This window comes from Camellia sinensis, chromosome 14, assembly GCF_055761805.1.
Source record: "Camellia sinensis isolate YWXY chromosome 14, ASM5576180v1, whole genome shotgun sequence".
Taxonomy (NCBI): Eukaryota; Viridiplantae; Streptophyta; class Magnoliopsida; order Ericales; family Theaceae; genus Camellia; species Camellia sinensis.
Window position 1 is genome coordinate 54,545,804 of NC_138974.1, and position 72,089 is coordinate 54,617,892.

At 37.1% G+C, this 72,089-nt stretch overlaps 2 protein-coding genes and 2 pseudogenes across 2 annotated transcripts; 2 read left to right on the forward strand and 2 right to left on the reverse strand.

Annotated features, from left to right (window-relative positions):
• Nucleotides 1-17,002: 17,002 nt before the first annotated feature.
• On the reverse strand, nucleotides 17,003-24,525 carry LOC114298447 (elongation factor 1-gamma 2). The gene is made up of 4 exons (XM_082905728.1): nucleotides 24,201-24,525; nucleotides 22,367-22,705; nucleotides 21,107-21,156; nucleotides 17,003-17,423 (listed from the first exon to the last, which is right to left on the reverse strand). Exons 1-2 carry the CDS (start codon nucleotides 24,381-24,383, stop codon nucleotides 22,433-22,435), a joined length of 456 nt encoding a protein of 151 aa, XP_082761854.1. The 5' UTR covers nucleotides 24,384-24,525; the 3' UTR covers nucleotides 17,003-17,423; nucleotides 21,107-21,156; nucleotides 22,367-22,432.
• A 16,992-nt stretch (nucleotides 24,526-41,517) lies between these two features.
• LOC145806989 (protein CHROMATIN REMODELING 35 pseudogene) lies at nucleotides 41,518-42,459 on the forward strand (annotated as a pseudogene).
• LOC145806990 (protein CHROMATIN REMODELING 35 pseudogene) lies at nucleotides 42,460-43,012 on the forward strand (annotated as a pseudogene).
• A 24,320-nt stretch (nucleotides 43,013-67,332) lies between these two features.
• On the reverse strand, nucleotides 67,333-71,864 carry LOC114298438 (formin-like protein 1). The gene is made up of 4 exons (XM_028243006.2): nucleotides 69,944-71,864; nucleotides 69,657-69,856; nucleotides 68,493-68,737; nucleotides 67,333-68,299 (listed from the first exon to the last, which is right to left on the reverse strand). Exons 1-4 carry the CDS (start codon nucleotides 71,818-71,820, stop codon nucleotides 67,493-67,495), a joined length of 3,129 nt encoding a protein of 1,042 aa, XP_028098807.2. The 5' UTR covers nucleotides 71,821-71,864; the 3' UTR covers nucleotides 67,333-67,492.
• Nucleotides 71,865-72,089: the final 225 nt, after the last annotated feature.

Here is a 72,089-nt window from a genome sequence, read left to right on the forward strand (position 1 = left end):
CCAAGTTCTACTTGTCAGGCATTTCAATCAGCTTGAATCAGTTGGCTGGTAACTTTGGTTTAATTGTTTACTTGAAATTGTTGTCCATTTCCTATCCATTCGTAATAAGCATGCTTTATACTCAGACTTGAGCATGAAATGTTATATTTCTTCTAAGTTGTAATACCAAACTCCTTTACGTGCTTACAGTTGGGATTGATTAGGAATTGGTGTTATGTTATTGTTTGCAGTTTAAAATTTGTACTTGTTTGTGCCAGTCGACAGGTGGATCAACCACAACATGACATGTGCCAAAGTCAATGTCAGATTCCATCAGTTACATATATGAAAGAGGTTTAGTTTAACTGCACGTGAGGGCCCACATGGTGCAGCAGTTACGAGGATATTGCATAGACTAACTGGGTGGATTACAGAAATAGTCATTGGCAGGATACAATACATTTGACCTGTCGATGTAAAGCCCACAATGTACAGGGGCAATTGGAAACATAATACTATGGTGGTTCGACAGGAGAATTACAGCAGTTTGTTAACCACATGAATTCCTGTCAACAGCCTGTCAGTGCATTATAGTCACTGTTATTTGTTTGTTCTGTGGGATATTTTTTTGCTTTGTGTTGGACAAAATTATGGCATTCAAAAAAAGCGAACAAACATTACTACTTTCAACTTGCATTGTTTGTTGGACAAATATCACATTGCATTGGACAAACATTACCATATTCATTTGGACAAATATCACATTGCATTGTTTGTTCTGTACCCATAATTCCATTGATCGATGGAGTTGCGACATCCAACTTATGCACAATTTCGTAAGTACGTACAGGCCATGATAAAAGCGAACAAACATTACTACTATCCGTCGTTTGTTCCAGTCCTAAACATCGGAATTATGTGTACAATCAATATGCATGGGAAATTAGTATTATCACAGCTGTGACCTAAAAAGTTATCACGACAAGTTGATGCAGTCATCCAGTTGTGGTTGGGCATCCAAATTACTCTCGTACTGGCAGGCCATGATAAAATCGCTACCCTATTTGTTGTAATTGCAATCAATCACATACATGAAAGATACTCGCCGATCTTTGAATTGTTCACATCCATAACGAAGTCAAGCACTAACTTCCGACGCAAAGAAGGATGAAACTATGTAAAGAAAGCGAATCACAGAAATCAGGTACAGTTACAGCTGTAGGAAATAAACGGATTTATTTTGCAATTAGAAATGAAACGGTGGAATGTACCTTGTGTGGACCGCTGGGTATATCAGGCCGCTGCATATACTTGATCACAAACATCCCACAGTTGAAAGTGCTACAAATGAAATGTAAGATTAAGTTTCTCGTAAATATAAGCAGGTTCGTTAAATGAGCCATGCAGGAGTCAAGTAAATGTGACGCAGGGTTTGTGGATTACTCATCCAGCTGTTGTAATGGCCTTTTTTCTAATATGCGGACGTCGAAGGTATGCACGTCTACAGCATATTCATTTCCAAACTGTAGTTGAAGTAAGGGATGCATTGTTTGAACCTGTTGCAGACGGAGACGGTTAGTTTATGTGAAAGATGTGACAGTGTGGAAGTAGATTTGTGAAATTCAGCACGACATACCAACATTTTTGCCGCGTCCAGCTTGTTGGTGTCCAGTGTGGCAGATGCCAAGGAGTCAAATAGGTACGCCACACAGTCTACCATATCTACTTTTACGCACAACCAATGTACTCCTCTATAATTGAAAGGCGTGTAAATCTACACATAAACACAAGTGAAGACATTGTTTAGAGGGCATGTAAACATGTACGCACTTTCATATTTACATTGACATTGATGTAAATGCTACCAACATTCATATTAATCTACTCGCTTCAATGGGATGGACATTCATATTACCTTCTGACATGCATCAAGCACACCACCATATCTGTCGTGTCCAAAATATGATTTGACGATATTTTCATGGTTCAGAGGTTGAGTTTTTTTATTTAGTATCAAAGTCTGCATGTTTGGTGTGTAAAGTTCAGTCAGCCAAAGATTTCTGAAAATATGTCATATACAATACACAACTGACGTAAAACACTTACTTACCGACAGATATACTGGAAAGAACCACGCAGTGTGCCTCCCGTCTTTGTGTACTTGCCACTATGCGTTAGTCAATTGAACCGCGACCAAGTTTATTGGCTAGAGCATTGTAACAGACGACACAACTTGGTAAATAAGGTTTGCAATTTGTTTAAATGTAATACGAAATAACAATGTCCCTACATGGAAATGTCCCTACATCATGCAAATATAGTGGAAATAACATTGTCAGATGCCACAACTTACAGTGTCGGATAGCCATGTCCCTGGTTTAAGCGTGCGCATGTCACATCGGGTAGCACATTCGCAAGACATTTCATGAAGATTCATAGACACGACAATGTCCCTACATTAAACGTATCCATGAACCAGTAAGAAGAAACCTACAGCTTAGTAAAACTTAAATATATGGCTTAACTCTACAACATAAGATTAGTTTTTTCTATTGTAGAACTAAGGCAGATATTCCTGATTTTACTACTCTCCAATCCAATTTAGATTAGTTTTAAGTTTTTCAAAAAATAAAAATAAAAATAAAAAGTTTTAAATGTTACAACTTATGACATGTCCAATAGTATTTGCTAAATTAGTATGTGAAAATTTAAATGCTCATTTATAGGTGAGCAAGTAAAAAAAAACCACATGTATTTTACAAACTAGACCCAACAATATCCCAAAATGATCACAATGGAAAATGTAAGCAGACTATAAGAAAATAGCTACAGAAAATTGCACTTCAGTGTAAGTTTTAAAAAAAAAAATTTACAAATCATTGGTGAACTTTATTAATTTTAATAATTAAAATTATAAAGTTTTCCATCAATTTGTAAATATTTTGTGAAAATATCAGTGATCTGCAATGTTCCCAATAGCTACATGTGTGCAGGATAAGACCAAGAAAAGAAAACTTCAGACAGGAAATTTAGCCACTGATCTTTCCCTAGGCCACTGCATTAAATTCAAACAAAATCCAACATATGACATGCATAAACCCATCATACGAAAATCAAAATCATACAGAATGAAAAATTAAAGAACTAATAGGTACAAAAATCAAATAAACATAGCACGACAAATGAAAATTATGGAATTCAAACTTATTTCACAAATACTACGGAGCAGGTTAATTGCAAGTAGTAAACTCAACCGTACCTTTCATTTTTTCTGTCGTCAAGTACAGAGTCAACAACTTTGTCTTCGGCCGCTGATAAAACCTCTATGCTCTCCAATACCATTAACTCCTTCTATCAATATAAATAAACAAGTAACATCAACTCCTCCTATTAATATAAACAATTAACTAACTGAACACAGTTCACAAAATAAATTTACAAAATACATAACATATCCTTATGCATCTAAAATTGGTGAAGTGATGTCTAACCTCTGAACGGAACCGCTTCTCCAACCTGTGCAGTTTGGATAGGACTTTGTCCGCAATCTGTAAGACAATTGTACAACATTTGTTAGTGCAAACTTGTACTACAATGACAACTATTAAAATACAACATAAATAATGGTTCAATTATGATCAGTAATGCTGTCAGCATCAATTGGTAATGAAACATATGAAAGGTGAAGTGATATGGCGACTTGGGAATTTTTCTACAGTAAGTCGAGTACTTATTTTGCTATCATTGCATGAATGCATATCCCCTGCGTCTGTGGCTTCAACACCTCTTCCCCTTCCTCTTCCTTTTCCTCTACCTCTTCCTCTTCCCTTTCCTCTGCCTGTTACAATTTGTCCCGCTCCCAATGTTTGGGCAATCTTACTAGCAGAAGTATGCACTTTGTCTGCCTATCCTCGCATTAGAGGCAAGGTTTGCAAATCATCAAAGGAAGAAACACTCTCTTTTGCAACCTTCTTGATGGCCAGAAACTCAACCGAAATAGATTTGCTTTCTTCGCTTGCGTATGTTTCCTCCAAGGCAAGGCCACGGTTGTTGTGCGTGTCCCCAACTTCTTGGACGGTACGCAACTGTCCAACGTGCATATCAATTATCTCATTGGACAACATTCCATTCACATTATTCTCCTTGCAATCCACCCCCTGTAAATCTTGAAGATTACCCTCTATTGGGCTACCATAATAATTTGGGAAGACCACGCCGCCGTCATGCAACTCGACTCCCATGCTAGGGTGAACACCCTTTTCCTCTGCGAGAGGCAATTGTGCTCTTTCCGATAAACCTTCCAGCACTTGCTGCATCATTTGCTTCATTTAAGCAATATGTGTCTGTTCATTACACAGTTGTTTCCCAGACAATATAGCTGCAACCAGTTGGTTAAGCATTCCTTTCAATTCACCAATGCTGGAGGATATGTTAATGTTACAATTTCTTTCAGTCGACTCCACCTAATCACACAAACACATACATTAACTTAGTACGATATTTCATGTTCAGGTAACGTCTGTGAACTGTGTGAAGCATGTATACTGATTGCTTTTGCATACCTTTGCATTGCAACAACTTCCTTCCCTCAGAAATTAAGCAACATGTCCCTTATTTCCGCATTGCTACGAAGCACTTGCTTCATCGTTTCCTTCAGTTCACCAATGTCGGACTCAACTTTGCTCAAACGAACTTCATCAATTCGTGGTTTCTATTTGTTATTGACATGGTGTGCGTCGATTAGGTCATCAATGTCGATGCTTTCCTCTATTGTTGGATGAAATTCCACCTAACATAGTTGTCAAATCGGGATTCAAATCATGAATGAAAATGGTAATGTACTAAATCGTTAATCGATCTGAACTGTGAATTATAAAGTTTCGATCAGCTTTCTTAAATTGCACACAACATATATGCACACAATTACATATTAAATATATCTAATATGTTCAAATCGATTGCCTACGGAATTAATTAGAATCATATATTTGGAATCGTACAATCCGAAAAATAGACCCACCTAGTCATAGGAACACAAATTAAGTATGTCACTGTTTCCAGAACACAGGTTGGGCAATGCTGTCAAATGTGCACAATGAATTGGTTGATTACCTCAGGTTGCTCCAACATTTGCTTCCTTCCCATACATCACCACGTCTCCCGTATTTCGGCATCACCCCAATCATTTAGCCGAGGGATGGAGCGTGTAGTAGCCGACGTACTCTTATAGGGAGAGACAAAACGATCCAAGTAAAATAGCTGCATTATAAAGGGGAAAAGTTATTTACTATACATTTTTTAGCAAAATAATCTGTATTCGTTAACAATGCAAAGTGAGGAAATTGTGATGTGAAAAAATTATTGATGGCATACAAGTTTGCAGTTGACAATAGTACGGTGGCTATGTTTTACACCTTTTTTCTTGCGAACGAACGACTTATTTATGCATACAACTTACAACACAATCATATCTATGCGTTTATGTGTCTCGATGGTAGAATCCACATACACCTTTTCGGTTAAAAAGACAAGCCATTTCTGGTTACAAAAATGTGGCCCGTACAAGTATATTTGTCATGATGTTCAATAACAGGTAACTTTGTATGTCACAACAATTGCCATTTTATTGAACCATATGCATAGCAATGGATGAAATATGTAATCGGCATGGTACAAACAAACAACGGTCAATTACGTTACCATTAGAAGGAAAATACATCCAGTTGCCTCGCACTAACCTCTCATCTTATACTTTCGAACACCTTTGACAAGGAATTGCAGTGTCAACTTTGCCCAATTACATGCCCGCATACCGGTCACGTCCTTTATGGCATGAATGAACGACAGGCTCAAGGCAGTCATTGTGGTAGGACACAACATGGCCCCCAACACGTATAGCTCAAACTTCTGCCGAAACTCGTCGTCCGCACCATCAGTCTCAGTCAGATAAATTCTCAACTGGTTCAAAGGAATGACTCCCTTAATAGCTCCAACCCCTTCATAGATATTGGGATATGCGTTTATTGAACCAGTGAACTACACGTCATCGCCTTCTGACCGTATACCCAATAAGACATGCACTTCCTCACAGGTGAGCCTCAGGTGACGGCCATGAACAGTCAATGAACAGGTGTCGGGATCGAAGTTCTGTACCAACCATTGGCACAAGTTGTGATCTATACGGGTACACTTTAACCCAAGGAGGCCACCGAACCCAATATCAATGACTGCCTGCTTCTGTGCTTCGTTACACCAGTTCACGATATCAACAATTGACTTCAATGATATGCGGACTTCCATTTTACTCTGCAATGTTATTAACGTGAACATTAATACAGAAATTTGACCAACATTGTGTCGATAGTAGGTTCCCCCCAAATGCAATTATGAAAACATTAAGTACGTAAGTACCTTTGCAGATTTCTTTGCAACTTCTTCGCCCAGTTCCTTAGCACTTGCCTTAGCCATGTCCTAAAACCTCTTCTTCTCATCACAGGGGAGTTCCTTCCACCTTTCTCCAATATCCTTCCTGCTCTGTAAGTATTACACCAAAGTAACGCACATACAGGACAAATAAGAACTGTAAGTCCAAAATAATTGTCACCACAAGTTGTATCACTCGCAATGTGTGCACATTTTGTGGTATTTATATATGATTGCACATAGAAATTACTATTTCGCACATATTTGAAATAAAAATGGACATGGACTTTTACAAATAATCAGAGTTTATAAGAACATGCAATATGGCGTCTATGACTGCTGGAAATCGCTGAATGCGACACAATAGAAGCACATGACTAGTGTGCGCATGGAATAGAAGTCCATACTTTGCTATCACAGCAGTCACGTGTTTCCATCAGTGTACTCTACTTAGTACATGTCTGCACACTAACCATTTTCGCTCCAGGGTTGTCTGCTTCTTGTCTTTCCTTGAATTGTTGCTGGCTGCAACCATTGTGAATTTCGGCGTAAGTATATGTTAGATATGAATAGATATTTATACATTGTACACAAATCACAACTATTGACATTTAGGGACCAATTTGTATCGTCATCAGGATTGCCACTAAAAGGTTGACCCGAAAAGTAAAAAATAAGGCTTTTACCGACAAAACATTGAAAAGGACAGCAATAAATTCAATTTTATGGACAGAGTAAGTTGGTCCACAAATAGTTTCCTTTGTGACACAAACAAATTTGGTCCCAACTACATAATAATGTATCAGTAATGTCCAATTTTTGTTATTAAAAATGTAATAACCACATGTTTTCCGCAACAACAATATTAGGTTGGTAAGAAATTATTTTGGCCCTTATTTTTGGTCTCTAAAATCTTAATTTCTGGTGAGTACAAAGTGAAATTTGCACTGCCGCAATCTGTGAGTACAAAATATGTAATGCACAATTGTGCAAATTACTGTCAGCCATTTCTGACGAGAGGGATTCATACTGTGAGCCGTTTTGAATGACACGGATCTAACCTATAAAAAATAAATGGTCCAACTGGCCGCTTTGGATGAGGGGGCTCGGTAATGTCAACCGTTTTGATTCGTGAACCTTCACCAGTTGGCTTCAATGTTTTCCTTTCCCTGTAACAAATATCAGCGTAAATGAAATTATATTGAAGGCCAAATTACATCGGTTGTATGTACGTTTTGTGCATTCTGTCATCTTCCTCGGTTAACTTTAAAGGCAGTCAATTTTCCCTTGTCATTTAAAGAGTTCTGCCATTTTCATGAAATTGGTAATGTCGTTTTTCGTTGTGACAGAAAATTATTAACTGAAGTGGTTGAGTATAACTCAGTCAGTTATGGATTTCAGAATTTCTCTCAGCAGAATACACGACATGTGCCGTATGTGCACATATTCTGCTAAGAAATGGACAGTTTTATTCCATTACACGAAATTCATGGTGAAATTTGAGGCTATCACAAATGTGTGAAACTGAAATTGCACAACCTCCCGATTACAGTACCTACCGCCACAATATGTCCTACATGAACACACCATGGAATTTAGTATGTACAGGAAACATATCCTTGCAAACCTAATCGTATGAAATAGTGAACGACATAAACTCACATTTGCTTCGCATTTTCTGACATATCCCCCATATCCAATTATGATAATTCTTGCAAAGAATTTCATGCAATATTGATAAGGATGCAGAAAGAACGTTACTCACAAATTGTAGAAAATGAAATTCACTTTTAACAACTTACAATGAATGGACCATTCAGTCGTACGTACATTGTACGAGTTGTACTTTTCGTTTATTGTTAAAGTATGATATGTTGTCATTAATTTATGCAACTATTGCATGCCACTATTTTACGAAAATCAATTGGCCATATGCTGTACTCATTTTACGGTAATCTCATGTAAATAGTAATGACCACTTCAATGCTTGAACATATAATGGTCAAGCTTTATTTGAGCAAGTGTGGCATAAATTAAAGACTGAACTCATTACTAGATGTACGTTGGTGTTACAATGTCTTCCCGTAGACCCAATTTGTCAGCCTAATTGGGGGCCCCAGACAGTGGTGTTACAGTCTTTCGGTTGGCTAGTTGCCAGCAGGTAATGTTCTTTTTGTCAGCAAACTAGAGCATCATCCACTGCATCTCCCCTGCCATGAATATTGTCGTTACAGCGAACAACAAAAAATTGAAGTAATAAAGCACTTGTACAAAATCTTAATAGTGGCCACGTACGGCCGCTGTAATGCAAAATGATATGAGGTCAATCCACGAATAACATGCATACTTCTCCAGATTTGACACATTTTCAGACAAGAGGCCAACAAATGTTATGATATACAAGTTTCCAAGCAAGTGCAGAAAGGTTTACGTTCCTGTTAATAGTTGTTCATGACAAAGCAGAGTTATCCAAAAAAGTTAGGGGCACGTGACCCCCTTGGGCCGGACGTGCCTCCGTGCCTGGACGTAGTCTATCTGCGTTAGTGCATCAGGTTAGTTAGTAACACCAAAAACTGCATCAACTAACACCAATAAAGAACTAGAAGTGCAACCAGTATGCAAGCAAAACACCATAACATGACTACAACTTCGTTTGCACCGACGAGAATGGCCAGTCATTTGGTACCACCTTCGTGAAGGCTTTTGGCCAAACGACCGACAGGAAATCTTGCAAGGAAGCTAGAAACAAATAAACAATACGCACACTTCAAACGTGGCCACATCGGGCATTCAACCTAAGAGCACCCATACGCAACTTACATTCATGCAGAGAAATAAAAAACTGGCTACACTGCTAAATTCAACCAAGACCATTCATGCAACAGTTATAATCACTATCGAACTCGTCAATGGCAATATCAGTTTGTCACCCGTATAGTTTGTATACCTAATTGTACGTATGATTTCAACGACCTAACGAGGAACAGTTTAATAGTTTAAAAAAAAATATGTCGTGCGAGTGGAACACAGCAGGTCATAATAATAATGTGCTCCGAAATAAAAAAATAGACAGACTCACACTTGCTCGAGAAAATGGTGAGTGTTACCGTTGGCGAGCTGGCGCATTCAAAATGGAGAGACAGACAGACAGAGAGTGTGTTACTGGAGATGGACAGCAAAGCAAAACCGAAATGGAGAGAGAATGAGGGACAGCACAGTGGCCAAAATTTTATGTGGGAAATGGAAATGAGTAGGTGAGATTAGAAAGGCTATGGCCTGTGGGTTATCATGAAAAGTACTGCCTTTGAAGCATTTCATAGGCTTTGTCTGCCAACTTTGGCTTTTGTTCCAAATTTGGGAGGGAAACGGAAACGTAGGTGACACTACACATTTTACATATTAGGCATTTAGTGGGTGCTTAGGAAGTTGCTAGTTTAATAGGTTATTTTAGTATTGTCATATTTTGAAATTTAAATTTTTGTGTTTTGAAAGATAATTAGATTTTGTTGTAGTTGGGTATGATGTTTGTGACAGGAAATTTAACTGATTATAGGTTTGACGTGCCATTTTATCTTGGGGGTATTTGGCAAGAAAAAAAATAGCCTGGTTTAGGCTAAAATTCACAAAAAAAACAAAATAGACTAAGGCCTGGCTTGGGTACTCCAGAAAAAGTCAAAAGGTCAAAAAATTACTCAAAAAGTTAAAAAGTTATCACTATTTACCCAAAAAAAAATATTAAAAAATTAATTTTACACAATCTTCCTTTTCAAACAATCATAAAGGCAGAGTAGGCGAAGCATTGTTGTGGGAAAAATTGCACTTATTTAGGTGTACACATAACACGGTGTTGTTCGGCCCGTGGGTGCCATTACGGGTCCTGTTTTAATAATCTGAACCGTTCAATGTGTAGAACTCATCGAGTATTATATACCTGTCAAAAATCACGTTGATCGGATATTGGTAATTATATGATCAAATCAGTTAAAATTTATAAAATGGATAGTGTTATAGTTAACGGTTGAAAAAAAACTAATCCAATCAGATAGCTATTGATATCCGATCAACGTGATTTTTCACAAGCATATAGTACTTGACGAGTTGTACACATCGAACGGTTTTGATTAGCATAACGGGACTCGTGGTAGGCCCTCACGGGCCAAACAACACCTTCAATTCACTGCCTGAAAAGCAGGGAATCATCTCACCTCCCCCCACTCTGCACACACAGTCCCTTACCGTACAAGTATTCCATCACAATATTCTCCTATACACTAATTTATACAATTTTTTAATACACAATTTTCTATAAAAAGTCAAAAAGTTAACCGAAATATCCATATTTTTTTCCTCAACTTTTTAGTCCAAAAAGACAAAAAGTGCACTTATTTAGGACACCCTAAACAACCCCTAAATTAGTTAATAAGACAAAATATCACATCAAACCCATAATCATTTCACTTTTTCTCTCACAAACATCACATTCAACTACAAAAAAATCCAATCATCTTCCCAAACACAAAAATTTTAGCTTACTAAAATAGCCAAAAACTAAAATAGCCTACTAAAAAAGCAACTTCCCAAACGAAGCCCTTATTAATTATTTTTGCTGATTTTTTTTTTGTTTTTGTTTGTTTTTAATTTCTTTATTTTCTGCCACATCATTACAGCTGAATTACAACTCGAAAATTGGAGGGATGTGTCATTGCTCTTTAGGCAAAATGGCAAAAACATACCAAAAAAAAAAATTATTTCACAAACGAGGCGTAGTGTAAGGTAGGCTAACGTTAAATTAAATTTTCGACCTATAAATTAAAAATAAAATTTAGTATGGGCCTATGAATTAAATTTTTTGTGTGTTGTTTAATTATGAATTATAGATTACAAAGTATTATAAATTAAATATAAAATATAAATTGATAATTTATCCTTATCCAGTCCGTCCAACCAAACATTGGATTCACTACAACTACTCCAATCTAGGCATCTAATCCAATGAGTAAACAAACATACAATACAAATACACCCGAACTGACTACTCCAGGGACAATATATCACACGACTAATAGTCCAATGGATTACAATCCCTCCTTATGCAGTCCAAACAAAGATGGCAAACTGTGTGAATGATGATACAATGGATGGATTAAGGGATGTATTCAGTTCCATGACTGACAAAAACTGTAAATATGTATATATGTATATATATACATATATATGTAATAAACAAAGTAAATAATTAAAGTCAGTTAAAAAAAGTTGCAGAAGGGAAAATTTTCCGAACAAGTACAAGAAGCCCCAAAAAAAGAAATTGCAGTTCAGCGACCGGTAAACCAATCTAACCCAAATTTTTGTTTTTTTGGTTTTTATTTTATTGAAGGGCCCGACGTCACGGTAGACATCGTAGTGGACATCTAGCGGGGCATCCAGAGGGACTCTCGGCCGGATTTCCGAAAGGGCTTTCACCTAGCATTTTCCTGCCTCTCCCCCGGCGGTTAAAACGGTAGCTGCAGTTAATAGACAACCTAACATTGCACATTAATTATGGTCAGTAATGTTGCCCTTAGTCGTTGCACTGCATCACCAAACAAGAAACTTTGTTGGCCAAAAAATAACAATTGACAGTAACAAATACACTAACACATCCATTGTGGATGTAACTAGACTATTAGTGAGAGAATTATAACAAAATACTTCTTTACTGTAATAAGTAGTGGATTAGAAATAGTTAATTTTGTTTTCACAGGTAAGAGGTAGAGGCACCACGTCATAATGTACAAAAACAATTACTTTCGTATACCTATTATTATACTATTAACTTTGGTTATTACACATATTATTAGGGTTGTTGGTGGTTTGTACACTACAAGAATTTTCACTTTTGGCGACTAAATTTTTAGTTGCCAAAAGTCAATTTTTAGTCGCCGAAGGGCTTTAGCGACTAATTTTTTTGGTCGCAAAATTAGTAGCCGAAGAGTAGTTGGGAAAGCTAATTGGTGACTAAATATTTAGTCGCCAAAAGGTTGGACATTAAATTAATTAGACCCTTTTCGGCGACCAAACTTTTAGTCGCCTAAAGTCCCACCTTTTTAGCTACTAAAATTTTAGTCGGCAAAGAGTTCCTTTTTAGCTACTAAAAATTTAGTCGCCAAAAGTCCCCATCTTTGGCTACTAAATGTTTAGTCGGCAAAGAGTTCTCTTTTGGCTACTAAATATTTAGTCGCCTAAAGTTCTACATTTTTGGCTACTAAAATTTTAGTCGGCAAAAGTGTGTTTATAATTTAGTTTTTTGTTTTTAGCTACAAAATATTTTAGGAGCCTGTAGACACCCCATTTTTGACCATCCTCAAGACTTGGACGTCACCGTTTGAACACTCGGTGATCATCCTTGTTTGTGTTCGTCTTGAGTTCCCGGAGGTCTCGGCTATGCGCCTTGCCTCAGGATCTCTCGACTCGACTGTTTTGTGTTTGGGTTTGCACCAAACACTTGTGTTTTTGCTTTGGAGGGCAGGGAATGGCTTGTTGGCCATCCCCACACTCCACCGGCCATGGCTTGAGGCCACCGGTTGTGTTTTGTTGCCATCGGCCAAATGTTTGGCCGACCGGCACTCTAGATGGTCGACCGGCCATCTATTTTGGTCAAATTACATTTTTGGCTGGCCGACCACTGTTCATCTACTTTTGCAGATATTTTTATGCCAGCTGTGCTAGCTGGCATACACTTTGCTCCCCTCCATACACGTGTATGGAGGGATCTCCCTCTTGACTAGCTTGTTTGGAAAGCTTTACAAGAGGGATTGTCTATAAGAGGAAGCCTCTTCTCCCTCCATTAGGGTTGACAAATTTTTCAGAGCTTTGAGTTTTAGGGTTAGGGTTTGTTCATACTCTATCTCTATATCTCTTCCCCTCTTGAGTGTTTAGTGTGTGTTTGTTCTTACTATTGCACACAAACACCTACCATTACACCTTTCCTTAGTTGCTGAGGCATTAGAAGGTTGATCTTGGACTTTTTGAGCTGGTTTTGATCCAAGAAGAGGTCTGGTCTTGTGATCTTGGAAGTGTTCTTCAAGGGTGAGTGTTCTTGCCCTTTATTCCCCATTTTTGCATAGCTTTTTTGACTATTTTGAAATTGTTTTTAGACTTTACATATAACATGTAAAATTTCTGTTTTTACCTGCTTAAAATAGTTGTTTAAGGTTTCTTTGAGCTTTGGGGTTGTTTGACCCCTCTTAGGCCTTGTTTGGCCCTATTTTTGTGCTATTTTGGTGAGCTCCGGGACCACTTTGTTTGGGCCTCCTCACCACTCAAGATTTCAGTGGTGAGGATGGTGGTTTAAGGTCCTAAGAAGAAGAGGGCCACCCCCTCTCCTTGTTGTCCTTGAAAGGGCCATTTTAGCCTCATTAGTAAGCACCTTGTTTAAGTGTATGTTGGCCATGCCTTAACTGTTTTTTTATGACTATCTCGCCATGATATAGCATTGTTGTGAGTTGGCTTAGGCACACCATGCTTTCTTAGCATACATGTCTTGTAATGCCATGAATTGCCTTAACATGCCTTGTGCTTTGAGCCTTGTTTCTAGCATGTTTTTGGCTTAGTTTTGTGAAGCTTTTATGCTTGTTTTAGCATGCTAAAGGTCTGTTTTTGGTCATTTGAGTCGTCCATGCTTTGCTTTGTATAGCTACCATGCAAACTCTCTTGTATGTCTTGAGCATTGACCCCTCTAGCATGCCATCCTTGCATCATTTCAGTGGTTTGGCACTACTTATAGCACCATTTCAATCCTCATGGTATGCTTGTATGCTTGCATTTGATGTCCCTTTAATGCCTTACAAGGTTGTCATCTTATGCTCCATGTGTGGCCTCTTTTGTATGCTTGAATGTTCGAACCACTTATATGCCATCTAGGTGTGTCCTTAGCTTTGTTTAGGTTTGCCTCGGACCTGTTTTAAGTCCTTTTAGCTTTGTGGGGCTTGTTTGACTTAGCCATGGTTTAAGCCCCTTAGGCTTTCCTTGAATCTTGGACCATTGTTGCATGTTTAGCTTGTCTTGTTTACCCGGTTTGTCACCTTTATAACATGATTTTCAGAGCTTTCTATGCATGCTATGTGTCCATGTTTATCCTCTTTTAAGTGTGCTTAAAAGTTGTCTCCATATGTTTAAGTGTTTAGGCCTTAACATGTGCATGTTTGTGTGTGTTTTGCCTCTCATTCCTTAGTGTGTTGGCCACTGTTTTGGGCCTAGTATAAGGCTGCCCAAATTGGTATAAGTCCATTGTTTGCATGTTGTTGCATGCTCACCTTGTGTGTTGTCGTATACTTAGCCTATTGCATGTGTTGTATGCTTCAATCGCTTTGCATTTGGCACGCATTCTCTTGGCTAAGTTGCCTAGCATGTTGTCCATGTTGCACCTTGCATGCTTGTATGGTTAAGCTTGCATAGTTATTCCATGTCTTGTGTACTTATTTGCTTAGGTTGTGTGCCTATTGCATGCTTACTTATTTGCATCTCATGTTGCACACTTAGCTCACATGTCTAGGTTGCATATCATTGCATGCATCTTTCACCTCTTGATCAAGCCATGATAGAGGTTGAAAGCCCCTTTGTATGTTTCTATACATTGCATTTCATTTGAAATCAAAATGCACGACTTGGTTCCTTGGGCCATCGCGCATTGAAATGCGTAATTGGTGGTCCGAGAATCAAGGAACATACCCCTTTGAGTCACAAACATGATAAGGGATGTGTTGGTGCACACATTTGCTTGAAATGCATTGTCATGCCTTGTTTTGCCCTCTACTACTGTCAAAACAGTTTCTGCAGGAAGCTTTGGCCGACCGGCCATCCATACTGCCGACCAACCAATTATTGATGGCCAAGAGCTCAACAAATGGTCGATGACCATCCGGACATGGTCGGTGGGGTTTCCACTTGGTCGGTGGTGATCCACAGTGTCCATAGAGCATACCTTGGGAGTTGTGCAATTTTTAGAAGAACAGAGCAGGGGAAACAGAGGCAAACTTGTGCACGACAGTGGACTTCCGAGCGGAGCCGAGCACGCATTGCATCAGGCCCTCTCCCCGAGGCTGTTTACTGTTTTATTAGATTAGTTAATTTTTTTAACTAGTTTAATTGGTCTGTAATATTTAATTAGCTTGTAGGTTAGTTAAATCTGTATTATTCTTTTGGTCCCTCCAAGCGAGGGCAAATTTGTAATAAGTGTGGGTGCGTGTGTGCATGTCATCCAAGCCCCACTTCTTTCTCCCTTTTACTTACCTGGTTTGATGGTTAGTACTAGGGCATATTTAATTTAGCATCCTTATGCTATGCATGCGTGTATCATTCATCGGTATTTCATGCATCGGGCTCGGCACATCATGCTAACTGCATAGTATTTCAAATCTAACTTGAATACGTGCATCAAATGGTTACATTTCACATGTCATCCTAGGATTAGCCGAGCCTATCTTGATTGCATTCGGTATGCGTTACATTAGGCACTCAGCATTGACTTGGATCATACATCGATTGCTAACGAGTTCTTTGTTTTGGCTTGGAGTACACTGTAAGGATTTTGTGCTTTAGCATCTCGCACGAGTGTGAATGTTAACATGACAGCATGCTTACCATGCTGCTAGATGCTTATGTGATATGAACTGCCTAAATGCCTGTGGGTGAAGGTTGGATTGCTTGAGTTGGAACAACTCATCAAAATCCGTGTTTTAGCCTACTCACGAGTAGCAAATTTCAAAACATTTTCCAAACAAACGGATATGCAATGCTTTATTCCGAATTAGGCGATCTAGTCTATACTTGTTTTACTGTGCGCATCACATAGTAATTCTAGCTAATTAACCGGAATAAAAACACATAACGTTTTCAAAATTGGATATCATGATTAGTAGAGGCTGATCTTCGTATCGGGCGAGAGGGGGTGCTCATAACTGACCTTCCCCAATCGTACCCAAGGTCCCGAGCCGAGGCAACTCTGGTGATGACGGACACGTGGCCTTAGGCAAACGAGTCAGGGTTTCCTAAATTCCCCCATTAATAAAATATTAAGGTGGCGACTCTGTATCTGGCAAAGCAGTCCATGTTTGGCACTTCTTTCTAAAAATCTGTTTTCCAAAACGATTTGTCAGATTTAGACTCTTTGATTCAGATTAAGAACCGTGACGATTTGAGAGTCCGAACTGTAGTGAGCCCAAAACGAACAGAACGGGACTCATCCTCCCGGGGCGTTCGGGGACGTTTACAGAGCCAAATGTTTGATTTTCTTTTGGCTACTAAAGTTTTAGTCGCCATATGTCTTTTTTTTTTCTTTTTTTTTTTGCTACTAAACTTTTAGTCGCTAAATGTCTTCTTTTTTTTGCTACAAAACTTTTAGTCGCCAAATGTCTTTTTTTTTGCTACAAAACTTTTAGTCGCCAAATGTCTTATCCCAATTTCTTTTTAGCTACTAATTGTTTAGTCGCCAAAAACATGATATTATGTTTTATAATGAAATTATTATTTCTCCACAACCTGTCTATATACAATGCAACCTATAATACGTATAAAAACAAAATGATATATACTATCAATCATTCCACAATCAGCATCCATATACCAAAAATAAATAACATTAAATATCAAAATACATACAAATCAACTATTGTCCAAACTAAAATAATAATTCCATACAAAATATGTCATACAAAAATCAAAGCCCTCCGTATACAAAAAAAATACATTTACTACCAAGCAAAATTACCATTTGGCATGATACAAATTACCATCGTAATCTGTACCACAACAAAAGGTGATATATGTACCACGACAAAAGTTTTCTATGGACCATGACCGACAAATGATATATATGTACCACGACAGTCATTATCTGTTAATTGCCAAAAGTTTTCTGTATCAGTGATAATGAACTACACAAGCTGAGGATGACAAAAGTATTATATTAGTTCTACACAAAAGTGAAAATTATTCTCCATACACCAATATGGATTATCCACAAGTCCACGCAACAAAACCATCTACAAAGAAGAACAAAAAACGAAACATTAGAATTGGTTACAAAATATCAATTCAGTCAACCATATGGAACATGTTCTAACATGCATTTAAGGTAGAATAATCGAGATATGTCTTCTTGGAAATAAAAGAAAGTATATATATATGTATCATGCAATATTTATTCCAACCAACTGCACAAACAATGTAATGTGTAATTTCTTCATCCTAAAAATATATAAAAGCAATTATTAGAATATGTAGATGTTATTTTAATAAATTTGTTGCTTTTTTAACCAAGTGTTGCAAGTTTTTCGACTAAGTGTAAGGCTTATTCGGGGGCTGTTATGAATTTTCATCCCCGGAAAGCCCTTTTTCGAGTAAGTTTAAGGCGTATTCGGCTTTAACTCCCAATCTACGCGTCCGAACTGCGTTCCATCAGATCTCACAAGTCCTATTTGTCATGGCGAAGCTATCCGTGTGAACCACACGGTCGTTTGGGGGCTATTTTGAATTTTCGACCCCGAAACGCCCTTTTTCGACTAAGTTTTTGACATATTCAGCTCTAACTCTCTACCTATGGGTCCGAATTACGTTCCGTCAGTTCTCACAAGTCCTATTTGTCATGGCGAAGCTATCCATGTGAGCCACATGGTCGTTCGGGGGCTGTTTTGATTTTTCACCCCCAAAACGCCCTTTTTCGACTAAGTTTAGGGGGTATTCGGCTCTAACTCCAAACCTACGGGTTTGAATTATGTTCCGTCAATTTTCACAAGCCCTATTTGTCATGGCGAAGCTATCTGTGTGAGACACATGGTGGTTCAGGGGCTGTTTTGATTTTTCGCCCCCAAAACGCCCTTTTTCGACTAAGTGTAGGGGTATTCGGCTCTAACTCCAAACCTACGGGTCCGAATTACGTTCCGTCAATTCTCACAAGTCCTATTTGTCATGGCAAAGCTATCCGTGTGAGACACACGGTCATTCGGGGACTGTTTTGATTTTTCGCCCCCCAAATGTCCTTTTTCGACTAAGTTTAGGACGTGTTCGGCTCTAACTCCCAACCTACAGGTCCGAATTACGTTCCGTTAATTCTCAAAAGTCCTATTTGTCATGGCGAAGCTATCCATGCGAGGCACACGGTCGTTCGGGGGTTGTTTTGATTTTTTGCCCCCGAAACGCCATTTTTCGACTAAGTTTAGGGGGTATTCGGCTCTAACTCCTAACCTACGGGTCCGAATTATGTTCCATCAATTCTCACAAGTCCTATTTGTCATGGCGAAGCTATCCATGTGAGCTACACGGTCATTCGGGGACTGTTTTGAATTTTCACCCCCGAAACGCTCTTTTTCGACTAAGTTTAGGGCATATTCGCCTCTAACTCCCAACCTACGAGTCCGAATTACGTTCCATCAATTCTCACAAGTCCTATTTGTCATGGCGAAGCCATGTGAGACACATGGTTGTTCGGGGCTGTTTTGATTTTTCGCCCCCGAAGCGCCTTTTTTCGACTAAATTTAGGGGATATTCGGCTCTAACTCCCAACCTACGGGTCCGAATTATGTTCCGTCAATTCTCACAAGTCCTATTTGTCATGGCAAAGGTATCCGTGTGAGACACACTATCGTTCGGGGGCTGTTTTGATTTTTCGCCCCCGAAATGCCATTTTTCGACTAAGTGTAGGGCGTATTCGACTCTAACTCCCAACCTACGGCTCTGAATTACGTTTCGTCAATTCTCACAAGTCCTATTGGTCATGGCAAAGGTATCTGTGTGAGACACACGATCGTTCGGGGGCTATTTTGAATTTTCGCCCCCGAAACGCTCTTTTTCGACTAAGTTTAGGGCGTATTCGGCTCTAACTCCCAACCTACGAGTCCGAATTACGTTCCGTCAATTCTCACAAGTCCTATTTGTCATGGCGAAGCTATCCATGTGAGACACACAGTCGTTCGGGGCTGTTTTGATTTTTCGTCCCCGAAGCGCCCTTTTTTGACTAAGTTTAGGGAATATTCGGCTCTAACTCCCAACCTACGGGTCCGAATTACGTTCCGTCAATTCTTACAAGTCCTATTGGTCATGGCAAAGGTATCCGTGTGAGACACACGGTCGTTCGGGGGCTGTTTTGATTTTTCACCCCCAAAACGCCATTTTTTACTAAGTTTTGGCATATTCGGCTCTAACTCTCAACCTACGGCTCTGAATTACGTTCCGTCAATTCTCACAAGTCCTATTTGTCATGGCAAAGCTATCCGTGTGAGCTACACGGTCGTTCGGGGACTATTTTGAATTTTCACCCCCGAAACGCTCTTTTTCGACTAAGTTTAGGGCGTATTCGGCTCTAACTCCCAACCTACGGGTCCGAATTACATTTCGTCAATTCTCATAAGTCCTATTTGTCATGGCGAAGCTATCCATGTGAGGCACACAGTCGTTCGGGGCTGTTTTGATTTTTCGCCCCAAAGCGCCCTTTTTCAACTAAGTTTAAGGGATATTCGACTCTAACTCCCAACCTACGGGTCCGAATTACGTTCCGTCAATTCTCACAAGTCCTATTTGTCATGGCAAAGGTATCCGTGTGTGACACGATCGTTCGGGGGCTGTTTTGATTTTTCAACCCCGAAACGCCCTTTTTCGACTAAGTTTAGGGCGTATTCGGCTCTAACTCCCAACCTACGGGTCCGAATTATGTTCTGTCAATTCTCACAAGTCCTATTTCTCATGGCGAAGCTATCCGTGTGAGACACACGGTCGTTCGGGGGCTGTTTTGATTTTTTGCCCTCGAAACGCCCTTTTTTGACTAAGTTTAGGGGGTATTCGGCTCTAACTCTCAACCTACGGGTCCGAATTATGTTCCGTCAATTCTCACAAGTCCTATTTGTCATGGCGAAGCTATCTGTGTGAGCTACACGGTCGTTCGGGGACTGTTTTCAATTTTCGCTCCCGAAAGGCTCTTTTTCGACTAAGTTTAGGGCGTATTTGGCTCTAACTCCCTACTTACGGGTCCGAATTACATTTCGTCAGTTCTCACCAATCCTATTTGTTATGGGACAACTGTCCGTGTGAGTCACATGGTGGTTCGGGGGCTGTTTTGAATTTTCACCCCCGAAACACCCTTTTTTGACCAAGTTTAGTGCATATTCGGCTCTAACACCCTGTTTACAGGTCCTAATTACATTCTGTCAGTTCTCACAAGTTCTATTTGTCATGGGGAAACTGTACGTGTGAGTCACATGGTGGTTCGGGGGCTGTTATGAATTTTCACCCCCAAAATGCTCTTTTTCGACTAAGTTTAATGCATTTTCGGCTCTAACTCCCAAACTACGTGCGCTAATTACATTCCATCTGTTGTCACAGGTCCTATTTGTGATGGGGAAGGTGGCCGTGACATCCGTATGGTCGTTCGGGGGCTGATTCGCATTTTCGCCCACTTAACGCCCTTTTTCAGTTAAGTTTAATGCATTGTTGTCGTATTGGAATCCAAGCGGAAATCATTTTCTTAACTCAAAATTTTTAACTACCAAAAGGGTTTTCAATGTCAAAATTTTCACTGTGGGGAGTATGTAAACCAATCAAATATAGAAATCATTTGAGTCAAAATCAAAGCCATAAATGCACACCCACAACCATACAAACAACAGCCATATCCTTTCCTCATTAAGAACCTGGATAACATATCTATCCCACAATCCACACCGTCAAGCCTTACCACTAATAGCAGTTCCCACCATCATTTTGTGAGAGCCCAATTCCAATCCACTATCATAGAAAGAAATAAGAAGGCAACATAATTAATATCATATCTTTATACAAAGAAATACAATGACAATGAATACCCACCAGTCACCCCACATTTGATATTTCTCCCACTTGAAATGGAGCTATTGGGAACCATTGTAACTTTTATTTATTGGGAACCATTTAAATACATGTTCATCACTAATTGAGATGAATATTACCCACCAAAAATAAATAAATAAATTGATATGAAATGGAGCTACACATACAGAATTATAGAAGTTCTTGTTAATGATGAGTTGAAAAGGACATGTGCACCAGACTACCTAATGCAATAGAAAAGGATAAGAGTCAAGCTAACTATACAACTCGCGACAACACAAAGGGATCTATGTTCTTCAGGTGGTTACAGAGAATTATTATGACAGCACATTGAGCATCTTGTGCATACACCAGACTAGCAAGAAAAATCAGGGGTTTCTAACAATTACCCAATTAAAGGCTAAGCAATATATTCAAATTGTGAGTTTACATATTATAAACCCAACATAGTATGCTACTTGCTTTCTACGGCAACTCTTAATGTTCTATTATTGTGACAGCAATAAGTGTCAACAAGATACACATAATATTAGCATGTTTTTATCCCTTACTTTCCATTTTCAATGATGTCAATTTGTCAAATTTTGTATTCAGTCAGCTTTTTGGTTATATCAGCAAAATACAAATGTAATTAGTCTGGCATGGGTGCAAACTAAACAACAGGTAAAGTGAAGTTTACTTAACGTGGAATGCTGGTGAATTGTTAAACGAAAGTATACTTTCACTTAACATCAATAGAATGGTAAGACGAATTGTTAAACAAAAGTATACTTTCACTTAAACATCAATAGAATGGTAAGACAACTACATAATAATACATTATGTTTATGATGCGCACCAATAAACAAGATTACAAAGAAAATTTGGTACTTCTACACATGTATCAAAAAAATTAACACTACATCATTTTTTATTTATTTTTTTGGAGGAAGGGAGTGGAGGCATTTGCACACAAGGAAGTGGAACACACCGAAAACGAATAGAGGGGTCAGCAGAACCAACCTCAAGCTCGTAACATTTCATATGCCAACAAACAAAAGAAGAAGAAAAAAAAGAAGGCTCAAATGCAGTATAAAGGTATTAATATAGATTCCAACAAGTAACATTAAGCTCATAATTGAATTTATACCTTTGATTGCAACTTCACGAAAGTTGGTCTTGGTATTGGAGTACAGCCTCTTCCACTCATCCAGTATCATCTTACTTGGAGGCAGTAGATCAAGAGTACAGCCTCTATCACCTTTTTGAAATTTGGTTGGTTAACCATGGTCCAATAGTATCTCTCAACATGAGGGAACTCAGCAGTAAAGCTCTTAGTCATGACATTAGTGAATACCGGAAACAAGTTACATGTCATGATAATGCTAGCCAGGGTCACAGCATGACCAACCAGGTAAGTATTTGAAGCCAGATGAACGCTCAAAGCACCAAGAGCTCTCTTCAATGCAGCAATAGCAGCTTCCTCAGCCTTCAAAAAAATACATATGGAGTAAAGATAAAATAATTAGAAAAAATTAAAATTAACAAAAAGAAAAAGAAACAAAAAAGTTAATAGTAAAAATAAAATGTTATTCTTGTCTATACGTGCTAATTGCATTCCGTCTGTTATTACAGGTCCTATATGTCACAAGGAAGGTGGTCGTAACACCCGTACGGTGGTTCAGGGGCTGAATAACAGAAATTGGGTTTGTTTTGATATGTAGGTGTTGTGTTGCCTTAGACAATTCAAATATCTTAAAAGGCTTATATGCATGCCAGATTTAAAGTAAAGACAACAAGTAGCCAAGAAATATCGGCCAAGAATTTTTCAGTAAACAATTTATATTTTTGCAGTGAAGAGCAATCCTCAGAGAATTCCCAATGGCAATGCTCATTTTCACAAGGCTTCCATTCAGGTTTTTGAAGGATGGAAATTTGATCAAGTTGCACCAAGACGGTCTCTTTACTGAGTGTTTTCTTTGCCATATCAAGAGGGCCTTGGGTAACATAAAAGCTAACATAAAATTGGCAAGTACATTTAGGTTCATGAGGCTTCCTCTCAATAGAATTTATTTTAGCATCCACCCAGATCTACATCAGAAAAACGTAGCAGATAATAATCTTGCAATATGACATATGCCCTTATCAAAGCAAGCCAATTTATACAAGAGCAAACATGTATGTCTAAACTAAACAAACCAAGTTTTTCATGAACAAATAACTTGACTAAGAACAGGTTGAGCATGGAAGGAGAATCAAAGAGATGACCAGCAAAAGTAGGCAAAAAAACAAAATCGCTTGTCTCGTGTATTGCAATAATAGGGGAATCTTTAAAAATTTAGACATATTTGGTCAATTGCAACATTTGTGTCACTACCTCCCTATGCTAGCATGAGTTATTTTATGGGGCAAATAATTACAAAAATGGGTGCAAGTAGTGTATTAGGTAACACCACAGCACCAGAATCTGTATATTGTCCAAAGAAACAAGGCATAGAATGGTCCATATGGTACAATTACAGCAAAACAAAATCTATAACAGAGTATCAAATTAGTAAACTAAAACATAGAAACTTCAAATTCATCAAACATATGATGTACAGGGACAGAAATTGTGAGCACTCATGCATAATCAAGGCAATAGTATAAATTGTAAACTATTGCATGCCCAACCAGAAGGAATGCCACTCACTAGAAGTGCAGATTCATGCAACCAAACAGACGCCTATTATGCAAACTATTAACCTAGGCATTTCCAGACACAAGAAAGATTTTATCAAATCCGAAGACGTTATAAGAGTAAAATAAGTGGGATTATATATTTGCTGCAACATATTACTTAAACTACCACAACATAATGTACAGACATCAAGTATCAACTCACCAACAGTAACAGTGTGATGTGAACTATGGTGTGGTCAAACTTTACAATGTTAAAAAGCACAGAATTTAGCAGCTTCAGACAAAAATAAATGGGAACTTACTGGATCCTGATTTTCATCATCACTTGAATCTTCAGTACCTTGAGGGGTCGATAGCACACAAAAAACAAGTCCAGGCCTTAGAAAGCAGGTGCAATCTGACAAAGTGGCTTTTCTTGACCTTATTTGCAGGTTGGAAATGGGAACATTTTCTTCAATTAAATCTCCATAATCAAACAAAAGCATGGTTATGACCCCATTCCAAATTTGTAAGCGCTCCACAGTTTTCCATGAGCCAAAGTAATATGCCTCAAAAGCTGTCAGATGGCATTTCTTGGCACCAAATGATATCGAGTAATTTCTCAAAAAATTGAGCCGTAACCTACATTCTATGCTCTAATATCACTTTATCATTCAATTTCAAAATACCCCGTCGCTGAATCTTACAAATAAAACACAAAGCACGTTTAAATTAACCTAAGACATGAGTGAAAAGCTATAAAAAAAATTAAAAAATCAAATTGGTCAATCCAGTGGTCTGACCAAGTCCCAACAGGAACTTACCAAGTAATTCGGTTTGGCTCAATTTATAAACCATATTTTATTGAGAATCACTTTGTCTGATAGACCAGCCAGTTTTGATGATCTTTTTAAGAACTAGTTACAGTCACAGATAGCACCTAGGAATGTGAGGAAGGACCCTTTCCACAGTGATTTAACACCCTCCCCCAATCCCCAAAGGATTAATAAGGAAACCAACCTCAATTTCACAAAAACAAACTTCCGATTTTAAACACAAAAGGCATATAAATGAACTGAAATAAAAAGTTAATTGTGCATCCCCAACACATGAAAAAAAATAAAAAAAAAAAAAAAAAAAATTGCATAAACTTTAAATTTGAGATTTTATTAAGCATCACATGACTGAAATATATACAAAAACAGACATTTCAAAAAAAGGGCAATGGACAGTAATAATTGATCTTGCAAAGTTATAACTAAATAACCAAATTTGAAAGAGAGAGAACCAGAACATCAAAACCCTATGAAAATTTCACAAATTTGAACATTCAAAATCAATATTTAGCTTCCAAGACAATTTTTTTTTTTTACAAAAAAAACAAAACAAAACAAACTCGCAACTTTGAGAATAAAAAGCATAGCAGAATCGATAATTGCAAACTTACACAGGGCGTATCGAAGGAAGAGGCGACTGAGATTGCAAAGGCATCAATAGTAGCTATTGATGCTGCGCCAGTGGCTATGGTGGCGGCAGCTGCATCTGCTTAACCGTCCGCCGCAGTAGGGGCTCAGCCGCCGGCTGCGGAGGGTGCTCAGGCAACACCACGGCCGCCGATGCAGCTCCAAACACCGTGAAATCCAGCTGCCTCGCGAGCATCTTCACCAGCGTCTCTGATTGAGCCTTTTTTGGAGGGAAATCCCCTCGCTCACCTTTCTCCAACAACTTCAAATTCAAAATAAATCTCCAAAAAAACAATTCTCAATTAAATGGGATTTTTGGTGAGACCTCCTTTTTTGGATATTTTTTTATGATAAAGGACAACTCAATGAATTCTCCTTCAAAAAGTACCTGAGTAAGAGAAGCCTAACTCAGGCCAAGTTTGGGGACTTTAAAAAAAGTCAAAAAGTCAAAAAGTTACTCAAAAAGTTAAAAAGTTAACACTATTCACCAAAAGTCAACAATTACGGCTGCACAACTCCCAATTCAAATTTTTCCCTACAAATCAATTTTTACAATTTTTTATTACACATTTTTCAATAAAAAGTCAAAAAGTTAACCCAAACATCCATATTTTCAACCTCAATTTTTTAGTCTAAAAAGACAAAAAGTGCACTTTTTTAGTCTTCCCAAACTTGGCCTCAATAAGGACATTCTATAATTTGTTTTTTCTTTTTGACCATATTGCCCTCATATATATATATATATATCATATATTTAAACAATCTCAACTCATACATAAAACGATCTTGAAGATGATCTACAAAGTGAAGATGATCTGCGAAATCCATGAAGACGATCTCAAAGTTTAAAGATCTCACTGCCGACGATCTCACCCTTGGTCAACAATACACGATCTCGCCATCCAAGATCAACACTCTCAATTAAATGAGAGATTACGTTGCAAAGTTGTATATATCTGTTGTTATTTTTTATTTATTTTTGTTGATTTGCTAAGTTCAATCAGGTGTGTGCTCTATTTTTGTTTGACATGATGAAAGTAAAATTTTACTCTGATTTGTGCTCTGTTTTTGTTTGACAGAATGAGAGTAAACTTTTACTTTGGTTTGTGCTCTGTTTTTGTTTCATAAAATGAGAGTAAAATTTTATTTTGGTATTATCTGTTATATTTTCTTAACATGCAAGTAAAAAATTTTACTTTATTTCAGAGTAAAATTTTACTGCATTTCAGAGTAAAATTTACTTTGAATTGAAAGTAAAATTTTACTGTGTTGTTGAATGTTCATCTATGCAGTTTCTGATTTGTTTTCTCGTAAAATTTACTCTGAATCTTTAGAGTAAAATTTGAATCTTCAAGTAAAATTTTACTTTATTTTAGAGTAAAATTTTACTGTATTTCAGAGTAAAATTTACTCTGAATTGAAAGTAACATTTTACTGTATTGTTGAATGTTTGTCTATGCAGTTTCTGATTTGTTTTTTAGTAAATTTTACTGTATTTCAGAGTAAAATTTACTCTGAATCTTAAAGTAAAATTTTACTGTAGTGTTGAATGTTTGTCTATGCATAAGAGAATACACTTTATTTTTCATTAATCAGAGTAAAATTTTACTGTTGCGAAAACAGAGTACATATTAGATAAATGAATTATAGTCGAATTTTACTTTAGATTTATGAACAAACAAACAAAAAACTCTCAATTTTTTATTGTAATATATCAATTTATCATTTTTTTGGGCATATATGAGGTCATTTTATCTCAAATCTGAAACTATTGATCTCAAACATGAGTTCATAGGCATCAAATCTGAGATGGTGATGGATTTCAATGGACAATTTCAAGATTTTGATTTTGTGAGATAGATCGAAAATGGAGATCAAAAGGGTTTAGGGCTTAAAAAGAGAGAAAATAAAGGGAAACGAGAGGATACCAGTATGTAGAGATAGAAAGGGAAGAGAAATGGTTCAGCGAGGGTTTTGGATTATATGGAAGGGCGTTTCAGCCTTTTCATCATATTTTTTTATTTGAGGGACTTTTGAAATTATTATTTTATTTGGTGGGCTTCATACAAGAAAGCCCCATAGAAGGGGCTTTTCACCAAAAATCCCCGATTAAATTCACTGATTTCTGTCCAATAATCGCAAAAATTCCACGAATCTCCTCAAATTCAACGCCTTTGGAATTGAGTACCGCTCAAAAAACAATTCAAAATCTCAAACTCTGTCATTCCAGAGCTAAGATTTATGTCGAAATCAGACTAATATTGGTCGAGAATCAACGAAAAATCGATCTGTATACTCATATACACATGTGAATATGTATGTATAGGCAGAGAGAGAGAGAAGAGATAGAGAGAGAATGTTTGCTGAGATCTAGAGAGAGAAATCGAAATGGAAGGAAGGGTTCGAGAAGGACTTAAGAGATAACAGATAGTACCTAGAGAGATAACAGACAGACACACCAACAGCGAGAGAGAGAGCGAGGGAGAGAGAGATAGACAGACAAACACACCAAGATCGAGAGAGCGAGCGAGGGAGAGAGAGAGAGAGAGAGAGGGAACCTGAGATCTGTGGTTGTGCCAATGGTGCTTTGCGATGGTGGTGATGGTCGTGGCCGTGGCAATGTCTTCCGTACGGTGGGCTGCGGTGGGGTGTTTATCTCTTCGGTTTGGTGTCCGATTCTAAGGTTTGAATGTTGTTGTGTGTAACAGAGAAAGGGGCGGGCAGCGTTAAAAGAGTCCCCGCGAGCGCCCTAAAAATTTTGAAGATTTAGCGACCAAAAGAAAGTTTTGTCGGCAAAAGTGTTATTATGGGCGACTATCCTATTTGGTAGCCATAGGAAAAGAAACAACGACTATTTTATTAGTCGCCAAATGTATATTTGGCGACTAAATCTCCATTTGGTCGAAAAAAATTTGTATTTGCCCACTAAATTTTGTAGTCACTAAAGATTAACCAAAAAATATACCTATTCCTGGCCACTACCATTTATTTTGTAGGCAAAAATTCATATATAACGACTAAAAGAAAAATTAGTAACCTAAAATTAAGACTAACGGCGACTAATAAATTTTTTAGTCGCTAAAAGGGTCACTTTTGCCGACAAAAAGGTAATTTAGTCGCCAATAAATAATATTTCCCTACTAAAAAATTTTAGTAGCTAAAAACTATACCAACGCCGACTAAGAGATATTTTTGTCGCCCAAAGTCAACTTTTTGGTGACTAAATTTTGTTTAGTCGCCAAAAGTGGTCGCCAAATGTGCAAATTCTTGTAGTGGTAGTGCTTGTTGGCGTGTTACGGTAAAACTGTTACATGCGAAACGAGGCATAAATTATTTTCGTTCAGGACTGGACATATCGATCGCATAACTACAAACATTTTGTACAGCAAATTAATTACTAAGGAAGTACAGTAAGTACATTACGTAGGATAACAGGGGCCAAACCAACAAATTTACCTATATATCGAAGGGATTGATTTTCTAATACCATCTCCCATAGGGGACTACTAATCCCATCTATGGAGGGTATCATAATCCCAACGTATTTCGAATACACAAATATTGTGTTCTTGCTACGGCAGTGGTTACATGACAATATTACTTTTAGTCCCATCACTACCAATCCCCCTGACTAATAATTCCCTCAGTAACAATCCCACCCCTTACTAAAAAAATGTGAATACATGTTGTTGGGGTTGTCGTGCGTATTCCTTTATTTCTTCAACGGACTTATGGTATGTAAATTATTTCGTACATACATTTAAGTAAGATGCATCTGCAAATGTAAAGCACAAACTACAGTCTTGCTAAAAATATTGAAAACCCGAATAATACAAAAAGTGGGAAACTCAATTTTAAAAATAATTACACCCAAACACATATACAAGGGTGTCGGACTGGTTACACGTTATTACTAGAACATGGGCAAATAACATTGTACATTTATTTTTTATTTTTTTATTTTAAATATTTTATTTTATTTTATAGGAATATTTTTAATATTTTAAGTTTCATAAAAATATTTTAATTTTAATATTTGGATATTTTAATTGTAAATATTTTGATTTTCGAAATATTTTTAATTTTCTTATTCTTAATATTTTAATTTTGCGAATATTTTTAATATTTTATTTTTCAGAATATTTTTAATATTTTAATTTTCTAAATAATTTTAAAATATTTTTAATGTTTATACAGGCCTCAAAAATGAATTGACAGAAAAATTAATTGACATAAAATAATTGACATAGAAGTTCTTTGGAAAAAAAATAATTTGGGAAAAAAATTATTCAAAAAAATTACTTAAAAAAATTAATTGAAAAGAAAAATCATTTTTTTATTTGAGTATTTTAAAATTAGTTTGGTTATGACTGTTGATAAAAATTACGGATATCGAGTTATGAGTTGTGTGTTTGATTATCAATTATAGGTTGAATTAAGTTTTGAAAACTATTTTGAAAACTCATCACCAAACAAATTTTCTTATTTCACATGTCACATCAAACTTTCAAAACTCAATTCCACATGCAATTCAAAATTTAATTCAACACTCTATTCAAAAACCATAACCAAACAAATTTTCTACACTCAAATCATAATTCCACAACTTACAAACTCAAAATACAACTCGTACTCTCAAATCATATCTACAAAAGTCTACCAAACGCAACCTGAAATTTTCATTTTCCCGCTCTGCTATACAGGTTATACAGAGTATACACCTCAATTTGACTCTCACTCTCCCTCACTCTCACACTCATTCCTCCTCCACCGAACCCATCCTGACCGGCGACCACTCTCGATGACGACCCACTCGTAAACCCAACCCACCGCTGTAGCCCTCATTTTCTCTACTTCGCGAACCATAGCTCCATCGCGACCACCATCGGCTGGAGCGAAGGAATTTGTTGAGGAGAACGTGGGTTTTCAGGCCATAGATGAACCAGGTTCGTCCTCGCAACATTGAAATCAAAAAGTTATGGTTGTGATTGACAAAATTTATTTGAAATTTGAAAATTAGGGCTTTCAAAATTAGGGCTTCGAAAATTAGGGCTTTCAAAATTACTCTTATGCAGATTGATAAATAGTATGATTGATAAATGTGGAACATATTGTGAGGAACATAAAATGAAAGGATAAAATATTTGCATAACATAGTACGATTATGCAGATTGATAAATAGTATGATTTATTGATAAATACTCTGATTATGCAGATTGATAATAGAAAAGGCTAAAAAGTTATCACAAATGCATGTAGTTCTGTAATTTTCAATGTGTGATTGATAATTGAATTTTGGTATATTTGTTATCAGTCACACGTGATTTGTTATAATGAACTGCTATCAGCTAATATGTTATCTAGGTGAATTGAATTAACTAGTATCAACATTGATAACTATTATCAACCTGAACTGAAATGTTGATAACTATTAGTGATGTCTTGATAACTATTTCACTGTGATTTGTTGACAATCACATGTGTGATTTGTTGATAACTATTTCAGTTTGATTACTATTAGTTGAATCACACCCTCCAACAATCTACCCATAATCATTTAACTTCAGTATGATTTGTTGATAATAGTTGTGTAACATGTGTGATTGATAATTGAATTGACATTGAACTGCTATGTTTGTAAAACTGCCATGTTTGTTGAGTTTGAAACTGCTATGTGTGTAACTTGTGTGTAATTAATCAGAAATGCTATGTTTGGAACTGAAGAAAATGACTGACGTTGAACTGCCATGTTTGTTCAAATGCTATTAACAATTTAGTCTGTGTAACCTCTGTTCAAATGCTATTAAACATGGCAGTTTGAACAAATAGATGTTTTCAGTAAAGACATACACTCTGTCCCTCAAATTCAAATAGAACTACTATTAACCCCCATCAAACACAAGCATAGCATAGCACTACAAGTTAGTCATGTATGCAGATTTGAAAAATGGCTTTTTCTTCTAACAATAGCAACATAAGATTACAACCGAGGATGTGCAATTGTGGAAGAACCGCTGCCATATAGATTGTAAGAACCAATGAGAATGGAAATGAAGGGCGTTTGTTCTTTGTTTGCCCATCAAAATATGTATGTATTGGAAATTTGAATCCTTTAGTAGTCACATTAATATTTGTCTTATTCAATTAACTGATTGTCATGCATTGTAGAGTACCACTCCCACTCCCCATTGCAATTACTTCAAGTTTGTGGATGAAGATGATGAAGACGTTACGTCCAAAATTCATTCCAACACTAGAGCTTGTAATGCTATAACAGTAGAAGACTTTAACGATGTAAGGACGAGGCTTGATGACTTGGAAAATGACCATGGTCGAAGGCTTGAAAGGATAGAAAATAATATCAAAGCGACAGTGTATTTCATTATATTTTCTATCATTTTGTACTCGATCATGTAATTTTTGTACTTTATTGTATTTTGGAAAATTGAATGGAAGTTTCTAGCATTTTTGGTTGTATTGTACTTCATGATGTAACTAATGTTTATGGAATGATTTTTATTATGATGTAACTTAGGTAACTTATGTAACTTACTTAATAGCTTTGTGGAATGAATTTTATTATGGAATGAATGTATGGAATGAATTTTATAAGTTATTATGATGTAACTAATAATTTTATTATGGAATGAATTTTGGGAAACATTGGCCTCATTGTTAGAGCTTTGTGGATGCTATTTCGCAGATCTGTGGGTGAATTTTGTGGATGCCATGTGGATGAATTTTTTGTGGATGCTACGTGGATGAATTGTGTGGATGCTTTGTGGATGAATGAGTATTGTGGATGCTTTGTCACTTATCTGTGGCCTATTATCTGTTGCAGGTTCTGTTATCTGGGTGAATGAATTTTGGTTATAATGAACAACTTCTGTTATCCGTTGTAGGTTTGTTTGTAATGAACAGATTTGGCAGATGTGTTATTTGTCAACTACCATGCTGGCAGATGCTCAATCAGAAGGGGTCTTCTAGCTTCTAGCCATTCTCTTCCCCATATCCTAGACTAGTTTATATATCTATTTTTTTTGTATTGCACAGAATGCGTGGTAGATTTCTTCACCATTGTGCAGACTTTCATTAATGAATATCAATACTCTGTTTTTAAATTACTTTATTGTATATGTTTTTTTTTTTTGTTAAGGGGAGTTCATTAGTTCATAACAATGCACAAAGGGTGAAAAATTGCTAATGCACAGGTTGACCCCACAGGGTATGCTTCCATACAACCGTTGTGTTTGAAAAAACAAAACATTTGTGCTCATATTGATATTAGAGTGTACGAGACCATTGGTGGGTCGTGCACAATTTTTTTTTCGCAATTACAGCTTGTGATTACATTCAATGATTCTGGCAATTAAACCTTATTGTCCATATTCAACGATTCACAAAACATGGAGTAATCAAAAAACATAGGTTAATGATAGCTGCTAATATCGGTCAATGACATTACCAAAAAAATTACCTTGTCATCGTACCAACAAAAATCATAAGACAGATTTCGATCGATGACGTTGACCTAAAAAAATACCTTCAACAAAGCATAAATTATGAAAACATTAATGCATGCACCCTTGAAATGGTTAGCAGAGTTTGACGGTTTGTTAGTTTCTAAGTCGTATTTTTTTCATACCATGACGGCATCTTACAACACTACACTTACTATGTCATACACATCTCCAGGTCTCCTAATCCTCGCTCAAATCAGCAACTTCAGAATCTGAGTAATCTGAAAGGTCAAGGTCTGACACCAGTGCAGGATCCTCCATTATAGCCTTGATCGCAGATGCCAGGTTCGATCCATGTATCTTCGACTCTGCCTTTGCGTCCTCTATGCGTGAGTGCCTAATGAGTCGACGAGTCATTTGATCAATCTCACTTTGCAAATGATGCCTAACTTGGGACTCGCTAACATGAGGGAATTGCCGTTGTATTTCAACCAATCGGGCTTTAGTAACCTTCAGAAAAACACATCGACAGTGGTGTTCACACTGAACTCATTTGGAAAACAGTGAAACTGGAATTCCAAAATACTTTCCCAGGCTAGCATCTTGTATTGGGGTGCAATTGTAATCCCGTAGAGGTTCAAAACTCCATAGTGAGAACCCTGTTTCAAAGAAACGTTGATCACCGAAAGAATCGATATACCTACCTACATAATCCAGTTCTGGTGACTTCGGTCGGGAGGTGTCAGCCCTTGCAAGTGATTGTCTACGACGGCGTTTACCGTGGTGTGCATCCATAGGTGTAACGGTTCTTGATTGAGTCCAACTTTGTTTTCGCAGGTTCACGAAGAATATATGGACGCAGAAACAAACCCAAATGCAAAGGAAACAATATTGGTTGCAAACTTGAATAGTGGCTGGTTGTAAATGTTAAATTACCTTAGACTCGTAGTCATTAATACGTTGGTGTTAGGTAGAAACACGTATTGCTTTAGTTGTCATTTAAACATGTGAACACAGTTATTGTTGTTTGGTGGAAACACCTACCCAAACTGAGTAAAAGCAAATGAATTAATTTGAATATTTCATTTAATAGGTTCGGTCTAGTTGGAAAGGCATATGTATCTGATAAGAGGAATTTACAATGCATGTGTGTTGGAAATGCCAGTGGGATAGTACTGATGGAAGGTACAATGCATGTGTGTTGGAAATGCCAAATAATGGACGATCAGGGGTACTAAACGGATGACTTGGTATATGCAAGAATGATCGAATTTGTGCAAGATGAATTCGGCCAGTTTGAGAAATTAATACAATGTATGTCACAATGCATGAGGTCTTCTGAAAACATACAAGTCATGTACCATATCTTATAAATACTTACAAAGTAGTGTTGTGTAATATTATGAATTTGTACATTTCTTTAAAAAAGTAGTAAGTAAAATAAAGCATACACATATTCCTACAAAATGTATGATTCAAACAAGATTGAAGCTATTGTTGAAGCTCATGTTGCTCCTATATTGTAGCAGTTGCAAGATATCTACGAAAGGCTGAATGAAGTGGACACATGGTTGTCAACTTTGGAGCTGCAAGTCGGCGCTATGAAGCAGAACGTTGATTGGCTGACCGATGAGAAATTGGCGGTGGACGAAGCAAACTCTAATAAGACAATGGATGAGGACAGTCAATCAGACAGTACGGACAACTCTTCAGAAGACGCTGATGATGATGCAGCAGATACGTAGATTTGTTAATTTTTTTTTTTACCTTCCCTGTAAGACGTTGCATTTTTTGTTTTGGCCGGAGTGATATGTGCTAATGGGCTGATATATAAATTAGCTACAAAGAGTATTGATTTTTCATTCATATGCAGTCTTCAAATACTTATGATTTACTGTAAAACAAGTAACAATTTGATTAGTACATAAATAATTGAGTTGTGTTTGGGACCCAAATAAATTACCAAATCGGTGACATATGTGTCCGACTCACACAAATCACACGTGTGTGGGCCCCACACCCATGTCGGATATTTCGTAAGTTATTTGGTAATGTACTTGGGATCCATAACATTTTGATTTCAACTCACACTGACAACAATTTCCTTGGAATATGAAAGGCATCAATGGAAATAGGGAATGTGGTAGTTGTCTGAGTCTATGGGTGATCTGACATTTCATGTTTTTAAAATGTACAACAACGAGGAGGATGTGGTAGTAGTACATCCTGTACCTTAAAATGAAATACACGAAACGAGTTTTAACAAATTACATCGAAGTTGTATCGCAACTAACGCCGTTAACGGATATCATAAATTAACTAAAATGTCCTTTTGACAAATAACGACTAATTAATTACACCTGATTCAAGTTGAGCAAAATTATAGATTCAGCGTTGACGTTTACATAATTTTGTGTATCTTATTTTTTGTATGAAGAAGTAAACGATTTTCGGATGAACTTATGTTGTCCGTCGAAGTTTATTTATTATTGGCATTTTGGACATTTTGTCCCTAAAATCCTTTTTTTTAACTTCTGAGGGCGACCTTGTAGCCACGACCATCAACACAACAGAAATTAGTCCGTAAATGTGAGTTCAAACAATATTTCCAGTTGTAACGATCAAAGTAATTGGTCTCCAAGACTCTTATATGTTGTACTGTTGGTTGCTGAAAATGTCATAAAATTAACATATAATTAAATAAGTTGAAAACACGAGAAATTGCTTCAAAAAAAATGCGTCTAATGTGGTTGGTTTCGTTTCTGAAAATTAATTTTTCCTTTTTTGTAATTAAATTATAACTTCGTTTCATTAACAAATAAAAAATACAACTAATTATTAATTTTATATAATTTTATCTTTTCATTGCTTTACAAATTTTTTATACAAATTATGTATATATTTTGTAATTATATTAGTTTTTATTTATTTTAAAAAATTTCAAATTGTTTTTTTATTACAGTTGCGACATCAAAGTTATGCTGACAAATTGGGCAGCAAGTACATTCCTCAAAATATGAGTACAGAAAATAGCCGTAAATTATATTTGTTTCAGTCGCATTCAACCGAACAAGAAACATGCGTAAACAAAATAGTAATAAGATAGTAGCTACATCGACATGTTTGATCCATGTTTACATTTGACTTGCACTTTGCAGTTAGTCCATCTTTACATCGTCCAGCAAAAACAATACTGGGGAGCCATAATTAACATCCATATTGAAATCAAAGAATAAAAAATTAGTGAAGTCCTGTAGCCACCCAAATTACTAGCGTACTGGCAGCCCATTCCCATCACTAGCCTAGCTTGTGGCATTGATGATATGAAGGCACTCCTGGTACTCTGCGATGTTTGCATTATTGGCATCCATAACGATGTCAACCAACAACTTATGACGCACAGAGGGATGGAACTTTGTACAGAAATATCATAAGACAAATAAGTTAAAATTGCAGGACATACAAGGAAGTATTTGATTGACAAATGGAAATGAAGCGGTAGAATGTACCTTGTGTGAACCGGGGCTTAAATCAGGTTGCTGCATGAATTTGATGACGAACATCCCACAGTCAAACATGCTACAAAAATAATTTCATATTAAATTTGTCATCAATGTCAGTAGATTCGTTAAATCAGTCATGTAGGATACACATTAATGTGAGGGAGGGATTGTGGATTACTCGTCCAGTTGTTATACTGGCCTCTCATCTAACATGCAGAGGTGGAAGCTACGCACGTCTGTAGCATAATCATTTCCAAATTGTAGTTACAGCAAGTCATGCATAGTTTGAACCTATTCCACAAGGTTGAAGTTGGTTTATGTAAAGGATGTTCAAGTTTGTTGTAGTGTTGAGAAATGCACCAGAAGGACATACCAAAATTTGTGCCGCATTTAGCTTCCTTTTGCTCGATCGGTTTGATGGGAACGAGTCAAATAGGTAGGCTACACGGTCCACCATATCAATTTTAATGCACAACCAATGCACTTCTCTGTAATTGAAAGGCATGTAAATCTCCACGCAAACACAAGTGCAGACATTGTTTAGAGGGCATGTAAACATGTAATGGCTTTCATATTTTCATTTTAATATAAGGGGATGAACATTGATATTACCCTCTGACATGCATCAATCGCACCAGTGTATCTGTCATGTCCGAAATATGATGTAACGATATTTTCATGGTGCAGAGGTTGCGTATTTTTATTTAGAATCAAAGTTTGCATGTGTAATGCATAAAAGTCATTGACGAAATCATTTGTCAAAATATGTCATGCACAAAACACAACCTAGCTTTAAACACTTACTTACCGACAGATATACGGGAAAGAACCAATCAGTATGCCTCCCGTCATTGTGTAAATCCCTCTGTCGATTAGTCAATTGCACCACCACCAAGTTGATTGGCTGGAACATTGTATATAAGACAGAAGGCAAGTTGATTAGAAAAGTTTCTGAGTTCTTCAAATGAAAAACGCAAATTCATATGTACGCAGCCAACACTTACAGTGTCAGATAGCCACGACCCTGGTTTGAGCATGCGCATGTCACGCCGGGTACCAACTTCACATGCCCGTCCATGAAGATTCATGGACACAACAATGTCCCTACAAGCAATAATGATCCTTAGAACGATACTTATTTCACAGTGGACTGTCATTTAAAATTTGCAAGTACTAAATGAAACAATACATTTCATTTTTGCTATCATTAAATACATAGTCAACAAGTTTTTGTTCCTTCGCCAATAGCAACCCTTCGCTGTCCAACATCCTCAACGAGTCCTACAAAAATAAACAGCCAACTAACACAACACATTTCATAAAAAAAAAATTGAAGCTTACATTACAAGGTTGTTAGTCATGAAAAAGAACGTGAAATGATGTATAAACTCCGAACCTCAGAGTTTTCCCAACTTGTGATGTTTGGTGCGGAGTTTATTAGAAATGTGTAAAAACATATGCCAGCAGTCATAACTACAAACATGCAATTGTTTGACAACTAGTAGAATACAACACAGATGATTGCAAAATTAGTGATTGACATTATTGATGTGGGCATGAATTGGTCATTCAGAACTTGTGGGGCATTGAAAGCAGTATTTGTACCTTGTTCGCCTTATTCACACCATCAACATCCACAGGTGAACTGATGTTGTTAACTTCACTAATTGTTTTGCTATCGATGCACAATTGCATATCCCCGACCTCAGTGGCTTGAACTCCACTTCCGTGCATTTTTCCTTTTCCTTTTCCTCTTCCTCTTCCCTTTCCTCTTCCTCTAACAATTCCAGTTGCTCCCAAAGGTTGGCCAAGCTTAGTAAGAGAAGTATGCACATCGCACGCCACGTTCTTGACACCCACTGACTGAAGGTCATGAGTGTATTCATCTTTAGTTTCATATGTTTCCCCCGACTAAAGGCCTCCCTTCTTTTGGTCGTCCCCACCGTCTTCGATGTTCAGCTTGTGTCCATCATGGAAATGACTTTTGTCCCTTGCCAAGGTTCCCTTCACATTCTGTTGTTTGTGATCCACCCCTTGTACATCTGAAATATTACACTCCATTTGGTTAACTTCGTCAGATGGTTTGACCACGCCATCGTCATGTGCCTCCACTCCAACAACAGGGTCCACACCCTGTTTGTCCATGCCTGTCGGTTGTGGTCTAGAGAATATAACTTCGATGAGGTGGTATAGTATTTGCTTCAATTCACCTAAATTGGTATGTTCAGGGAACGGTTCGTTGCAGCCCAAACTGAAACGTTGAAGTAATTGCTTCAGCATTTCCTTCAGTTCAGCAACATTGGAGGAGAGGTTAATGATACACACATCATTGCCTTCCACCTAATCATACAAACATATACGTCAACTTAGTCTTATAAATCATATTCAAATGATGTGGCTCAACTGTGTCAAAATTGCATAATGATTGGATAGATTACCTTGTCATTGTCAACAACTTGCTTGCCTTGGAAATGCCACAACATCTCCATTAAATCTGTTTGGTTCTTGAGAACTTGCTTAATCATTTCCTTCAATTCGCGAATGTCAGACTCTACATTGCTCATACGAACTTCATCGTACTGTCCTTTTTGTTGGTTATCGGCATGGTGTGCATCCGTGTCAGCATGATCAGCGTCGCTTTCGTCGTTACTGTAATCAAACTCCACCTAATCATAGAAATGCATAAATAAAGTCTGACATTGTATGTTGAAGACAAGTGGGTCGATGGTGTGAAATGTGCACAGTGGTTGGAGTGCTTACCGCAATTGTTAGGAAATTTTGCTTCCTTCTGAAACGTCGCAATGTCTCCCGTATTTAGGTATAACCCCAATCATGAAGCCAAGGCCTGGACCGCGTTGTAGCCGACGTACTTGTGGAGCTCAGACAAACACAATCAAGGTACAATAGTTGTGGACATTAAGGGGCACACCATAATTAATTTCTTCTTCCCACAAAAATCAACTATATTCAGTAACAATGACATTCATTATTGTCAATTTTGTAGCTGAACGTACATAGAATACTGATTTTGTTTACGATGCTATCAACTTTATAGGCACATATCATGCAATGTTTTTTGGGAAAAAAAAAAGTACAGCAAACCAAGGACTTTATTGATGAAACCAAGAAGAAAAAGTTATGTACATGTTTGTATATATGAATGGCTGCAACCCAAAAGACCTTTCCCAGAATCAATACGTTTGGTTTAGTAATGGTCCTATGAAGGTTTCTTCTATATATTCTTCTTCAACTCTGCCTACAAATGTGTATAATATTTCCTGTGTCAATTCTGTGTTTGATTGATTATTCCAAACCGATGAAGATCAATCAATTATGTTCCCCTCTTCGCAACGTAGGCAAATTGGTTCCTCCATTGAGGTCCGTCATAATTTTTTCCCTGTACTCTTTGTTCTTAAATTCATGACGGTGGTCGCAGAAAATATCTTTCTGCAATGAACATTCAATGAACTACTGTTAGGATCAAAGTTCTGTACCAACCATGTGCACAAGTCATGATCTATACGTGTACACTTCATCCCCAGGAGGCCACCAAACCCAATGTCAATGACTTCCTGCTTTTGTGCTTCGTTGAACTGGTTAACTAGCTCAACAATTGACTTCAATGATATGCGGAGTTGCCTTTTACCCTCCACATTTTTTACCCTTAAATTAATACAAAAAAACAACCAACAATGTCAGCAAAGCAAGACCTAGCCAAATGCATTTACGAAAACATGAAGTACGTAATTACCTTTTCAGACTTCGGTGCACATGGTACTACTTTGGCATGTTCCTCGGCGCTCGCCTTAGCCATTTCCGCAAACCTCTTTTTCTCATCAGAGGGGAGTGCCTCCACCTTTCCCCAAGCTCCTTTCTACTCTTTAAGCATGAAAGTGACAGACGTACAAGACAAGTAACAACTATGAGTCCAAAATAACTGTAACTACAACTTTATGCCAAACGCAATCCGCGTGCATTGTTGGTAATTAAATAAGATTGCAAATACAAATAACAGTTGCAGGAAAAACTCAGCGACAAAACGTAGCTGGACTTTTACAACGAATTGAAATTTACAAAAATAATAGGAATGTGACATTATTACATGCTACAATCCAACAAACGTGAAACAATCACAAGCCCAGTACGACCATTCAATACAACGCGTGGATAGCAACCCAGCCATGTGTTTCCATCATAGTGTATTATAGAGAAAACAGATTTCCACACTCACCATTTTTCATCAAGTGTTGTCTGGCCCTTGCATTTCCTTCAATTGTTGCTGGCTGCATGCAAGCATCGTGAAGCGTATCATCACTAAATCTTAAATATGAATACATATATATATGCAAGTATTTATGTCAAGCTGGCCCCGAAATCTGCATAACACACCTTTCGTACATCCGGGACTAAATCGACACCAATTTAAACATTTTCAAACATGCGGAACGAAACCAATTTCAAACATCACAAACTGAACTTCGACAAGGTGCGCACTTTCACTACAAAAAATGTAATTCCAGATTGTCAAAATGAACAACTAGTACCTGTAACAAATGAATGGTGCAACTAGCCACTTTCGAGAAGAGCCAGCGATAGTGTTAGACATTTGGATATGTTGTTCGCCAATTGTCTTCAATCTTTTCCTTCCCCTTTATGAAAGAGAAAATCATACAAATTAGATTCAAGGGAAAATTACAGGGGTGGTGTACACATTTTGTCCGTTGTCTAATTTGAATCGATGCACTTTAAACTCCCTCAATTTTGACACTTGATTTTAAATTTCCTGGACAATTTGGGTAAAATTGCTAAAGTCGTTTGTGATTTTCATAACAAATATTGTAATATCAATCGATTGAGATTATCTAAGTTGAGTAAAGTTATAAGTTGACTACAACAAAAAGTACAGTTGCCCGGTATATGCATATTTTCTGATAGAAAACAGTGAAGAGTTGTAATTAAATGGACGTAATTGATACAAAAATTCATAATTGACGATGCAAAGTGAGGCCATTCAAAATTTGTGCAAAACAAATGACACAAAGACAAAAGTACATGGGCCGCTGTAACAATTGATCCCAAAAAAAATTCAGCATATTTCTTGGTGATGGATTTCATTTGTTTACAAACATATGTACAAAACCAACTGGTAGCAAGTCTTGAAGGAGAAAACTAACATTGTTGGTGCGAGTTGACCAATATCCATCAGATGCAATGATGACAATTCCTGCAAAGTATTCCAATCAATATTTACAATAACACAAAGAAACGGCTTCAACATGTGGCTGTTAACCTGAAAACTTTGCGTAAACACAAACAACAAAACACATAATTTCCCAACACATATACAGATTTTGAAAAGGTCAAAAGAAAGGACGGACATCAAAATTTTGCATTTAGTTCACGCAGCTTACAATTGAACTAATTATGTGTACAAACGATAAATGCATAATTTTCGAAAAATTTAAGAGGAAGGACTACATTTTGTTTTTTATTTAGGGCTGAAGGACTACACGCACATACTTTTATGAAGGCCCGACTACAAAAGACAAGGAAGCAACTGAACTATTTCACGACGGGGTTAAACTATCTGGACATGATTCTGCTGTCACTGAAATTGGTGCTCATCCCAAGCACAAAAACTAGATGAAACCACATAAAGTTGAGGGCTTCAATTTCCTACTGAGCAACTTGGTTGCAAAGAATCGAGGTGGCTACATCCTGGCCCACGCTCCAAGCTCTGGAAAAACTTTGATGACAATTACTTTTATGCGGAGTTTTCTGGCCAAGTATCCCCATGCTAGACCACTAGTGGTGCTGCCAAGAGGCATTCTGGCTACATGAAAGAAAGAGTTCTTCACATGGCAAGTTGAGGACATTCCGCTATATGACGTTTACTATGTAAAAGTGGATAATCGAGCACAGCACCTTCGGGTGCTCAGACAGTGGGCAAATCAGAGAAGAATACTTTCCCAGGCATATAAGCAAGTTTCTTCAATTGTATGTGACAATGAAACAAACAAGACTGCCGCTGCCTCCTAACAAATATTACTAACGTACCCATCCATTCTCATTCTGGACAAAGGTCATACTCCCACAAATGAAAGTACGCATTTCATGAACTCACTCAATAAAGTCAAGACAGCCCACAACTCCTGAATGACAGCTAACTTTCTCTTCAAATGTAACTGCTATTCAACAGAAAGAATATAATTTCAAGAGAAAGGTAACCGTCATTCAAGAGTTGCGTGCAATGACAGGCAAGGTTCTCCATTTCTATGAATGAGATTTTCTTCATGAATTGCCTAGGCTTGTTGCCTTTTCTGTATTTCTTCACCTCAGCCCTACGACTGTGCGTGAAGTAGAAAAACTAAAGAACTTAGTTAAGAAGTTCAACATCACCTAGGATGGGAGCACACTCTATGTGCACGCACAGTTGAGATCTCTCCTAAAGAGTTCACCTACAGACACGTCAACCACAGAAAGAGAGGGCATTGACGATGCCCGGATGGACCACATCTTAGACAAGTTGGATATTAGAGAAGGACTGAAGGCAAACTTCTTCTTTAATCTGTTAGGCTTGTGCGAATCAGGTGGGGAGAAGGTATTGGTTTTCAGCTATTGTCTCCAGCCACTTAAGTTGTTGGTAAGGCTAGCCATGAAAGTGAAGGGTTCGACTCTAGGAAAAGAATTGGGTGTGGGGAACAAATAGCTCTCTACAAAATTTGAAAATCGTCATCCTCATTTCAACTCTTTCATTTGGCTTTCCTATGTTTGAAGTTCAATATCGTCAACTATGCATGAACTTCAGTACTAAAACAAACAGTTGTTTCTTGTGTTACACGGACTAGGGTATGGGTGTTAGGTGCAGGTATGTATGTACAGGTCCGACTCATAAAATCTTTCATTCAAGGGTACGCGGACTTGGGAAAAAATATCATATTTTTTTATTTTTAATATAATATGTGGCATAAAATGGTACTATATGTAACTTACAGTGTGAAAATGACATTTATAGTAATTTGACAATAATATGCACATATAATAATTGTGTTATATACAATTATATAAGAAGTATCCATTGAAAAGTATCCGACACATATCCCATACCCTTGTCCGACTCTTGGGTGTCCAACACGAGTATTTGATCTATTTTGAAGAGTCCGTGTAACACAAGTTGTTTCTAAACATAAGTTCTGGCAATATAAAAAAATCACCGAGTACTACAAAATTGAAAGCAGAATTCAACCGACTGTACTAGCCGTTGCCAAATCAAGATTACTCATTGTTTGTTTCTCGAGTTTCTTCTTCTTGTTTTGTTGGGTACTCTAAAAAAAAAAATTGTTTTTCCCGTGCCAACATTACGCAAAAAAAAAATTTAAGTCTTTTTTGGTTATATATAACCTAACAAGTTGGCCATGTAAATGTAGAACACCTTTTATGCTTGTTGCTAACTACTATGATACCTATGTTCAACTTGCAACACTAATAGCAGAGGGAAGACTTCCTATTGGAAAGGGAGAAAATATAAAAATCGAATACAAAACACTTCCTATTGGGTCGATTTAGGGTAGCAAAGGGAAGAGTTCCTATTCGAATAGCACAAAATACGAAAATGGAGTATAGAACAGTTCCTATTGGATCGATTTCGAGTTGGGTGTGAAGGTATATGCGAAAGAAACAAGACAAACAATGAGACAGAGAAAGAGAGAGCGCGAAATAAAGGAAATACCAACCAGAGGAGACAAAGCGACGGTGGTGCTCAATTAACCCTTGCGGTTGTGCTCCAGCGACAAAAATCAACTTCAAAAAAGAATTTATGCATCCACTTCTATGGCTAGCCTTCCCAAGAACTTAAATGATTGATGTTCTCTAAACTCAAATAAATAAGCTTGTTCTTTCAATATGATTTTTGCCCTCAAATATTTTTCTCTGCAAAACCCTACAGCTATGGGGAAATGGAACAATAGAGAGACGGAGAGAGACAGACAAACAGAGAGAGAGGGTCCGAGATGGAAGTGAGGTGGATGTGCCGAGGGAACTTACACCTTTTCTGAAAATTTTATAATTTTTCTGGGAACTTACACCTTTTCTGACTTTACTTACACCTTTTTATGAAAAGTTACATCATTTATAAATTAATTTTGTTCATAAAAGTTACAACTTCTCTTGGTACTTACACTTTTTGTAAAAACAAAACTTACACATTTTTTGAAATCACTTAAAGCTTTTGTGGAAAAACATACGTCTTTCGTGAAAACATGACTTACACATTTTGTGAAGTGACTTACACCTTTTGTGAAAAAACATACACCTTTTCAAAAAATTTACACCTTTTGTGAAAGAAATTGTGTCATACAATTTACACATTTTGTTAAAACATTCACCTTTTCAAAAACTTATACGTTGTAGTGAAATTACTTACAGGATTCCTCAAAAATTATACCTTTTGTAAAATATTTTTTTCCAAAAATTTACACCTTTTGTTCGAACTTACACATTTTTTAAAACGCAACTTACACCTTTTGCCAATTTACTTAGATCTTTTGTGAAAAAATTTACACCATTTCTCAAAAATTACACTTTTTGTGAAATAATTTCTTTCCAAAAATATACATCTTTTGTTCAAATTTACACCTTTTCTTAAATCTTACACCTTTCGCTGAAAATAGTTACACCTTCTCTGAAAAGTTACTTCTTTTGTGAAATAAACTTTGCATAAAATTTACACATTTTGTGAATCGAAGACTTAGACTATTTTTGAAATCATTTATACCTTCTGTGAAAAACATAAATCTTTTTTGAAAAGTTACACCTTTTGTGAAATAAATTTTTTCATAAAATTCACACCTTTTGCTAAAAACATACACCTTTCCTAAAAGTTTACACCTTTTAGTGCAAATACTTACACGTTTTTCTGAAAAGTTACTTCATTTGTGAATTAATTTTTTTTTATCAAATTTACACCTTTTCTTGGAAGTCACACATTTTCTGAAAACAAAATTTACACCTTCTGTGACATTACTTGCATATTTTGTGAAAATATTTACACGTTTTTTTTGAAAATTTACACCTTTTATGGAAAATTTGCTTTCATAAAATTTATACCTTTTGTGAAACCTTACACCTTTCAGTGGAAGTACTTACACTATTTTTGAAAAGTTACTCCTTTTGTGAAATTATTTTTCTATAAAATTTACACCTCCTATTGGAACTTACATCTTTTTGAAAAGAAAACTTACACGTTCTGTCAAATAACTTACATCTTTTGTGAAAACATTTACAGCTTTTTTAAAAATTTACACTATTTATGAAAAATTTCCTTTAACAAAATTTACTCCTTTTCTTAAAAAGATACACCTTTTCAAAAAGTTTACGCCTTTTGGTGAAAATACTTACACCTTTTCAGAAATAATTTTTTTCATAAAATTTACACCTTTCATTCAAACTTACACATTTTCATTTCACAAAAGTTACAACTTTTGTCAAATAACATACATCTTTTGTGAAAACATTTACACCGTTTATGGAAAAAGTTGTAAATGTTTCACAAAAGATGTAAGTTTGGCACAAAAGCTGTAAGTTCTAATAAAAGGGGTAAATTGTTTGTAATTTTTTTTTTCACAAATGGAGTAACTTTTCAGAAAATGTGTAAATATTTTCCCCAAAAGGTGTACACTTTCAAAAAAAGTGTAAGTTTTTAACAACAGGTGTAAACTTTATGAAAACATATTTTTCATAAAACGTGTAAATTTTCAAAAATCGTGTAACTGTTTTCACAAAGATATAAGTTATGTCACAAAATGTGTAACTTTGGTTTTCAGAAAAGGTGTAAAAACTATTTCACAACATGAGTAACTTCTCAGAAAATGTGTAAGTTTTTAACAAAAGTTGAAAACTTTTCCATAAAAGGTGGAAATTTTCAAAAAAGATGTAACTGTTTTCACAAAACATATAAGTTATTTCACAGAAGGTGTAACTTTTGTTTTCATAAAAGGTGTAACTTCTAATAAAAGGTGTAAATTTCATGAAAAAAAATTCACAAAAGGAGTACATTTTCAAAAAATGTGTAAGTATTTCCACCAACAGGAGTAAATAAAAGGTGTAGACTTTTTGAAAACATATTTTCCATAAAAGTTGTAAATTTTCAAAAAGGTTTAACTGTTTTCACAAAAGATGGATGTCATTTCACAAAAGGTGTAACTTTTGTTTTCAGAAAAGGTGTAAGTTCTAATAAGAGGTATAAATTTTATGGAAAAAGTTATTTCACAAATGGAGTAACTTTTCAGATAACGTATAAGTATTTCCACCAAAAGGTGTAAACTTTAAGAAAATGTGTATGTTTTATGAAAGGTGTAAACTTTCAAAAAGGGCGTAAATGTTTTCAGAAAAGTTAAGAAAATGTGTAAACTTTAATGAAAACATATTTTCCATAGAACGTTTCAGCTTTTTAAAAAGCAAATTTTTTCACAAAACATGTATGTTATTTGGCAAAAGGTGTAAGTTCTGTTTTCAGAATGGTGTAGCTTCAAATAAAAGGTGTAAATTTTTGTAATAAAATTATTTTACAAAAGGGGTAACTTTTCCGAAATGGTGTAAGTATTTCAACAAAAATGTGTAAATGTTCACAAAATGTGTAAATTTCCAAAATAAATTATTTCACAAAAAGTGTAACCTTCCACAAATAGTGTAAGTGTTTTCACAAAAGATGAAATTAACTTCACAAAAGGTGTAAGTTTCGTTTTTTTGCAGAACGAGTAAGTTACTAAAATCCAATCAAACTGTATTTGTGTTGTTCATGGCAATGTGTAAGAGAAGGGGCGTTTGGGAGGGCTTCGAATAGCCAGTCCAGGTCCAAATCCAACCAATATGTCGATGTAAAAGAGAACCTATTTTTAATATAGAGGAAGGGAGGGAGTGAGACAGACCGATATCGACAGACAGAGACCGAGATAGACATGGTTCGACAGAGAGAGACAGACCGAGATCGACACAGACAAACCAAGATCGATAGAGAGAGGCCAAGATCAGTACAGACAGAGATCGGCAGAGAGAGAGAGAGATCGACATCGACAGAAAAGAGCCCGAGATGGACAAAGAGAGACCAAGATCGATAGTGACAGGAAAAACCTTTTATCTGCACCAGCGGCGGTGGCGGTGGCGGTGGCAATATCAGACGGCAGTGGGCAACGGTGACCCGCGACGGTTGAGTGGTGGGTGGTGATAAAATTTTCAGCTTTGGGAACTTATTTCTTCTGTAAAAACGATACTTACAGCTTATGTGAAATATTCTCTTTCACAAAGTTTACAACTATTCCTAAATTTTACACCCTTTCGTGGAAATGTTTACAACTTTCTTGAAAAATTACACATTTTGTGAATTAATTTTTTTCATAAAATTTACACATATTATTTGAACTTACACCTTTAGTGAAAACAAAACTCACATCTTCTCTGAGGTTATTTACACTTTTTTCGGAAAAACATACACCATATTTGAAAAGTTAAAACTTTTGTGAAATAATTTCTTTCATAAAATTTACACCTTTTCTGGAAAATTAGAACAAAAGGTGTAAGTTCTATGCGAAAGGTGTAAATATATATGACAGAAAAGAAAAATCGAGAAACGTGTAACCTTTGACGAAAGGTGTAAGTATTTTCACCATAAGGTGTAGACTTTCAGAGATGGTGTAAGTTTTTATAAAACATGCAAACTTTATGAAAACATATATTCCATAGAAGGTGTAAATTTTCAAAAAGGGTTTAAATATTTTCACAAAAGATGTAAGTTCTATTTTCGGAAAAGGCGTAAGTTCCCATAAAAGCTGTAAATTTAATGAAAGATTTTTTTTCACAGAAGGTTTAACTTTGCAGAAAAGGTGTAAGTATTTCCACCAAATAGTGTAAACTTTCGTAAAGGTTATAACACAAACTTTATCAAAACGTATTTTCCATAAAACGTGTAAATTTTCAAAAAAGGTGTAATTGTCTTCACCGAAGATGTAACTTATGTCAGAAAATGTGTAAATTTTGTTTTCAGAAAAGGTGTAACTCCTATTAGAAGGTGTAAGTTTTTTTTAAATTTGGATTTTCACAAAAGGAGTAACTTTTCAGAAGATGTGTAAGTTGTTAAAAAAAAGGTGTAAACTTGATGAAAACATATTTTCCATAGAAGGTGTAAATTTTTAAAAAAATGTGTAAATAGATTCAGAAAAGGTGTAATATCCCATAAAAGGTGTAAATTTTATGGAGAAAGTTCTTTCACAAAAGGAGTAACCATTCAGCAAAAGTGTAAGTATTTCCACAAAAAGGTGTAACCATTCAAAAAAGGTGTAAGTTTTTAACAAAAGATATAAATTTATGCAAATCTTTTTCCATGAAAGGTGTAAATCTTCAAAAAAAACTTGTAAATGGTTTCCCAAAAGATGTAACTTATGTCACAAATGGTGTATGTTTTTTTCCAGAAAAGGTGTAAGTTCCCATTAAAGGTGTAAATTTTATGAAAAATATAATTTCACAAAAGGTGTAACTTTAAGTATTTCCCCAAAAGGTGTAAACTTTCAACAAAAGGTGTAAACTTTATCCAAACATATGTAAACATTTTCAGAAAAGATGTATGTTATGTCAAAAAAGGTGTAAATTTCCTGAAAAAAATTAATTCACAATCAGAGTAACCTTTCAGAAAAGGTGTAAATATTTTCAGTAAAAGGTGTAAACTTTCAGAAAATGTGTAAGTTTTTAAGAAAAGGTGTAAACTTTATTCAAACATATTTCCATAAGAGGTGTAAATATTTTTACAAAAAGATGGAAGTTATGTCACAAAAGGTGTAAGTTCTAATAAAATGTGTAAATTTTCTGAAAAAAAATTGTTTCACAGACGGAGTAACTTCTCAGAAAATGTGTAATTATTTCCACTAAAAGGTGTAAACTTTCAGCAAAGGTGTTAGTTTTTAACAAAAGGTGTAAACTTTATCAAAACATATTTTCCATAGAAGGTATAAATTTTTTCAACCAAGATGTAAGTTATTTGCAAAAAAAGTGTAAGTTCTGTTCTCAGAAAAGGTGTAACTTCCAATAAAAGGTTTAAATTTTTTTAATAAAATTGATTACAAAAGTAGTAACTTTTCACAAAAAGTATAAGTATTTCAACGAAAATGTGAAAATTTTACAAAGTAAATTATTTCACAAATGTATAACATTCCACAAATAGTATAAGTGTTTTCAGAAGAGATGTAAGTAACTTCGCAAAAGGTGTAAGTTCCATTTTTTCACAAAACGTGTAAGTTCCTAAAATCCAATCAACATGTATTTGTCTTGTTCAAATAATGGCAATGTGAGAGAGAAGCGGCGTTTCAGAGGGCTTGGTCTTTCTCTCAGTACAAGTCCATTTCAGAGAACACGAGTTTGGGATCCAACCAAGTATGTAATGTAAAAGAGAACCATTTTTAATATAGACGAAAGGACAGAGAGATAGAGACAGACGGACCGAGATCGACAGACAGAGACATCGAGATAGATAGTGATCGACAGAGACAGCCACATCGAGATCGACAGAGACAGACCGAGATTGATAGAGAAGAGACCGAGATCGACACAGACAGACCAAGATCGTTGGAGACAGACCGAGATAGACAGGGATCGACAGAGAGAGACCGACATCGATGGAGAAGAGGCCGACATTGATAGAGAGAGACCAAGATCGATAGAGAGAGAAAAAAAAACCTTCGATTTGCGGAAGCACCGGTGGCTGTGGCCGTAGCGATCGTCATAGCGGTGGCGATGTCAAACGGCGGTGAGCACCGGAGGCCAGCGACACTTGGGTGGTCAACGGGGGTCAGGATTAGTGGTGACTGTTCTGTGTGCATGTGAGAGACAACAGAGAGAGTGTTGGTGGGAAACAGAGAAGATGGGGGCCGATGGTAATAAAATTTTCAACCTTTAGCGACTAAACTGTTATTTGTCGATAAAATTTACAATAAACTAAATTTTACACCCTTTTTCTGAAACGTTACACCTTTTCTGAAAAATTTCTAAACTTATACCATTTCGTCGAAATACTTACACCATTTTCTGAAAGTTTATACCTTTTCGTCCAAACACTTACACCATTTTCTGAAAGTTTACACCTTTTTCTGAAAGTTTATACCTTTTCGTCAAAATACTTACCAGTTTCTGAAAGTTTTTCACATTTTACACCTTTTAGGACCTTTTATGAAATTATTAATATATTATATTATTTAATTAATTTACTTGCAAAGTGACCCGTTTAGCAGGTCACTAATGTGTAAACTTTCAAAAAATGTCGTATAACCCAATACATAAAAGGTGTAAATGCAAAATAGAAAGGGTGTAAATGCCTTGCATACCATATCCAAGGCACACTTAAGAAAAGTCCAACAAGTTAAGGGCAAAATAAACAACCCAAAATAAACATTCCCAAACAAAGCAACCAAAATGTCTGACATAATTTCCAAAATGCCACCAGTCAAATTGCTTCACCAACCAACTAAAGGGCAAAATAGTAATTTCAAAATAAGCTAAGGGCAAAATAGGAAAAGAAATGACAAGCCATGGGCAAAAAGAGCTTCTTATATATATAGATGAGTGCTGCTATTAGTACCCTATAAATTATTTTGGACCTCCAATTTTTAGTTTTTTTTTTTAATTACAATAATAACCTCAAATAAAATTATTACAAAAGACATTATTAATTTTGGGACACCCTACTCACAATTAATTCTACACACCCACTACATGATTAATTAGGGTTTATGAGAGCACCCACCTCCATCACCACCCATACATCTTCCCCAAATCCGAACATGAAAATTTGTTAACAATTTCAATGGTTAAAATTCTTAACTCCCCCAGAAGTTTTCATTTTTCCAAGTTCGGGAATACAGACCCGAACATAGCTTATTTGTTCGGGAATGCAGGTTTGAACATGAAAATTTGTTAATATAGCGATCCCGGTATTCCCTGTTGTTGTATAACTATAATCTGGACTCAGTTTCGTAGATTCGTTGTTGTCTTATCCTCATTTCTATCCCTTACTCTTTGTTTTAGAGTTTTGGGTTGTGTTGGGCAAGTTGGGAATTAGTTGGTTGTGTTTTAAAGCTTTGAAATTTTGCCCAGGTTTTGGTCTCTCCGCTCGAGCGGCGGTTTTGTGCTCGAGCGAGCTTTTGTTGCTGCCTTTACGCTCGAGCGGCAGTTTGGACGCTCGAGCGTGAATTTCCTTCTCTCAGCATTTTGGTCGTCTGCAGAAAATTCTGGGAGAGTGCACCCGGCGCTCGAGCGGATCTTTGGACGCTCGAGCGTGAACTTGTGTCTGTACGCTCGAGCGGGGTGTTGTACGCTCGAGCGGACCTGCTTTTATATCAGTTCGTGAAACCACCTTTTTGATCACTTTTTGATTTCCTTTCTCTCTCTTACTTTTTCAAAACCTCCATTGGAGAGCACCTCACTCTAAAACCGAACTTCTCTCTTAGGATTGATCTACCTAGAGTGTTTTCCTCACCTTGGGCCTTTGTAAGAAGTGTGTTGATCGTCGAGGGCTTTGTTGAGATCTGAGAAATTTGGGATTTGGAGCACTTCTGAGTTTTACTCATCTTCTCCCTTGGAGCTCTGAATTTGAGGTAGGGATATCCTACTCCTCTCTATGGATTTTGTCTTTAAATTTTGGTAATTTGAGATGTTGGGGTTGGTTTGGAAATTTTGTGAAAGTTTGGGCCATTTGTGTTATTTTACAAAAGTTGGGGTTTTATTTGTAATAAACCTAGATGCATGTTTGGTATAGAGAAATGGAATAAATGTTGAATCATTGATGAAAATGGGACCTAAGGGTGGTAATGGTAATTATGGAAAATGACCTAATTACATTGTTTAATTAATTGAGATAATTAATTGTGGGAAATGAGGAAATGAAATGGAATTGCTGAGATTGGGAGTGCATGGGGTTAAAGGGTGTAGTTGAATTATTTATCACTCACCGAATTGAAATGTCGATTGAATATCCATTGTGCATTTATTTCCTGCTTAGAAATAATTGCTTTGGGCTACCGGTGGAGGGTAGTGTTGATTGTTGTAGACAATGCTTGATGATTAGGCAAACTAAAACTAATCAATTGGATGTGTCATAGAGCATGTCGGTTGATAGAATACATTAATTTTATGTATTGATTGATTGCATATGTGATTTTGTGTTTATATGCATTACTTGTGTATGGGAGGAGATGGGGGATGTACTCCACGGTTTAGGGGAAGATGGGGGATGTACCTCTAAACCGGTTAATGGTTTAGAGGAAGATGGGGGATGTACCTCTAAACCGGTTGTTGGAATGTTGATATAGCTCATATGCTTATCGGTTGAAGTGTTGATACAGCTCATATGCTTATCTATCGGAATGTTGATACAGCTCATATGCTTATCTGTTGTAGTAGTGATATAGCTCATATGCTTATCTATTGAAAAGTTTGTTTGATTTGATATAGCACTAAAATGTATATCATCATTGTTTGCGAAGTATGGGAGTAGTTTATGTGTTATTGATACAACAAAATAATGTGTATCCACCTTGGATTTCGAAAGTGTTCTAGTGATGAACTATAATCTCATCAAATGTTCTGGCCAGAGTACTGAGCCTTGTTTTCAAACTCAAAGTTGAACAAAAACGAAAAGTGAATTGTAACATAGACTTGGCTGTCATGGAAACGTAGGGAGATGTAAATGGAAGTGTCAGTGTTGACCGTCTATCAGTTGCTAATCTTTTAGTCATTGTTCATGGTTGGTTTAGTGTATTTCTACTGGGCTGTGGCTCACCCTATATGGAAATATCATTTTCAGGTACAGGTAGCATGCCACCTCCAAGGACGTAGCTTGGGAGGCCAGAGGCGGACTTTTTGTTGTTTTACTTGATGTATTACATGTAAATTCAAGCCAAGGGCTTAACGTGTTTGAGTTAGTACTCTTTTGTTGTAACCAAGTGTTAACTTGGAAAGCTGTAAGCCCATAGGGCATTTGCTTTTGTTGTTAACATGTAATGCTTTTTGTGATGAAACTCTGTTAAATGAAAGAATGTGGAGCTTTTGAATATCAATGCATGTCTTATTTAATGGGTTTAAAGCTATTATTTTGAGGGCGTTACAACTTGGTATCAGAGCGTACCGGGTTCGAATACTTTGGGTACGTGGGAAGTGATTAGTATCACAATGGGTTTCTCTCGCTTGTTAGAGACTTAGACGTAATGTTATGTACTTTTGTGATAACATGTTTATGTGACTATTTGGGTATGGAATGTAGTTTCTTGGATGTTGATTGGATCCTTGGGTTTCTGGGAGTTCTGTTGGAAAGGCACTTGATCAATGCTGTTTCTGATCGGAACTCTAGTAACGCCTCGGGACTATCATTATCTGGAAATGAAATTCGTAAGTGCTTACATGTTTATGTGCTTATGTGGAGTGAATTACAGTTATCCATGTGTTAGGATGTAAGTGTTTAGCTTCGGCACATGTATGAGTGTGCTAACGTGTCTCCGTTACTTTTACTAGGATGCCTAGGCGGGGAAGTTGCGATTTCCCTCCTTCCGCTCAGGAAGAGCTGCGGAAACAATTTGTGGAATTACGCCAAGGTACTACACCTTTGGTGCAGTTCGAAAGATGGTTTGCTAATCTGTCGAGGTTTGCTCCAGAATTGGTGGAGACGGAGTACTTACGTTGTTTCGAGTTTGAGAGTAAGCTGCGTGACGACATCCGTGTAAGGATAGCGGGGTCTTGGCATAAAAGATATAGGGCGCTTGTTGAGGCGGCCGCCCATGTAGAGGCTGCAGTGCTAGCAATGGGGCAGAGTGGGGAGGAAGCCATCTCGGCGACTCCTGTGACTCAGGGTGTTGGTAGGCCTTTTAAGAGGCAGAGGGTTTTAAACTCGCAACAGGAAGGACGGGCTAGAACTGCCCTTCCAGTGTCAGATTTGGGTTCGGGGGAAAATAAGCAGAGGGGCATCATTTGTTTCAGATGTGGTCTGCTGGGCCACAGGGTTTCGGTTTGCCCACAGAAGAAAGGGGTGGGGTTAGCAGTTCAACCAGTAGTTGTACCACCAGGATCATCCAACCAGCCGGGTTTTGGACCGATTAAATGCTCAGTGGGGAGGCAGTTGTTGGGGTCTTCATCAGCCCAGATTCTGAACCAATCTCGTGCTCAGGCACCGCCTACCTGTTGGGTGTGTAATCAGCCGGGTCATATTCGACGTTTTTGTACTCAGTCGGGAGCTTCTTTAGGGGTTTTGCAACCTAGCCAGGCTCAGTTTCTTTCGACTGGGCAGGAACAGTATCGTTTTGGGGGACTAGCAGGCCAGATTGCGAGGGCCTCAGTAGAGTCGAGTTCCCAAGCCCCAGCTAGGGAAGTTTGTAGTTGTTCCAAGTGTGGGCAGAGGGGGCATACCAGTGGTTCTTGTCCGTGACTTGTAAGCTCGTAGGTTGCCTTATGTTCGGGGATGACCAACTTCGGCGGTCCAACAAGGGACGGTAGTAGTAGTAATACTGATGGGGTGGTTTTGTTTTGACTAATCCGTTTTGTAATCAGTGGATTATTGTTTTGTGATCATTGGGTTCCGTTGTGTAACCAATGTGTTTTGGGAGGGTTGAAACATCTAAACTGTTTGTTTATCTATATATATACATATATGCTTTGTTTGTTAATTTCCCTAGAGTGGGTGAATTGGAGCATGTCGTAGCTCTAAAATTTTATTAATGTATAAAGTTGCTATAAAAAAAAAATTTATGCTTGTGATTTGATTTGGGGAGGATGAGGGCTAGAGAGCCATGTTTTCAAAATTTGGAAGAACCACCGAGGGGTACGTGTCCTAGCCAAGGTAATATTGGAGCGAGAACTGTTTTACTTGCCGAGTGTGTGGAATTACATGGGTACTACCCATTTAAAGTTTTGTGCGTGGTATAGCTTTTGATCTACTGTCGAGTGAACTTGAGAGGATGTGAAGTGTACGATTAATACTAGATGTAACACGTATTTAATATGGTGTCCTACGGGGGCATGGCACATAATTTTGTCAAGGTTGGACTCGTACCTTCGTGGTAAGTAACGTTGTCAAGATTGCAGGTGTACTGATTGGCCGTTTCAAGTGAAGGGATGTCAATCCCTATATAAGGTTGTGATTGTTGTATCGGGAGCGATGTGTTGTGAGTAGCTGGTACTATACCTCGGGCTGTAGTATAATGGATGTCTCCCTAAGTTTTCAAATTTCTTTATTTGGATTGAATGTGATAAGTTCGTACCTTAGCACTGGTCAAGTCAGAGGATATTATCAGAAGCGTTAATTGGGTATATAGCCCATGGTTAGAGTGTGACCCGTGGGTGGAGTCACAGTGGTATGGTGTTTGCGGATGAAGATGTGGGTTAATGACGAGGGAGGCGAGGACTTTTACCCCTCTGGAAAGTTAGAAGAGTGAATCTTTGGAAGCCCTATCGGCGACTTGTGACGGTGTCGGGGTTTGGTTCATGATGGTTGCCTAGCGGTAGTGTGGACTAGTGGTTTAGCACGGAGGCCGGGCCTCTTGATGGTACTCTCGAGATGAGTGACAAGTAATATATAGAGTAACGAGTGGACCCTATGAGTTATTGGAGGATTCGGTGTAGGAGTAAGAGGGCTTGCAAAATAAGGAGGTTTTGCCTAGTACGGTTGAATGTGTTAGATGGGATGGTTTCGAGAGTTGCGCGGTGTTGGCAAGACTATATGAGAATGTTCGAGGGAACGTGAGATTTGTATCTCGAGTTAGTGGGAATGGTACCTGTATGCTGGTTCGTGTGTTGGGCCTTGCTAGATAGTGAGTCCGTGGTGACCCCCTTGGTTGTATAGGGGTAGTGTTCATATTGTGATTGGTTATCCATTGTTGGGTGTGGGTTATGAGTGGATGCTGCCAGCATTCTTTGAATTAAGAGCAATTCGTGTTCTAAAGTAATGAGTATAGCGTGGGTCAAAGTAGTCCTTCGTATTCGGGATGTTGTGATTGAGGTTGACCATGTCGGTCTTCAGTCAAGGAAGTGAGCAGGCTTGCTAGATAACCATGGCGGGGGATGGTGATTCCCTTAGACGCGATGTTGAGGCGGTTAAATTTTAGGAAATCCGATGAGATTCCAAAATTTGTGGTTCGTGTAGAGAACTCTGTGGTTGGGGTTAGTGGTCTGAGTAGCACATCAGTGTGTGGATTACTGAGTGTAGAGTTTATTGAGTTGACTAGTCAGCTTGTCGGTATCGGGTGTTGGGGTGGCATTGGTCACCTTGAGTTTAGTCTCGTTCGTTGTAGACTCCGTATGTTGATTAAGGAAAACTGAAATTAATCGAACATGTTTTGTCGTTGAGTCTGACGGTTGGAATAATACATCTAATATATGTATTGATTGATCATTGTGAATGATTGGCTTTTTATACATTATGAATGTATGGTGTCTAGTTTGATGTTGATACAGCACTATAATGTGCATCATTTGTGTGTTTCTGAGCCGTGTTTATGATTATAAAGTGGTTAAGTAAAGGGAGGCGGGATAAAATTGCAAAACCATGAATTTCTTATACCTTATGTGTTGATAGTACGGTTGTTATTTCTATTAATTATCATTATAGAAATGTTGTGTTTCGTGTTGGTTGTGTCATCACTACGTGAGTGATGGTTGTTGATAGTGTTAATTTGGAAAGAAATGGAAAACAAAATTTTCCTAGTGTTTGGGGTCATCTAAATGCGTTGTTGAAAAGTTGATTTAATTCAAGGATTTTCTTTTTAAGAATTCCAGATTACTCTTTTGGGCAAATAAACTGTGGATAACTCTGCGTTTTGGGTAACAGCGTATTTGTGAAAAATGTTTACAAAGCTTTTGAGTTTTCGTATGGAAAATGCAAGATTTATCCTGGAACGTTAACGTTGAAAATTTAAACATCTTTGAGAAATGCCTCTTGAACAAGAAAATGTTTTCTTATTATCTACTTTAAGATTTGCTTTAGTCGTGTTGTTGAGTAGTGACTAAGCTTGGAGCACTAGTCGGTTTTTGGTGAATTGTTTCGGGGGAGGTTTGGTTTGTTGAGACTTGCGCACCTAAGGTGGTGTTATTTAGAATGTGTTCCCTTGGTTGGTCTTTTCCTTGGTAGAGTGAGTCGGAGGCTTGTTTTGAAAGTAATTTCTTTCCTTGGGGTTCGGTTGTTGAATGCTCTATGATCATTTGGCCTTGTGTTTTGATGTATCTTTAATTTCGAGGACGAAATTCTTTAAGGGGGGGAGGTTATAGCGATCCCGGTATTCCCTGTTGTTGTATAACTATAATCTGGACTCAGTTTCGTAGATTCGTTGTTGTCTTATCCTCATTTCTATCCCTTACTCTTTGTTTTAGAGTTTTGGGTTGTGTTGGGAAGTTGGGAATTAGTTGGTTGTGTTTTAAAGCTTTGAAATTTTGCCCAGGTTTTGGTCTCTCCGCTCGAGCGGCGGTTTTGTGCTCGAGCGAGCTTTTGTTGCTGCCTTTACGCTCGAGCGGCAGTTTGGACGCTCGAGCGTGAATTTCCTTCTCTCAGCATTTTGGTCGTCTGCAGAAAATTCTGGGAGAGTGCACCCGGCGCTCGAGCGGATCTTTGGACGCTCGAGCGTGAACTTGTGTCTGTACGCTCGAGCGGGGTGTTGTACGCTCGAGCGGACCTGCTTTTATATCAGTTCGTGAAACCACCTTTTTGATCACTTTTTGATTTCCTTTCTCTCTCTTACTTTTTCAAAACCTCCATTGGAGAGCACCTCACTCTAAAACCGAACTTCTCTCTTAGGATTGATCTACCTAGAGTGTTTTCCTCACCTTGGGCCTTTGTAAGAAGTGTGTTGATCGTCGAGGGCTTTGTTGAGATCTGAGAAATTTGGGATTTGGAGCACTTCTGAGTTTTACTCATCTTCTCCCTTGGAGCTCTGAATTTGAGGTAGGGATATCCTACTCCTCTCTATGGATTTTGTCTTTAAATTTTGGTAATTTGAGATGTTGGGGTTGGTTTGGAAATTTTGTGAAAGTTTGGGCCATTTGTGTTATTTTACAAAAGTTGGGGTTTTATTTGTAATAAACCTAGATGCATGTTTGGTATAGAGAAATGGAATAAATGTTGAATCATTGATGAAAATGGGACCTAAGGGTGGTAATGGTAATTATGGAAAATGACCTAATTACATTGTTTAATTAATTGAGATAATTAATTGTGGGAAATGAGGAAATGAAATGGAATTGCTGAGATTGGGAGTGCATGGGGTTAAAGGGTGTATTTGAATTATTTATCACTCACCGAATTGAAATGTCGATTGAATATCTATTGTGCATTTATTTCCTGCTTAGAAATAATTGCTTTGGGCTACCGGTGGAGGGTAGTGTTGATTGTTGTAGACAATGCTTGATGATTAGGCAAACTAAAACTAATCAATTGGATGTGTCATAGAGCATGTCGGTTGATAGAATACATTAATTTTATGTATTGATTGATTGCATATGTGATTCTGTGTTTATATGCATTACTTGTGTATGGGAGGAGATGGGGGATGTATCCACGGTTTAGGGGAAGATGGGGGATGTACCTCTAAACCGGTTAATGGTTTAGGGGAAGATGGGGGATGTACCTCTAAACCGGTTGTTGGAATGTTGATATAGCTCATATGCTTATCGGTTGAAGTGTTGATACAGCTCATGTGCTTATCTATCGGAATGTTGATACAGCTCATATGCTTATCTGTTGTAGTAGTGATATAGCTCATATGCTTATCTATTGAAAAGTTTGTTTGATTTGATATAGCACTAAAATGTATATCATCATTGTTTGCGAAGTATGGAAGTAGTTTATGTGTTATTGATACAACAAAATAATGTGTATCCACCTTGGATTTCGAAAGTGTTCTAGTGATGAACTATAATCTCATCAAATGTTCTGGCCAGAGTACTGAGCCTTGTTTTCAAACTCAAAGTTGAACAAAAACGAAAAGTGAATTGTAACATAGACTTGGCTGTCATGGAAACGTAGGGAGATGTAAATGGAAGTGTCAGTGTTGACCGTCTATCAGTTGCTAATCTTTTAGTCATTGTTCATGGTTGGTTTAGTGTATTTCTACTGGGCTGTGGCTCACCCTATATGGGAATATCATTTTCAGGTACAGGTAGCATGCCACCTCCAAGGACGTAACTTGGGAGGCCAGAGGCGGACTTTTTGTTGTTTTACTTGATGTATTACATGTAAATTCAAGCCAAGGGCTTAACGTGTTTGAGTTAGTACTCTTTTGTTGTAACCAAGTGTTAACTTGGAAAGCTGTAAGCCCATAGGGCATTTGCTTTTGTTGTTAACATGTAATGCTTTTTGTGATGAAACTCTGTTAAATGAAAGAATGTGGAGCTTTTGAATATCAATGCATGTCTTATTTAATGGGTTTAAAGCTATTATTTTGAGGGCGTTACAGTTAACACTTTGAATAGTTAAAATTCTTGACACTCCCAGAATTTTTTATTTTTCCAAGTTCGGGAATACAGGTGTAGACATCCCATTTTGACCGGCCCTAAGACTTGGGTGCTTTCTGTTGATTACTCGATGATGACAATCAGAATGTGTTTCTCACAGAATCCTCAAAAAAGAGATAGAATTTGAGCTTTAATCCCAACCTTACGCCCTCTTTTGGCCAAACTATTTTAGATCTTAAAACCCTCTTTTTAAAATATTTTTTTTTCAAATGTTTCTAAAATGTTCCAGGGCTCCCATTTCAATTAAAATATTGCACTTTTCAATAAACCGAGTAAGGACAAAGTGGAAATAAATGGAAGGGAGATGAACTCTTTGAAAAGATATTTTAAAACATCTTCTTTATAGGTTTGGATAGGTTTGGATTTGAAGGAAATATGAGGGGATGGAAGAAAACTGGTTTAGGAAAAGAATGAGCATCAAATCATTAAGAAGGAAATGAACAACCTTTACTAAATTAGGCATATCTCTTTGTACACTTAGAATTTAGATGTGAGGCTATTACCATTGGAAATTAGACTTCTGGGGCTTCAATTTAGACCCAAGAACCACCTAACACCAAGTCCGAATAAGGGAGATATGCCCATTTGGAGTTGGGCTTAAGAGCAGATTTTATTGACCTGGCCCAAGAGAAATGAACAGCCTTCACTAAATTAGGCATATCTCTTTGCATACTTGGAATTTAGATGTGAGGCTACCAGCATTGGAAAATAGCTTCTAGAGCTTCAATTTAGACCCAAGAAATACCTAAAACCAAGTCCATATAAATGAGATATGCCCGCTTGAAGTTGGGCTTAATAGCAGATTTTGTTGACTCGGCCCAAAATAGCAGCAGGCCTTTTTTTTTTTAGTTTTGGCTCGGTAGGAACACCCCATTGAGCCATTTTTTGATCCATTCAAGTTTACCCACTCATCCTCCATTATCTCCACTCACCCCCCATTGTCAAAAAGAAGTTTTGTTTGCATCCATAAAGGAGTATCCCATACAACCACCTTGAAAATTTGTCCTCCTATCACATTCTTGTCTCTCACCTTGTCTCCCACCTTCTTTTTGACCATCACTCTCCCTCATTGCCTGTATAGAATGATCATATTGTAAAAGAGAGGGAGGACCACGAAATTGAAGAGAAAATGGTGAAAAAAGAGAGAAAAATTGAGTTTTTGAGCCAAAAACATTCCTATCTTCCATATACACCACATACACCACATACCTTCCATACAAACTGAAATTTCATCTTTCCTATACCCAAAACTCCTCCAAAATTCTGAAATGGCTAAATTTCAGTAGATCAAAGGAAAGAGTGAGTGTTGTTGAAAGTGAGAAAAAAAATAAGAGAGTTAGCCACTTTTCCACCATACATACCCAAAGTTCCATTCTAGTTTCAAATTGAGGATTGAGAACACACTCCCTAAACTTGAGGGTGATCAAGAGAAAGTTTGGAAATCAAGAAATTCAATCTTTCTTTGGAAGGTAAATTTCTAGTCTTTCATTTTCTTATATTTTATATCTCATCTTTATTTTCTTGCTTCTTATTTCATAGTGTTTTGTTATAATCCAAGTGGTTTGTTTATCTCATATTTATTGTCTTACTTTATGTTTCATAATGTGTTGTTGTAATCTAAGTGATTTGTTTAGCTCATAATTATTTATTTATTTATTTATTTTTATTCGCTTGCTTTAATTTCATATTAGTTTTGTTCTAATCTTGCATGTTCTACCTCATATTTACTTTCTTGTTTTAGATTCATGTTAGTTTTGTTATAATCTTGCATGTTCTATCTTATATTTACTTTCTTGTTTTAGTTTTATAGTAATTGTGTTGTAATCTTGTATTTCCTAGCTTATATTTTTTTTGTATTAGTCTCATATTAGTTTTGTTGTAGTCTTGTATGTTCTACCTCATATTTGCCTTTTTTGTTTTAGGTTCATATTAGTTTTGTTGTAATCTTGCATGTTCTATTTTTTTTTTTTTTCTTATTTTAGTTTCATAATAATTCTGTTGTAATCTTGCATTTCCTAATTTATATTTTTCTTGTATTAATCTCATATTAATTTTGCTGTAATCTTGCATGTTCTACCTTATATTTGTTTTCTTGTTTTAGATTCATGTTAGTTCTGTTATAAGTTTGCACTTTTTTCTATTTTATATTTGTTTTCTTGTTTTTAATCTAACCGGTAATGGTTAGTTGAGCCACCTACATATTTCTTCTTTGTTCCTTTTCTTGGTTTCGCAATAGGCCGGCCGGTTAGCTTCTTTTGGACAAGACGGCGTTGTCTTCTGATGTTAACCAACTTCCGATGGTTTCCAAGGCACATGAAACTTTTTTTTCTTTTGTTTATTTTATTTTGAGTGTATTGTGAGGTTTTATTTTGTTGTAATATTCTTCTCACCCCCCCCCCTAATTTAGTTTTTAATAATTTATTCAAAGTGTTGTAATAATTTTTCGCCCCACTTCTTTCTATCATGTTCTTTTACTTGCTTTCCTTATTTGTGAATATGCATTATGTTTATTTTATTTTATTTTTTGTCGTTATATTCATGTTTTGCATCTATGTTTTATGCATTTTGATTTGGCTAAGTTTGTATTTGTGGATTTAATCAATTTCTATGTGATTATGTGCGCTATCTCACGTTCTTGAGATGATTCATATGTCATATCTTAGAAGCCGAATCTTTAGTTGCATCTCGTGAGTGAATTGTATTAGGATTTTGTATATAAGATCATGCATGTTTTACTAACTTTGTTTTGTAGCTGTTCGAGGGATGTCGGTAAATATATAAGTTTTTATGCTTTAACATCCCATTTGTGTGCGTTTTTCTTATTATGTTTAAGCATCCTACAATGTGGCGACTTGCTTACTTGATATAACTCTATGAATGTCAGTGGATGGAGGTTGTGTCACAAAATTTGGAATAGTGTTGATTTTCATGTTTGTAAACTCAATTTATTTGGGTTATACATCTCCAAAATTCTTTCAAAACTATATGAAATCAAATTATTCCAAAATAAATGGCATAGTCTATACTTGTATACTTCAAATAGTAATTTTTAGGATTTATTAAATAATTGAAATATGAACATATAAAATAAATAAAATTCATATCATGGTTTAGTAAAGGCCGATCTTTTGATCAGGTGAGTGAGGTTCCGAATCGAGACAACTTTGGTTATGACGAACAGTGGCATTGGCACGAGTCATGGGTTTCTTAATTTTCTAAAAATATTAGGTGACGACTTTGAGATCTGATGATGCAGTCCATTTCTAGCAAAAGGTTTTGCAATAAAATAAATTTTTTAAAAGTTGCCAAATCTGGACTCTCATCTATATTTCACATTGCACTAGTGAGACTAGATCAAAGAGATCTCAGTAGTCCGAACTGTTTAACGCGCATGAGTACCCCCCAGGCATGTTACAACAGGCCCGAACGTTACTTATTTGTTCGAAAACACGTTCCCGAAGATAGCTTATTTGTTCTGGAATGCAGGTTCAAACATGAAAATTTATTAACACTTTGAATGGTTAAAATTATTGACACTCCCAGAAGTTAAAATTTCAGTTTTGAAGAAGCAATGAGAGAGAGAGAGAGAGAGAGAGAGAGAGAGAGAGAGAGAGAGAACTTATTAAGAAACAAGACTTATTAAAAAACACTTCATGTATGAGAGAGAGCTTATTAAGAAACAACAAATTACAAAGAAATAAGAAAAGGGAGCAGCTTTGATCGTTGGAGAACAAGTTTCGGATGCACAACAGGCAAGGATATCTTACTCACCCTTTTTGTCAACAGCATTGCTAACGCCCTTCAAATGTGTGGGTTTTCATGAGATTTGAGTTGATGGAGAAGTGAGGTCTGTGGGAAATTAGGGAGGAAGTGGGGAGGGGGTTAGTGAAAAGGGAGAGAAATTAGAATGAGAGAAGGCATAGAAATTAGGGGTTTTTTGGATTGGAGGTTTTTTTGGGGTGTGGGGGTGTTCAATGGATGGAATGTGTAAGGATAATTTTGGTATTATTGGGGGGGTAAAAAGAAATTTTAAGGGTTTCAAAATTTATAAGTAGAGGTCCAAAAAAATAGGAGATCTAAAATAATTTATGGGGTGCTAATAACACCACTCATATACATATATATAAGGTTTCTCTCATGTTCGCAATTGAATTGAAAGGTGTTGTTGGTTCGTGATATGTTCGCAATTTTGTATATAAAACTAAGTAATAAAATGAATATTTGTAATGGAAAAAGGTTGAGACTCTCTTTTTTTAACCCCCACCACCCCTAATGTATTGAGATTGACCAACTTTTTGCTTTTTGTTTTTTGTTTTTTGTTTTTCCTCCTATCACCCACTAACATATGTCTGTGAGAGTTGTGAGGTTAAGGAAGAAGGGGGTCTCTATCATTTCTGATTTGTAATAATTGAGTATTGTCATGTAATTAAACTAAAAAGAAAAAAAGAAAGTATTCACCCTGCTATAATTTCTCCAATCACTCCACAAAACCTTCTTTGATGATCAAATCAAATATGAACCACGGGTGCGGGTGCGGGTGTGGGTGAGCCGGCGCCGATACAGCAATTTCTTTAAAAAATAGGATATGAGTACGACTGGGGTACGTCAATTTTTTTAAAAAAAAATTATAGCGAAACATCTAACATACAAATCAAAGTTTCAATATCAAAACTAAAAAGAGAATAACTTGTCTAAAAAGTTATGTAATTATTTCTTTTTCTTTTTTGATTATCTAAAACAAGATACAAAAGAGAGCAAAACCATGACTCGTGGGTAAAAGGTGTTGGAAATAAATTACTTGATATTTTCAAAATTGAAAGAATAATAATAAAGGCTACAATAAATTTTAGCATCTGCACAAAAAAAAAAATATATCATTTTGCCATACCGGTGCCGTACCAACGACATACCCAAATGTATTTGCCGTACCCGGCATGTATTCGGCGTACCCGGTACGCATACCGCCGTACCGGTACGCGTACCCGCACCTGGTAAGTACCCGATACTCGTACAACACTATTTTTAAAATACCCGTGCTTCAACCCACTCAAATTCTCTCAAGAAATTTTTTTCCCAGAAAACCCATTTCAAGAACTACCTGAAACTCCATGGACTCCAATTCCTCTCCCTCCAATCCATTCGTGTTGTTTCCACAGAATCAATTGCTCACCAAGACCCAGTCCCAGACTACAATTCTGTATACTTTATGTATATTGATGAGAGAGCATTATAGGGATCCATGGAATGGGATCAAATTTGGGAAATTGCTTGAAGATCTTGATATGCCCTTTCTTGCACACCATCTCATCAGTCAAAGTATTGTATTGTCTTCAATTTCTTGCTTGTTTCCTGGGTTTTATGTTGTTTGGTTTGTGGGAAAGTCAATTGTGATTGCAGCAAGAGATCTGTGTTGTGTGCCCATGTTTTGTACATTTTCTGATAAATTAATACTATTAGTCACACAGAATTAAACTACAAAAAAAATATGAAGAATATATATGTGTTTGTTGTGTGCCCAAGTTTGTACGTTTTTATTTGAATTTTTCGATACATTGTTTTCTTCCACCAACTTTGACTATTAGACCGTGTTTTCAAAAGCAGCCTAAAATTCAAGATGAAGTTTTGGTCAAAATTGGCCCATATCAAATAAAGACCCTACACAATGGGAGGACTTGAGAGAGTAGTCACCTAAAGTAGAAATATGTTATTTTAATAATTATTTAATTTTTTACGAAAAAATGAGTAAAAAAATAGAAAGAGTAATTTGATAACCTTTTAACTTTTTAGTTAAAGTTATCAAACGAGATCTAATCCTATCCAATTAAACTATTTATAACACCAAATAAAACCTTAAGAGATAAAAAAAAATCTAATCGTACAAGATTAAGGTAGATGTTGAAGTCAAATTTAGAACCCATCTCTTTAGCTTGCTTTTCATGTCCGAGTGAGTAGTTTCACATTCCACCACATGATCATGGCTTAATATTGCTATCATTAAAAAAACCAACGGCCACTAAAAAGTAAAAGGCAACCGTTATTATGATTACTGATTAATTACTACGTTGTCTAATGAGTTGGTGTTCATGTTAGTGATATAATTATCTCTCCCCAAGGGGATATCATATGGATCTGTTTGAAAAAATAAATAAATAAATAAAAATAGGGGTTTCACCCTATTAAAACAATTGATGGGTAAACACTTAAAAAGAAAAGCTTGATTTTATTGATAATCGAGCGATATCAAGCAATTTGTTTGAATATTAAATTTGCATAAGAATTTATAAATCAAAGAAGAAATAGATAAAAAAATATATAAATGAAATAAGTTTCGACTTTTCACTTTCTTTTTTCTCTTAACAAATTTTTAGGTTGTGTTTGGGAACAAATAAAAAAATCACTATAAAGAGTGAAACCCTTCTCTCCCTCTCTTTTCACGTTTTTTTTCATTAAAAAAAAAATTTTAATTAATTCATAAACACCGCCTTAATAAAATTCAGGTCCCGTTTGTTTTGGGTTGTAGCAAGGGGATTAGGATTACTAGTACCTTGGGATTAGTATATGAGGTGTTTGTTTTGAGAGATAGCCTTGGGACTATTAATACCTTGGGACTAACTAATACCTTGGTATTACTAATACCTTGTTTGTTTTGAGAGATAGGGAGGATACTACTAATACCTTGGTATTACTAATACCCTTGGGGAGGGGATTCATAGTGAGGAGGTAGAGATGGTATTAGAAAAATAGTGAGGGGATTAGAAGTTTTTTTTATTTTTTTATTTTTTATATATTTGAAATTTTTTTTAAAATATAATTTTTAATTTTTTTATATTTTTTTATTTGTTTTAATTCCTCACTACTAATCCCCTCACTATCAATCCCCTCACTACTAATCCCCTCACTATCAATCCCCTCACTAACAATCCACTCATTATTAATCCCCTCACTATCAATCCCCTCCATTCTATCTCTGAAAACAAACGACCCTCACTAACAATCCCCTCACTATTAATCCCCTCACTATCAATCCCCTCCATTCCATCTCTGAAAACAAACGGGGCCTCAAGGTCCAAGACAAGGGATGATACTCTGTAAATGTGTATCATCATCCATTCTTTTCTCATTTTCGGTGCCAGTTGTAGAATATATGGCCGTTGGGAGAATTGTCTTTTTTTTATTGCGTAAATCCGTCTTTGGACAGTGTGCCTTGTCATGTTCAGTGCCAAGTGTGAACATTGCACTGTTCGAAAAAGAACTCGGCCTTTTTTTTAAGGCTGGTCTATCTAACCGTTCAACAGTATAGAAAGCATCTGAAAATGGGAAATTACTGAAGAAGAGCAACACAAATTTTCACTATTCCAAGAATCTGCAACCATTAATCTCATCCTAGAAAAAAAAAATGAAAATCAAAGAGAAATAACTCACTTAACCCTGAATTTTACTTTTAACTGAACAGCATTTTTGAATCCCCAGAGATTTTTACATGTAAAACCAAACAGATCAATGTAATTCTTCCGAACTAAACCTCTGTATATATCTATAGGATAAAACAATTTCCAAAATCTTTACATGGAACTATATATATAAATCACTACCCAACCAACCCATGGATTACAAGCAATTTAGCTAAACCCAACAAAACTGTCACTTGATATGAGAGACAAATGAGCTAAGGAGATGAGCTTTCATCATCTGAGGAACTGTACTGCCGCCGTCCACGAAATTCACTAACAACTGCTTGCATTGCCGGATTCACTGGAATGGGAAATTTATGGGCAGAACTGATTATTGTTCGCTCATTGATCATTCCAACTTCCCTGCAAACCCGATCAAGAACAGTTAAAAAGTCCCTCACCACCATGAAGATTCTGAGGGGGTGAGCTTCTTCCTTGGCCAAGTTTCCATGGAAGTATTCAGTTATCTCCTTCACTAGCGAAAGAGCAACACTCTCTTGGGCTTGAATCCTTATAATCTGCTCCTCTGCCATTTTCATGAACCTATTCATCGACTCTGAAAATCTCCGTTTGCTTTCCTCTGACCCCATTATTGCTTCATTTAATCGTACAACCTCTGCAATGTTCTCTAGTCCTTTTGAAAGTTTCATTACATCGCTACTAAGCACGTCTGAATCCATGGTAGCTGCTTTCTTTACATTTGTGAGCTCTGAACTGAGAGCAGAAACAACTTGGAGGCCAAGCTTCCTACACTTGGCATCATCATTGGAGGTGTATTTTGGGTTTTGGTTGTCGCCCGAAGGACGTGCACCTTCACTTTTTATTATTTCCTGCACAACAAAATGCAAGAGTGTGGTTTTCCCATCGGCAGCCTTGACATCGACAAGCTTGAGGAGTGTGTCAAGCTTGAAGGCATGGGCATCACCACGGTTTGTCCCAACGTTCATGCGGTTCCCAGTCTTCAGCACAGCTTCTAGAAGCTTCAAAAACATCCTGCTGCTCCTCAGTTCTTCACAGGCTGCCTGTAAAATTAAAAATAAATAAATACATTGCTTTGTAGTGGAACTAAAAATACTCTTTGCTTGTGAGCCTTTAATAACTAAAGTATTCCCAACAGGCTTGTATTACATCCCTGCATATTTAAATTTTCTGAGCTTTCTAAGTAATTGTAAACCAGGTAACAAAAGCTAAAAAACTATCAAGTGATAGATTTACCTCAAGAGTATCAAATGACTTTTTGAGGTACTCAGCCTCTGACTCAAAATTAGCCATGTAGAGCATTGTATCCACTCTTTTAAATGCAAAAGGTATATCAAGCACTGCCTTGAGAAATCTCTCAGCAGGTCCAAGTTTGAATGGTGAATCATCTTTGTACTCTTTCAGTCTACGTTCTTCCTCCTTAGTTGGAGCCATCTTCAATAAACTTTCAAGAAGATCAGTTCCAAGAGCATCTGCATTGCCTGTATAAAAGTGCAAGGAAAAAAAAAAAAAAACCTTCAGTCAGCAAAAAAAATAAACTACATGTCCAAGCTGTTTAAAGTGCACAAAGTGCTGTTAATTTTGGGTATAATAATATTGAAAAGCTCCATTGCTTCTGATAGAATCAGGGACAAGGAGTATTATAAAGTCCATGGAAGCGTGTAAACATACATAGTAACAAAGTATTAGCAGAAACAAGTGATTAATGAGACAAGTGTAGAGCCTAATCCCTGAATAGTTGCATCCCATGAGAAATAAGGTATTACATAGAGAAAGACATCGTATGTATTGTAATTTTTTGCATCACAAAAGATTACACTAGGAACATTCGTTGAGAAAATGAAAGATTATCAATTGCTTATGTCAAAAGATTAAAATAATGCAATTAGAGCATAGACTTCCACAGAGACAATAGAAGATTTTCAAATACTCTACAAATGTCTATTGATTGAGAAAGTGAAATATTTAATTACTCATGCCAAAAGTTGAAGAAGGCAATTAAAGCATGGCTTCCATAGAGACCAATAATGAAGATAAGACATGCATACAAATTTGAACAGTTCAATTATTGCCTGCACTTCCCAGAATGAAATCTAGCTTCCACTGCTCTACCTTTACATATCACCAATGCCAGAATTTTAAATTTGTCAATTCTAGATCAATAATCTATTTTAGCAATTGCAAAGGAATCAATATGAATGTTGCCCAAATAGAGTATCTTTATTAGTTAACCAAGAATTATGAAGAAAAAGGAGTTCAATCATAACTCATGAGAGCTATTTATCAAAAAAAAAAAAAAATCATAACTCATAAGAGCATTACACAATACTATAATATTCAGTCAACCAAACAATTTCATAAAAAAATGTTAACAAATATAAAAACACAGAAAGATGTTACCTTCAGAAAGGGCTTCACAAACTTCCTCTATGGTTACATTCAATGCCCTTAGAGAAATTGCAATATTCTGCGCCTTCTTCGGATCAAGCACCCTATTCTCCGGTTTTGGTGTGGGAAGAACTTGACGTCGAGTTGATTCCTTCAAAGTCGGGTTCGGTGTATTTACAATAAACAATGTTTCAATCATTTCCTCATTCAATCTGCAACCAAGAACCCAAATTTACACAATTAAAAAAGAGAAACAAAGGCAACCCAAAAAAAAGATCAAGTTTAAGCTCATATCATACTTAAAGGAGCTTGATTTTAGCTGATCCCACACCATCTCGCGATCAGAACTTGCTCTGACTTTATCCCAATGCAGTGGCTTCAACTTGGGCTTCGGAGTTTCCTCATTCTTCTCAACATTTTGGGAGTTGGGAAGCAATTCGGTTGGAGAAATCAATGTTGGACTGTGAACAGCAACAGGTCTTGAAGGTGTTACTAGAACTGGTGGTTTCGAAATTGCCTGACGAATCGATTGAGTAGGAATTGGAATTTCCCAATGTCTCGGTGGTGGTGGCGGTGGAGGAGGTGGTGGTGCGACAGAGACCACCACAGGCCTCTGAATAGTACTGCTGATTCTCACCGGAGATACCGAATTTGGATGCGAAACATTCGATATTCTTGGCGATGAATTCTGGGTTTTGACCGGAGGTTTTTCTGGTGATGAAAATGAAGATAGTGATGGGGATCGAGAATTCCTCTTATTGGCCGATTTATCCAATACAGCATTGCTAATTCTCGCCGGAGACTCAGCAATTTGATTCGAAACATTGGATATCCTCGCTGAAGACTCTGCATTTTGAATCGAAACATTTGATATTCTGGGCGATGAATCTATGCTTTTATCTGAATCTCTCTCTGGAGACGATGAAGAGGGCGGTGATGGGGACGGAGAACTCTTCAGATTAGCCAATTGGGTCATAACAGGTCGTGGTGGGAGCGGTGGACGTGGCGGCGGAGCAGTCTGAACCGCCACCAATTCCGGCGATTTCGGCCTTGAGCTTCTCGGAGTTGAACTCACTGGTGGAGAAATACTCAACGATACAGACCGAGTCGGCGAACCCGAATTCGACGACGAAGACGAAGAACTCGATTCGCTACTCCGAACATCAAAATTCTCCACTATTACGGCCTCAAACGCTCTCCTCGATGCAGATCCAGTGGCGATCGAACTCTCGCGACAGCCCGAAGACCCTCTCGGAGAGAAAAACTGCTCATCTTCGTCCTCCCCACCAGAACCCACATCAGCATTTGCGTAATTCCGCCGCAGATTCTGCTGGCCAAGCGGCGGCAACGGGCGGAGTTCCGGCGAATCCAATTTCCTCAAACTTACATCGCCGGCTGCGGCGCCGCCGCTGTTCCGAGCGGCATGAGAGTTGACGCGGGTATGAGAACTGACAACGGTGCCGAGGTAGAGAAACTCGGAGCTACTCGGCGGCGATCTTCGAGGCTTTGGAAGCCCAGCATTGGCGTGGAACACTCGGTGACTGTTATCCGATGTGGAAGTCTTGGTATCGCTGAAGCTACGCCGTCTACGGCGGCGAACGTAGAGGAATACGATCATTGCGGTGAGGAAGACGGCGAGGACGATGAGGGCGACGGCGACGGCGGCGAGTTTGGAAGAGGAGGGGTTGGATTTGGGGGTTTGGGGGAGGGTGAGGGAGGAAATGTTGGCGGGAAAGGAAGCGGAGGGAGGTGGCGGAGGAGGTGGGGAGGGTATGGATGGGAAGAAGGGGGGTTGGTTTGGGGTAGAAGTGGAAGAAGGGTTTTTGGGGTTTGGGGATTGAGGGGATGGGGGCTGACTTGGAGGTGGTGAGTCTTCAGGGAAGAAGGGTTGGTGGAGCACACGGCGGTTGTGGGTGGCAATGGTGGTGGCGGAGGAGGATAAGAGGAGGAGGAGAAGAAGAGAGGGTATGAGCATTGTGGTGGCGTGATGAGAGAGAGTAGAGAGAGAATGGGTATTTTGTGAGGACTTTTTCACATTAGAGAGAGAGAGAGAGAGAGAGAGAGAGAGGAGTGTGGTGTGGTGTGAAAAGTTTGAAACAGTGTGACATTTTGGGAGTGGACTAAAAATGGTGTTTCCAGCTAAGTTCTGCTGTTGGGTGTGTGGTTGATTCATCATTCACACTATTTGCATATGCTCTCATGTCATTAGAGGATTGAACTGGTGAAGTATTTAGGAGCTTGAATTTTTTTTATATTTTTTTATAATCGGATTAATTTACGTGAATTTTGATTAATTTTGGAGAGCAAATGTCGGACTGACCTAAAGAAATTTATTGAGATCAATGATTTATTGGGACCAGTGGGTATTTAAATATAAGACTGGTGGAAAGTATATTCTTACCTCCCAAGTATAACGTTATATAATTTTAATAATTTTTTTATTTA

What these genes read in the sequence shown, in the direction of transcription:
- LOC114298447 (XM_082905728.1), bottom strand. Translation starts at nt 24,383, where the DNA reads ATGCTTTTGTTTGATTATGGAGATTTAATTGAAGAAAATGTTCCCATT. An exon ending in ATGATGAAAATCAGGATCCA is followed by an intron (nt 22,706 to 24,200) that starts GTAAGTTCCCAT and finishes ATTTTTTTGAAG; the next exon opens with GCTGAGGAAGCTGCTATTGC.
- LOC114298438 (XM_028243006.2), bottom strand. Translation starts at nt 71,820, where the DNA reads ATGATGAATCAACCACACACCCAACAGCAGAACTTAGCTGGAAACACC. An exon ending in CTAAAATCAAGCTCCTTTAA is followed by an intron (nt 69,857 to 69,943) that starts GTATGATATGAG and finishes TCTTGGTTGCAG; the next exon opens with ATTGAATGAGGAAATGATTG. An exon ending in AGTCATTTGATACTCTTGAG is followed by an intron (nt 68,300 to 68,492) that starts GTAAATCTATCA and finishes TTAATTTTACAG; the next exon opens with GCAGCCTGTGAAGAACTGAG.